We start from the raw sequence: 72,089 nt of genomic DNA on the forward strand, positions 1-72,089 counted from the left end.
AAGAAAATAGCCATGTGATGACAAAGGCAGGGATTAGAGTCCTCTGTCTACAAGCCAAAGAAGCAAAGGATGCTGAGAGCCACCAGAAGCATATTGGAAAAGACAAGGACAAATTTACATTCTAAATCCATTAGAGGTAACATGGCCTTGCTGGCACCTTGATTTCAGACTTCCAGACTCCAGAACTGCAAGACAGTAAGTTTCTATTGTTTTAAACCAACTGTTTGGCAATATAATCCTTATACATACACCAGTCTTCATTACTGTAATTTTACAGTAAGTTTTCACACAAAAATGTGTCATGGTATAATCTCTTTGAAGAGAAATGTGTATAAATTTATAAATGTGTAAGAGTAGAGAATAGTCTCAGTAAGTTCCTTAGATTTGATACAACCCCGATCCAAATCTGAACAATTGATTTTAAATGCAAAATGAACAATGAAAAAGATATAGTTAAGCTCAAAAACAAGATGTAGTAGGAACAGAAGAAATGTGAAAGTGTGTTTTAAGTCAATACACTGGTCCTTGGGACCTGGAGGCAGGGCAACAGCTAAGAGTCCAGTCCTGTGGGGCAAGGCAAGTAACAAAGTTCCATTCCAGGCCATTAAGCTTCCTCTCCATCTAAGTTGCTTCTGTGCATGTGTGTCTGTGCTATAGCATGTATTCCTCTAATAACGACAGTGAAAGTCAGCGCAGTTGGAGAGTCTCCTCTCTTCATCAGGCATTTAGAACGTTTGGTGGAAAAATGATTTTTCTGTACTATGCAGATAACAATCTAAGAAAGGTTTGGGCAGGTGTAGACTTGATCTCACCCATCGTAGTTTCCAGGGTTTGGATGAGAATCAGTTTCTGAGTATTTCACCACCCCAGGAGAAGTAAGAGGTGCTGATCCTCGGGGCACGGTCCCTGGTGCATCTACCTGAGAGTTCCGGCCCAGCCAGGCAATTGTTTCTGAAACTCAAGAGATCAGCAGCTTTTCACGAAACCATGAGTCATCGCTATCAGTGAGGATTTCCAAGAGCCCGAGGAGTGCCTGGAAGGGCCGGCTTCACCAGATGCACCAGCAGCACCAACCCTACCTCTAACACAGCCCATTGCCAGAGGTTGTGAGGTCACCAACAGGGTTTCAGGCGTGCAACTAAGGTAGTCCTAATTAAAATTCCACTGGGATCATTATTTAGGCACTTGATCATCTGAGCTGTACACTGGCTTACAAGTGATCGAGACAACCTGAATTTAAAGACATATGAGAAGATCAAATTAAAATATGGTATCAGTTCAGAAACAGCCAAATAAGCCAGTGGAAGAGAAGTCAGCGTCAAACAGAAGTAACAAACTGATCACAGATTCATTGAGAGAAACACTTGTTTAACAAATACCTTGGGGAAACCCAAGGACTGGCCTGATAACTATCTATTCTCATAAACAAGGGTAGGTTCTAGATGGACTAAAGACTTAAATATGAGTGGTAAAATTATAAAATATACAGAAAAAATGTAGAATACCGTGTAACCTCCGATTTGGTGGAGGAGTCAGTTAATACAACTATTCTAGCACAAACTCTAGGACCAAAAACAAAAATCATTAAAGATGTGGCTAAAATAAAATTAAGGATTTTGTTCATTGAAACCACAATGGAAAAAGGTAATGGGTGAATGAAGGTGAGAGAGTACCTCAGGCAAAGAGACTTGAGATCTCTAAAATCAACATCTAAAATATCAAAGACAGTTGCTTCCATAGAAAAGCAAACCGAAGATGAAGAGATGATTTACTGTCTGAAAGACATTCAAAATTACTAATAAACAAGAAAAAAACTACTTTTATTTTTCAGTGCCAGGGAGCAAACCCAGGGCCTTACACATGCTCAGTGAATGCTGTACCACTTAGCTAACCCCCCAGTCATAAATGTTAAATTTAGTTTTTTAAATGACAAATAAAATTGTGCATATTTATGGTGTATGACATGATTTACAATATGTATATACATCGTGGAGTGGCTAAATTTAGCTAATTAACATGAATTCCCACACATACATTTTTTGGTAGAAATGCTTCAAACTGACTTAGCAATTTTCAAGTATTTATTGTTATTAACCAGGATCAGCATGGTGTAGAGAAAAGCAATATAAAACGAGAAGACATTGCTTCCTACTACCGGGACTGGCAGTAATCTCAAAGCCAGGCAATGGAAGTGTTGGTGAGAACGAGTCAGGAGAATTTTTATGCATGGTGAGAAGTTTAGACCCAGAGGTTCCATTTATAGGTTAAATCCCAAATGAATCTGTCCCCATCTGCACAGAAGATCATGTACAGAAAGGTGTTATTGGGGCTGTAGAGCATGGGAGAATATTCATCAGTGGGAGGCGACAGCTAGCTTGTGGGAGACACTAATGGTGGAGCGTTACGTAGCCATGAGAAGCGATGGATTCCATGTAAAATACTAACATGAAGAGAACTTCAAGGATGCTCTACTTAATGGAAAAAATAACATTTGCATGTAACTGAAATGAAGCATAAAAACCTCTACTCAAAGAACATATATTTTGAAAAGACCTAAGTGTTAATCACCACAATGAACACATTAAATCAAATAGAGTAACTGCTCATGAGAGGAGATATGGAAATGGGAGTGGATATGAAAATAAAAGATAATAAATAATAAGTAAAACAAAAGGGAACAAAAAGTCTAAAAAGAATTATGTTCCACAAGCTGCAGAAAGTGGCTAGCTGTGCAGCTGAGTCTATTCTTACAAAGCGTCCAGTATTTCCTTGAGAAATACTGCAAGGGCCCGAGCATGGTGGTGAATTCAGAGGTTGAGGAAAGGAAGTTGCAAGTTTAAGGCAAGACTGGACAACTTAGTGAGAGCCTGTCTCAAAATAAAAAATAAAAAGGGAGAGGGGCATAGGGGAGTAGCTCAGTGGGAAGATTCTGAGTATAATCCTCAGTACTGCAATATATTAATAAATAAGTAAATAAATAACCAAACAGGAGGATATATATATATATATATATATATATATATGTCATAAAGAGGAAGAGAGCCTGCTGTTGAAATGTTTTCATTGAAAAATACTATGCCATTTTATAAAGGGACATGAGCATCCCTGGATTTGGGTGTCTGAGTGGATCCTGGAACCAGCATTCTGTGGATACCCAGGGAAGACTGTGAACCAAAATATTAGCACATGTAATGTATATTTAGGGGGAAATATCGATTATTTTTTCTCTTGTACATTCTTTGTTCTGGCTTCCTAACTTCTCTTAATAAGAAAAATATCTTGGTTTTTTTTTTTTTATGATTTGGTCCCAGGTGCTTCTTTTACACTCAGTATGTCACCCCTGAATAAGTAAACACATGCACCTACTGTAGCACCTGCCAAGCCAGGGAAATGTGTTTATGAAGCACCCATCCCGCCACTCCTCATGCCAGCCCAGGGGGAGAGCAGCTCTTTCAGAGTGAGTCCTGCCTGAGACTGAGAGTTCTGGTGGCAATAGCACAACTCTTTCCTTCCAGTCGATCCAGACAACGTCCCGGAGAAGCCCATCTGTAGTGTCACCTATTCCACTCCAGGACACTTAGGTGCTGATAGTGATCAAAACTTTAAAGAAAGGGGAATGGGGAAAAATAAGAATCAAGATTGATGGTGTAAAGGTACAAATTTCCCGCAGTGAAGGTCATGATATTGTATACGTTACATGTACCAATAAAATTAATTTTTACAAAAAGAAATTCAAGGTGGAAATTTTGGTGGCCAATATTTGAGACAAAAAAATTTGGACAAGTACTTCCATCTCTACATCTCTTGGTTTTCCTTTACCAAAATATTGTAAGACTCAGGGCCAGGGATTTAGCTCAGTGGTTGTACCACCTGCCTCTCAAGTGCAAGGTTCCGAGTTTGATCCCCGGTACCAAAAAAAACAAAAACAACAACAAAAAAAAACAACATAACTAAATATTGTAAGACTCATGGAAGGGTCTCATGTCTTAAATCCATGATAAAATTCAAAGTGTTCCTACCTCGACATAAAATGGAATATCCTGCTGCTTGTGCTGGTCAAGAAACATGTACTAATCTTGGTTTTACCTCTAAGATCTGTGACTCATCCTTTTTGTACTCCACATACCTAGTTCTCAGCAGGTTCTAAATTAATTGATTGCAAGGGGCCAGGGATTTAGCTCAGTGGTTCCGCTGCCTGCTTTGCAAGCGCAAAGACATGAGTTCGACGCCTGGTACCCAAAATACAAACAAATAAATAATTGATTGTCCAAGGATCAATGTCTCCTAGCAAAAAGGAGATGTCTTTCTTTCCCAACAAAGCCATGAATTCCCCTTACTCTCTGACTTCATTCCTCGCTTTCTTAATCTACCCTAATAGGAGGGCACAGCACAGGTGGCTGACACATTAGCTAATTTTCCCAGGTGTGTCCTAAGAGCTAGATTCCAGAGCCAGGCACAGTGGCCAGCACCACGCCATACTCATGCTTTGAAAGCCTCTAGGAATGAGGGGTGGGTGAATCATGTGATGTGTCACTGTGTTGGTTTACAGAGAACAGAGACCAAAGCTACATTTGGGTTTAAGTCTGAAGATCCAAAGAAGCCATGTAAGAAACGAATCATAGGCTTAGATTGCTCCAAATTACCGAAGAAGCTAAAGCACTACATTGCCTTCAGGTGGAAGTAGTACAGTCTTGGAAATCCACTGAAAGGCAGCAGGCAGACACCTGTCCCTAGTGTGTGGGCAGTTTGCAAAGAGATGTTTACCTATGCAAAGGCCCAATAAAAGAAAAGACTGTGTTCTTCCAAACACTCAGAGGGAGAGATGGGAGGTAGTGCTAGGATAGCCTTTGGAAATATGGGCTGACATGGTGGAAAGAATATAGAACTTGGTTTCAGAAAAGCGTCACTCAAATTCTTCTTTGTCACCTAATGGCAGTTAGATCTTGAGTATCTTAATGTCCCTGAACCTTGGTTTTCATCTTCTGTAAATGATGACAACAATCATAAGGTGTCAAAATGAACAAGTGAGACAATTTAAATGGATCTCTTGGCATCTAGCTGGTGCTCAATAAATACTTCGTTTCTTTATCCTCTATTTTTTTTCTAGTATGAAAATTTAGGCTTAGAAAGGCATTCTGATTCTCAAAGTTCTCCACATCAATGGCACCTGACAGACATTCCTGTTCGAGAATGGAAGATCTGGAGCTTAAGCCTAGTATTATAATTTAAAATCTAATGCGCTGTCTGAAAACTCTTTTTACCTTCTCATCCCCTAGTATCTTCTGAGGAAAGAGTGAGAGGAGCAAGGAATGGACTTTGGGAGGGGAGCACAATTATTTAGGCCAAGAGAGAAGAAAACTCAACAGGGCCAGCTTCCTAAGGAGCCCTTGGCTCTGGGGAGAGGTGCCAGACTCCAAACCACAGAACCAGATGAAGCCAGCAGGTGGGAGGAGCCAGGGGCCATGCCATCATGCACAGGCACTCACAGAAGTCATCTAGTACAGCTGACCCAACACCATGTCATTGTAACAGTAATAATAGTGGTGACTCCACTTACTGATTGCTTCTTTTGTATGCAGCCAGAGGCCAAATAGGCCCACCATATGGGGTTGATGTGCAGTTACATTGAGGCAATGTATATACAACTTCAGTAGCACCTGTCACGTAGTAAGTGCTCGACAAATGGTAGCTTCCACTGCTTTCCATGTGTGGTCTCTTTCCATCTTTGTGACACCTTTATGCCATGGTCATTACTATGATCCCAACTTTAACAATGAAGATGCTAAGGCTCAGGGGTATGGAAGAAATTGCCCATGGTCAAAAATCTAGAAAGCAGTCAAAATTAGAGCCTAATCTAGATATGCCCAAGCCCAAAGCCTATGCACTTAACCATTAGGATATACTGCTCATAGATCTAATACAATTGTGACATGCTGAATAGTCTCAGTTTAGTTTTGCCAGTGTTTCCTCTTTCCCTGTCCACTGCAGGGAACCCCAGCCCTGAAACCAAGATCAGCTGGAGGGAAGTGAATGCTATATTTACCAAGTCTGGTTCCACACTCACTGCCCATTGCCATTAGCCAAAGACTAAACACAGATGCCTCAAAAAGGAGGGGACTGAAGTAAGATTTTATATAGAGACCTTGGAGGTTACCCAGTCATCAAGGCCAGTGGGTTTCTTTCTTTGCTCCAGTTTGATTAGGTTTCATTTGTCTTTGGGATGCTTTGTTCAAATGAAATTTTATGAGAAAGCTCCAAATGTAAAGCCAATAAAAGTGGAACCACTGTGTTGATAATGAGTGAGCAGCCCAGATCCCTGACATACGCGTTAACTCTTAATTCAAGGGGGATGGTCACATCCCTGGGGACTATGTCACCAGCATATGGATGGAGACATTAAGGCTGGTGGAAAGCTTAGGGGGTTGGGAAATTGACCTAGGTTAATCTAATCTCACCTCTGCCCTTTATGATGTGTATATTTGCGGGAAGAAAGATGGATTTTTTTCAGACATGGGCTCTAATTCAAACTTGAGATAGAAAAAAAATCAATAATAGATAAAAATATCTTCATGCAGTAGATGACAAACAGAAGAAGGTAAAAAAAAGTTATTAAATAATCAACCTGGATTTTTGTTTTGATTTTTTAGTTTATTTTGTTTCATTTTTGTGGTTTGTTCTTGTTTGTGGAAAGATGAAGATACTTTAAATGAGAAATTTACCTTAAAATAAGAATATAATCACAGAAGGTAGAAAATGCATATTATTGCCTCTGTTTGGCATTTACTATATATGCAAAACTGTATGATACTCAGATGGAACAAGCTATATAGCCTAGTACATACCTGGAGTACAATGTACATAACAGTCAGAGAGAGGGAGAGGGACAGAGAGGAGGAAAGGGGAGAGAGGGAGAATAGACACTTTATTATCTTCTATAAATTAATGTTAGAAATTACATATGGTCATTTTGCCATCTCATGTTGGTCCTGCAGACCAAAACTAGCACATTGCAGGAACAGACAAGAGGATATGAATACCAGAAGCATGAGCGAGCCACTGAGAGGTGGTCTTAGAAGTTGGACATTACAGCTGATACAATCCCACTCTTTTTCTCTTTTTCCATAAAACAGTGAACTCAGCAGTGGTCCTTCCAACTCAGATATTTTAGGATTCTAACACTTCATTTAGCTGAACAAATATTTTCTATTGTTCACCCAACAAAACCACAAAGGTTAAATATTGTAGATTAAATCTAATAAAAGTGGATTTTTTTATTTGTTAAGTGCTCATTATGTGTCAAGCAATGTATAAATTTCATAGATCATTCCTGGAATATAAAATATTTGAGGGCAAGGAGTTTTATTTGTAGGTTTGTTATGACAGTCCCAGTCTGTAGAAGTAAATGTGGGACCATAATAGCACAGGCTCTTCATAATTAAATCTTCAAAACTTTACAGATGACAGATCACAAGATTGCAGTAGCTTCCCAAATTCACAAAGATAGTATGTGGTAGAGCCAGGCTACCACTACAGGTCTCTGTAGTTCCAAAGCTTATATTCTTATCCATTATAGCCATCTTCTTTGTTCTCCTGAGGATCCAAAATAATGAGAAAGATGAAAAGCAAAAGAAGCTGAAGTTATCGCAAAAGTTTAGAATATTATAGACGCTTTATAATAAGCTTCCAATTTGAAAGGTTGAATTTCTGTCACTTGTAGTCAAAGGAATATAGTAGCTAAGGATGAGCACTAATAGCTTAGAAGGAAAAGATTGTCATATATCCCTAAATACACACAGTACATGCAATGTATATACACACACAAACACTCAGAATGTTTACTGTGCATGAAAATTTGGGGCAACAAATGAACTTTTAAAGTACAAGAGTTTCAAAATTTCCCCAATTCTCAGCCAGCAAATGATTACTTTGCTTTTGGTTAATCAATTTCTTCTCAGGCCACATATTTGAAGGGGAGTTTTTCCTGTGCCATAAGAGTCCAACTGTTGGAATCAGAATCAGAAAAGGAATGGGAGGAGGAGAGATTTTTAAAAAGTGCATGTTAGGGTCGTTGGAATAAATTTTAGGAGGAGGGAGGAAAATAAGGTTGAAACAGGTAGAAAAAGAGCAGCTGATGCTGTGAGAAAAGTGGACAGGAAAAGACAAATAGTTTAAATAATTGTTGTCAACATTTATTCTTTTCAGATATTAAAATCTTGATTTACTTTGAAGTTATGTTTTGGCTCAGGAAAGTATTCTTTTACCAACAGTATAGTGAGACGCGCCATACAGAATATAGTTTGGAGAATTATACATAAGATTTCTCTTTAAGAAGAATTTCACAGAAGACAAGGTAAACACAGGAGATGTTGATGTTAGGGAAGGTGAGAGCATCCTGCCAACAGTTAATACTTAATATTCTCTATGCCAGAGAATAACACCAAATATCGAGTTATCATGGTCTCAGGGTATTTGAAAAGCATTGTGTTTTTGGCTTATGTAGCAATCTGGAGATCCCCTGAGCTTTTATATAATTCCTCCATAAAAAATTCTGTTGAAAGAAATTAAAAGATGCAAATCAATAGAAAGACATCCCATGTTCATGGACTAGAAGAATTAATATTATTAAAATGTCATACTACCCAACATAATACAGATTCAATCAATTCCTAACAAAGTTCCAACGACATTTTTATAGAAATAGCAAAAAATCCTAAAATTCAGATGAAACCACAAAAGATTCCAAACAGCCAAAGCAATCTTGAACACAAAAGGAACAAAGCCAAAAGCATCACACTATATGATTTCAAAATCCACAAAATGAAATAATGAAAATAACATTATACTGGCATAAAAGCAGATATGTAGGACAATGGAATAAAAGAGAGACCTAAAAATAAACCCATGTATTTACAGTCAATTGATTTTCTTCTTTTTGTTTGGTTTGTTTGTTTGTTTGTTTGTTTTTGGTACCGGGGATCAAACTCGGGTCCTTGTACTTGCGAGGCAGGCGCCAGAATCACTGAGCCAAATCCCCAGCCCAATCAATTCATTTTCAACAAAGTTCCAGGAATACGCAATGAGGAGAGTCTGTTTAATTAGTGGTGCTTGGGAAAGACGCAGAATGGTGAAATTAGACCCTCATCTCTCTCCAAATACATAAATCAACTCAAAATAGATTGATATAAGATCCAAAATAGAAGATCCAAAAACTGTAAAACTAGTAGGAAAAACATAGAAGGAAAACTCTATTGATGTGGGCAATGATTTTTTAATAGGACCCTAAAAGCACAGCCAATAAAAGCAAAAAAGGCAAATAGACTTTTGTTGAATTCAAAAGCTCTATGGAGCAAAGCAAACAACCATAGAACTAAAAGACAATTTACAGAAGGGGAGAAAATATTTGAAAACTATATGTTTGATAAAGAATTAATATCCAAAATATATAAGGAACTCAAATAATTCAATACTAAGAAACAAATAATACATTTTCTAATGAGTGGAGGAACAGAATAAACACTTTTTCAAATGAAGACACAGAAATGGTCAAGACAAATGAAAAACTGATCAACCTCACTAATCATCACTAACTTCATATCTATTAGAATGGCTATTACCTATTCTTTTTGGGGGAGGTTACTGGGGATAGAACTCAGGTCCTTGTGTTTGCGAGGCAGGTGGCAGAACCACTGAGCTAAATCCCCAGCCCTAGAATGGCTATTACCAAAAAGATGAAAAATAAAGAGAGTTGATGAGATTGTAAAGAAAAAGGAGTCCTTATACACTCTTGGTGGGAATGTAAATTAGTAAAACCATTATGGAAAACAGTAAAAAAAGTTCCTCAAAAAATTAAAAATAGTAGTACCATGTGATCCAGCAATTTCACTGCTAGATATGTACTCAAAGGGTGTGAAATCCATAAGCTGAAGAAATATTCACATTCCCATTTCCACTGAATGATTACTGACAATAGCTAAGATATGGAAACAACCTAAGTGCTCATCAGTGGATAAATGAGTAGAGAAAATGTGGCATATGTGCAAAATGGAATACTATTCAGCCTTTAAATAAAAAGAAATCCTGTCATTTGTGACTATTAGATTTGTTGATAAAAATATTACAAATAACAAGAGAATGGAATGTTATATTCAAAGTCAACAAACAAAACTGCCTGCAAGCACACTGCATGAAGTAAAGCTATCCTTTACAAATAAAGGAGAAATAATGCCTTCCTCAGAAAAGCAAAAACTGAAGGAATTCATCATGACTAGAAAGGCCTTACAAGAAATGATTAAAGGGGCTCTACATCTCAAATTCAAAGCATGACAGCTACCATCATGAAAACACATCAAAGACTAAAGCTTGCCAGTAAAACAAACACACAAATGAAAAAGAAAGAAGGTTTATATCTTATTGTTGCCAATCAGCTTATGGTTATTTTGTTCAGTTCAGATGGAAATTATGAATTGGTGAAGTGTAGCTCTGCTAGCAGTCTTAATGCCACCAGATGACACAGGATAATGCTGAATGACCAGGGACACAGTCATGTGCTGGTCACTGCCACTGCCCATGGGCACCTTCTGGTGCTGGCTTGTCCTGGGCAATATAGGTCAACTCTACCAGGTGCTGATTTCTGTTGCTGATCTTCACTGACTGCTGCTCTCAGGAGTTCATTAATGCCAACAGCTCTTAGTGTTTATTACTCTTTCTTTTGAAGTGAGGGCTCTGTCAACACTACTTAGAGTAAAAATCCCGAGTAGATTTACAGGACTTTTGGAGCCCACACTACCTGAGAAATGAATCACAAGCAGGTTTACAGAACCACAAAAGTGAGTCTTTAACAGAGCCTGTACTGCAGTACCAGGGGTTCAGCACACTGGAGCGAGCCCTCCTAGGCTAACCTGAGAGATGGCTGGGGAGTGCTGTTTACATAACAGCTGAGACCTGCGACTGGTCCAATTAGAGGCTCATGATTGACACAGGGCTCTAGGAAAAACTCAGCTGCAAAGATTCAGTGAGGGGCAGGGCCAAAACCAGGCAACCTTCTGGAAAGTTGTGGGGGTTGAGAATGCTAACAATGGGGCAAAATTCCTCTCTTCCTGGTCTTTCTTCCAAATGGCTCAGTAGCATCCGAAATAGTGGAAGCAGGGGAGAGGTATGCACTGATAGTTGAGCTGCACACACGTTGGAGTGGAGTGGAGGACAGTGGCCACTAGATAGCCGGGGAGGACACTGAAGCAAGTTGTCCAAGTCCATTAGAGGTAAGAAGGAGCAAAGGGAAGTAAGGCAGAGGAAGGATATGACAGCCAGCAAAAATGGGAGAGGCAGGTACCTCTTGCTTGTCTCATCAATGTAGAACATCAACAAATGACAAAGATAAACAATAAGAGAAAGGAGAAAAGAACAGAATGGCAGGCATAAGTTCTTACTTATCAATAATATTCTTGAATTATATGAATTAAATTCCGCAATCAAAATATGTAGTTAAATAGATAAAGAAAAAAAGACCCAACTAATTCCTATGAAATACTCACGTCTCTGGTAAAGATACACATAGACTGAAAGAGAAGAGACAGGAAAACATTTCACACACACACACACACACACACACAAACAAAAGTGAGCAGAATTATCTATAATTTTTAAGTTAAAGTCTGTTAAAAGAAATAAAGAAAGACATTACATAATAATCAAAAGATCAGCTCACCAACAGGTTATAAAAATTGTAAATATATATCTTCAAATATATAAAATATATATATCTCCAAACATATAAAACAAAATTTTTTAAACTAAAAGAAGAAATAGCGATACAGTAATACTTGAAGACTCCAATGCCCCACTTTCAAGAATAGACAGATCATCAAGACAGAAAATCAACCAGGAACAAACAGCAGAGTTAGTCTACACCATAAACCAAATGAAGCCAACACACATCTATGGAACATTTTCTCTACCAGTGGCAAGCAGAATGCACAGTCTTCTCATCAAGACATGGAAGAAACATTCTTCAGGGCAGATCACATATGATAGGCCACAAAATAAGTCTCATTATTTTTTACGAGAACAGAACCAGTGTATCTTCTCTGACCACAAAGAATAAAAATAGAAATCAACAACAGGAAGAACAGAAAGTATTCAAACACATGTTAGTTGAACAGTATGCTTCTAAACAGCTAATGGGTCACTGAAGAAATTAAAAGAGAAATAAAAAATTCTGAAAATACGACACAGTAAAACCTATATGATTCAACAAGCATGATACTAAAATGAATGAGTATAGCAATAAATGCCCATGTCAAAAAATGGAAATATTTCAAATAAATCACCTAAGGATATACTTCCAGGACCTAAAATACAAAGTGCAAACCAAACCCAAAATTAGCAGGAAGAAAAAAAGAAAAAAATAGAACAAAAGAAATAGAAGAAGTCAAGATTAAAAACAATATAATAAAAGGAAAGTTGTTAATTTGAAAAGGTAAAATTGGCAAGCCTTTTGGTAGAGTAATAAAGATAAAACTCAAATAAATAAAATTAGAGATGAAAAAGAAGACATCACAACTGATATCACAGAAATACAAAAAAACCATAAGAAACTGCTATGAACAATTATATGCCAACAAATTAGAATACTAGGAGAACTGACCAATAAGAAATAGTCTTAGCAGAAAATAATAACTAAGCCAAAGCAGTAATTAAGTCTTCCAACAAAAAGGTCCCGAATCTGAGGGCTTTACTTCAGCCTTCCACCAAACACTTAAAGAACAAATTCCAATTCTTCTTGAACTATTTCAGAAAAATTGAAAAAGAAACTCTGCCAAACTCATTCATGGGCTCAGCATTACCTCAGTATCAAAACCAGATGCAACAATAAAAACAACAACAACAACAAACTATGGATCAATTTCCCCGACAACCATCAATGCAAAAACCTCAACAAAATGCTAAAATACTACCAAACCAACACCACATGAACAAGACATCGTATTAAGAAAAATAACCTGGGCACAGAAAGTTATATACCACATGTTCTCGTTCATTTCCAGTAGGAAGTGTTGCAAGTCCAGGTCCAATTTGGTCTGAGTGTTCATCTACCATCAGGGATCCGACAATAGTTTTCAGAAATGTGGTTTTTCTGTCTCACTTTGTGTGTGTTTAGCCTAAGGCTAGTTTCCCTTATGGAAAGAAAGGGCCATTGTCTTGTTAGCATTGGAGCCATGTCTTGAACCCAGGACTGGTGTCCTCTCTTACTGCAGTTTCTTGTTATCGGTCACACTACAGTGTGATATCTGTCTCTTGGCTATCTCTGTCACAAAGTACGTGATCCAAATTAGACACAAACAACCCCAGCTTATTCATCAGGAGACTGAGATTTAGAGAGGTTAAGTCACTTGCCCAAGGTCACCCAAGTTATAAGTGAAAGTATGAGAATTGGAACTGAGATTGCCCCAACTCAAAGTCCTATTCATTTTACCCTGCTAACCTGTCTTGCCATCCTGGTGATTGGAAGCTATCTGGGTTTGAAGAAAGAATGGCCACCAACAGAGGCATTATACTGGATGGGCTCAGGCTTTGACCGAGCGTGTGACTTTGGATCTGTCACCTGACTTTGTCTTCAGCCTCTCTGGTGCACAGTGGTAGCACCCAGAGAGTCATCAATACCTAGTTGAAAGTTATTAAATAGGTGCAGTGCCTTATTTCTTGCACTAGGAAGCCAAATCCTTCACTTCTTGCTTTGCTTGCTTTTCCTGTAGAAAACACCTTGGTAGAGAGTCCAACATGGGCCAGAGTCTTGTGTACTTTATACAGGTAAGACCTGTCCTCTGCTCGATCTTAAGAGCTTGCCTCTGTTTTCACAGCTTTGGCAAGGAGCACCGATTCTACCTAGTGTGAATGCACTGTTTGTTTTCCTTCTCTTTCAGTTTGCCATTGGAAAAGTCCATTAGTGCTGAATGACATGACTAAACAGTGAGGGATAGGACAGTTGGTGTGTTAATAACTCTTAAGTAAATACCATTTGTTATTGTCACCACTGAGGCTTTCAGAGCAGTGGCACCATTCCTGATCCTGCACTGTCTCATTGGCTCTGTCTTCTAGCAACCCAGAAAGACAGGTTTGGAGAGGGAAGGAATCTGAAAGGGTGGGTGAGCAAGAAGGAGGAAGGATATGGGAATGAAACAGGGACTCTGAAAGACACAGAGACAGCAAAAGAAAGGCAGTCACGCACACACACACACACACACACACACACACACACAATGAAGCAGAGGAGAGAAGGCAAAGAGCTAATAATCCATCTTCTACCAGATTTCACAGTCTCTTGTGCTTCTTTCTCAGAAATGCTGGCACCTGTAAATTCATTAGCTGCTCTTTCTTGGTCCCTCTGGTCCCACATTTGCTCTTGCATCAATATCTGGGATGCGCAACCTCCCTGACCTGCTGTGACCCCAGAGGGGAGATGATGCTGTCTGTATTAGCGCAATCAACATAAGAAGTTTTCATGGTATCACCATGGAGGCTGAGAGGACAGAGGGCCTTCCCTGGAGATGACTCAGTTTTGGGGGTGGTATTCTCTTGTGATCACGGGGAGGCAGTCACAGCCAAGAAGATAAACATTTGAATGGAAGCATTTATGAATAGGGAAACAGATAAACTGGCTTCTCTTCCTAGCTAAGAAAAACTGACCTTGAGTCTGACTCCTATGGAAAGTATTTATGTCAAATGAGTGTTCAGATCTGGAGCTATGCTTTTGAGGATATCAGATGGTTTTTTTTTTAATTTCACTCCCTTGCTAGTAATGCTCAGATATGATTTTAACCCAGGATACATGACTTGAAGACAATGTTGGCTGGATACTATTGCCTTCGTAGGCTGGACACTCACAATACCTCTCAATGGGTCATATAAATTCTTTTTTTTTTTTTTTTTTTTTTTTTTTTTTTAGGATTGAACACGGGTCCTTGCACTTGCAAGGCAGGCCACCGAACCACTGAGCTAAATCCCCGGCCCTGGTCATATAAATTCTGAAATGAGTCCCTTACTTCATTCAGGGCACAACATTCTCACAATGCTTTCAAAGAGAGACAATAGAGCATCATGATTAAGTCCTTAACTCTGAAGTCTGCCAGGGAGAGACTCAAATCTCAGCTCTACCACATACCAGGGAAATCTCAGACCAGATCATTGCCTTCCTAAGCCTCAGTTTCCTCACCTGTGAAGTGGAATTAAGAGTAGAACCTTTATCTGGGGGTTAAAATATAATAGGAAAATTCTTAGCACAATACCTATATGTATAACTCCTCCATAAAATATAGAATGATCAGACATTAAAGTCTGTTCACTTGATTCTCATGCCACTACTGGGAAATAGGTGTATGTTTCCATTTAATAAAGAAATTAAGGAATAGAGAACTGACAGGCCCACAATCTTCAGGCATTTAAAGTTGAAGTCAAGGTCAGAAAGAAAACAGCAAGGGCCTCCATTATGAGGCTGGGCTTTCAAGAGACTAAGCTGTAACAGAAAGAAAAGAAGAAGGATAAGGATTTGGTCTCAGGGAACAAGCGCCATTAAAGGGATGAAAAGACTAAGAACCGGAGAATAGCAGAAAAGCAAGAATTTCACTGTTTCAGAAAATAAGGGAGGGAGATCTTTTCTCAAAATGCAAGAGAAAAGTGCTCACCGGGATCAAAAATCATAAAATTGAAGTAAATGCCTCACAATTTAAAAATAAGAAGACCCTTCATTTGTTTATTCAACAAATATTGACAGGGTCAGGTGCATATGTGAGGCACATCCTAGTTCTAGGAATGTGCTGGCAAAATGAGAATGCATACCCTAGCTGGGAAAGTAAATAGTATAAAATAAACTAATAAACGAAAAATATAATTTGAGAGGCTGTATCTTCTGAGGAGACAAAAAGTGGACACTATAGTAAGAATATGATCTGGATAGGTGGGCTGCTGAAGCAACTGTGATGAGGAAAGTACACATTTTAAAACTGAGACCAGAAGAAGCCAGACACATGGAGCTCAAAAGAAAGGACATTGCGGGTGGTGAGAGCAGGCCAAGCGAAGTCCCTGAGGCAGGAATGAGAGTTTTCTTTGACTTTCAGAAGGGCATTGTCGATGACTTCATGTCAACAAAGGCCAGACTGTGGTAGCTAATAGAAAAAAAAACCTGACTTATAAAGAAATAGAAAGCCTAAGGTAAGCTACAAGAAGTTGTCTTTGAAAAGATAGAAGATAGCGGTCTTGGTGTCCTCTGGAGCAGACAATGAGCACTGGTGGCCGCACTTATTTAGAAGACGTCTCATTCCCCTTCCCTTGAAGGATTTGCCTTCAGTGCCAACATTCACAGCCAGAAAGCCATATTTATGATATCCATAGTAATAACTATAAGGTGTTTATAGGTCAGAATAATCAAATCCTCCCACTCTAAATCTCCACTGACAGCATCAAACTTGTTTGTTCTGGAAGACACTGTCATCATTCCCGCAAACACAGGACATTTGCTTCACATATTTTTTGTTTATTCTCTACAATTCGGGGTCACCCTTGATTTCTAAGGCTCCCCAGATCTTGTATTGCTGGTTAGTTTTGCTCACTATAGTGTCCACTCTCACCCCCACCATCCTGGGTCAGATCGTAGAGCAACTTGATCCAATGGAATTTTCTCCAATGATGGAAATGTTCTACATCTGTGTCATCCAATGCAGTAACCATCCACTGTATGTGGCCACTCAGCACTGAAAAATGGATTTTCCGATTAAAGAATGAAATGTTTAATTTTTAAAATTTTAATTAATATGAACTTAAATAGTCACATATGGCTGGAGCCTATAGTTTTGGAGAGTTTGGGAGTTAAAATTCAAGAAGGTTCATTGTGTCCAGTCACTTTGCAGGTTCTTTGTAATTACTGAGACATACAACAACACAAATAATTAATGCCCAGGCTAGTGAATGAGGAAATTTCTTCTTAAGGAGAAAAAAATGGAATATATTGAAAATCAGCTAAGCTTAATATACAGGACTATTACCAGCATACTTATTTGGCCCAAACATGGACATACCGCCTCTCCAACGTCTGAGACTGTTGTTTCTCAAGTATGTTCTAATGAATGTTCATTTCACGAATTCTTTGATGGAAAAGATCCTTCATAACATAGGCTTGGTAAATTGAGCACAACTTTGCTTTTCTTTGTATATTTACAATGTACATCATCATTATTAAGCCTCTGAGACATCCTATGGAGTGTAGCTCTGAAAACATTGGTCAGTTTAGTAGTTCTCTAACATGTTTCATCACAGAAATCCCTGGATTTGTGGTGTATACAACAGGGGTGGGGGGCATGAGAGGAACTAGAGAAATACTAAGGTAGAGCAGGCACTTCGTGGGTGCAGGAAGAGAGACTTGGATAATCAATGCCAGATCTACTACTCAGCTGTGTGATCTTGAGAAAGTCACTGAACCTTTCTGACCTTCATTTCCTTCATTGGAGAATTAGGGATTATATCTACATCACAGGATTGCATGAGGATTAAATGCAATAGGATGTACAGAAAAACATATTGTAGCTCTTGAGACCAAGGGAATCTTCTCAAAATGATTAGGTACTATTATTCTTATTTTCTTCATCATTTATAAAGTTAAGTGACTAAATGACAAACTCTGGGTCTAGGGGGAATTGTATTCTGAACTATCCAAGCCCACTTACTGCCTGAAAATATTTTTTTTAAATGTTGTACTGGAAATCTTGATGAGAAAGAGATCTTTTCTAATTCTCTTTACTTATCCTTAGTAAGATGTAAAACAAACATTGACTGTCTTCCTGCAATCCATCCTCAGTACAATAACCAGAGAGACCCTTTTGAGCCAGAAATTAGAGTACATCATCCCTCTAGGCTTCCCCATCTCATGCAAAGGGAAAGCTAGACCTTCGTAAAGGCCACTAAGCTCTATGTGATCATAGCGGCCAGTGTTACTCTTTTATCATTTCCTAACATTGCTATTCTTGCAAACACATATTCTTGCTGTTGCTTAGACAAGTCAGGAAGTTTGAACTTGCTGGTGCCCCTGGTATGGATCACTCCCCAGTTATGTGCAAGGCTCCCTTCCTCACATCCTTCAGCCCTGTGCTGAGACGTTTCCTCTTGAATCCTACCTAAACTTGGCAGTACACCCTTTCGTGCTCCAGCACTCTCTATGTCTCTTCCTTGTTCTACATTTCTTTACTACACAGCAATATGCCGTGTTTTGCCTTTGTCTATTTCTACCCAGTAAAACATAAATTTATCTCTTTCATTCTGTACCATAACTCAATGCCTAGAACAGTGCCTGGCACAAGTAATATGCTTGATAAATGCTTGTCGGGTAAATGAATGTGGAAGCCATGTATGTTCTGTTGCTGTGGCTGTGTACCTTTTCTCTAAGCCCAGTTCTGGGTGGTTTGGTGAAGAATGAAGCACATTTATACCGGTTGGTTTCTGTGTTTTTTATTAGTGTTTTTAAGGGTGCCCATCAAACAAACAAAACAAACCCCCAAATTTTGAAAAATATAATTCTCTAATAAAATAGGAATACTTGGTTAAAATTTAACATAGTTTAAAGGGAAAGATTTCTAATTTTTTTAAAACAATAAAAGCAGTAGGGTTGCTTTCCACAAACTGTCAACCCAGAAACCAGATGGCAAGAAAAGCAAGAACTATGCAGATAGCTACAGTAAGATTAATCCCAATTTAATTCAACTTGTGAAGGCCTGGCACGTTTCAAAGCTTTATAAGACAAAGTCTCAATGGCTTTTTTTCTCTTTTTCTCTTTCAGTGTTGTCTTATTCCAGAAACCAAATCCTGAGAACCAAAGTTGAGGGTAATTTTGTTCTGATATTGTGAGTACTGTAATGTTCTTCCATTGAGGGGCACACATGGAGGATCTGCTATACTCTACACAATTAGACAAGCTCCTCACATATAGTAGGCACTCACCAAATGGTTTTTTTAAAAAAACTAGAATAATATAATTGTCTCTCTTGATGCTTTACCTTTTCTTATATTTTATACATCTGAAAACAACACACTTGCAAAACTAAAATCTAACATGCATTGCTAACCTTGTCAAAAGATCCCTCAGTACTTCTCAAAAAGAAAAAACAAAATAAAAACCAACCCAAAAATGCTAAAACTTAGAACTGTTTTATGCTTAAATAGCAATTTACATCATATAAACACGTTCATAATCTTCATTGGTTAAAATAGGTCAAGGAGTTAATTACTAGCGCCTTGTACCAGAGAAGTCTCACAGTTCCAAGTAAGGTGACAGAATTCTCCAACACGCGCTGACTTGTGGAACCGAACAGCTTTGGGTTTCACTTCTGCGCTGGTAGAAAGATGAAGTAAAAAGTCTCACAGTAAAATGTTTACGACAGATAATATGTCCTGGAAGATACGGCTGTAGTGCTCTTATTCCAGAGAAGAAATGATTCGCATTCCAATTATTGATACAGCCTTCCAGAGAAGTCTTCTAGAAGGCATTCATGCATTCATTCATTCATCCAACAAATATTTACTTTCCTGCGTCATGCCACGTACCAGGCAAGCAGTAGTGATGGGACATGGTCCTTGCCCTCAAACAGCTTACAGTCTAGTGAGACAAGAACTTTGAGGAAGGATCAGTGTATTCGGAGGAAAGCTCACAACTTGGGTCTGCCCTTCTCAATGGCACCTTCCAGAAACTGTGCGTTCTGGGAGCCAGGACCTGAGTTTGATCCCCGGTACCAAAAAACAACAACAACAACAACAACAACAAAAAGGCTCATTAGAAAGGAGAAGGGAGGAGTTGGACTTAAGGAGGTTCCAGGAGACTGTGTTTAGTGACTAGATGGACACCGATCACGGATGAACTTCTCAAGTGAAAAGCTGTGTGTCCCCCAAACAATGGGACATTCCTCAGCAAGACTTTGTATTCCCCTTTCAACACTAGTAGGAACTACTCTGTTCACACCCCAGGTTGGCATGTCTCAATTACCTGGAGCTCTCCAAGTCACGAATGGCACATAGAAAAGGCAGCAAAGTCAGGCCAAGACAAGAGACAGGTACACGAGAACTTAATACTGCAGCCCTAGTTAAATAGGTGCCAGGTGCCAATAACCTGCCACTTTCAGAAACTAGCACAATTTGCTGCTTATCTGTAGAACTGTTCTCCGTAGTGCTCCCCAGATTTACCTACTCCCTGGCAAAGGCAGTACATCAAAGGAAAGGTAGCAGAAAGAGTCAAAGCCCGTTAAACTTCTAGGTTTGAGGAAGGGTAAGCATGAGGAAGATCTAGATAGTGGTGATGATGAAAAGGCAAAGCCAGGAAAAGAACAGCAAAGAATTGGAAGGCGCCCTTGATACCCTCACATAGTTCGGACACACATGGACACGCAAGTATCTGTGTGTTACACACGTGACCAAATGGTGGGAAAGCACTCAGATTCTTGAAAAATTGGGTATCTTTATGCAGAAATAATCTGAATTGCATAGTCAAGATCTTTGCTGCTCACTGTTTTTTTTTTTCCTCAGTCCTCTCAATAATTGTTACTTGTTAATAAAAGCTGTGTGGAGGTGACCAAGCAAGGCAGAAATGAAACTAATTTGGTTATATTTTCAGAAGGTAGATTATGGGTGCTCCAAGATCACCACTCGTAATGGTCCTCATTATAAGTAGAATGAATTCTTAATTCTTCTTGCTTCCAGCCTTCTAAACACATGCAATTACTTAGCAACCAGTGAGTATGAATTGCTCACCTTCACTGGGTAAGACTCAGTAACAGGGGCTCTATTGGCTGATAGAGAGCACTGCTTCCTACTAATATGAGTCTTTCTTCCATATAATTGCTAAAGACAGACAGGCGGGGTGAAGGAGAAAGTCAGTAACATGAAGAAGCCAAAAAGAAAAGTCTCAAAAAGAAATCTAGACGTTCAATTTTCAAATTGTCTACAGATTTTTCATTCCTGGATTTCATGGCCCAGTAAGTCAAGTATTCCAGAACAATCCCAGTATTAGGGAAGAAGCTCCCAATGCCTTACCCCTGAGCTGAATTTTCTGTTTGTCTTTTCTCGCCTCCCTGCCTTTAATTTCTATCTTGTTTTTAGACTTTCCTCTGAATGCAAGTCTCAGCAATAAACCATTCACTTTGAGATGTGTTCAGATGAGACAGAGATGACTCAAAGACAGAAGACTGTAATAATACATGCAAATAGAGTTTTCCCTGGATTGCTCTTGTCCCTCTCTCTCTCTCTCTCTCTCTCTCTCTCTCTCTCTCTCTCTGTCTCTCTCTCTCTCCCTCCCCCCTCTCCTTTTAAGCTTTTTTCACCAACAATTCTAGGAGAAAGGAAGAACAGGTGAATCATTCCTGAATAAATAAAAAGTCCCCCACCATTATTCTTACTGATTTGAGCATTTCAAGTCACATGATTATGCAGGGATCACAGCCTACCCTGATTTTGGAAATCCCCTTTCTCCATGCCTTGGCACCTAGATATCAAGCTTTCCAGCATCTTCTGGTTTATCCCATCCATGTGAGACCCCAAACTCCATCCCAACAGCCATGTCCATCTCTCTTGATGAGGTCATGTGAGTGCTTATGTGGGAAGGACACAGTGTCTTTTCCTAAATCATTTTGCGTATGAAAATATTTAATGCCCTCTGAATTTTTTTCTTTCTCTTAGCAAGGCAACAAGCCCTGTTATTCTTATAGGAAAAAAAAAGCTTCACAATAGAGGCAAAAAATAAATCAGGACCACATACAGCATCATATTTCACAGAAAACTGTGTACATCTGTTCTCCGTATAGGACATACTTCAAAGTAACAAAAAAAAAATTATTTTATCAACTGTAGTGCTCCTTCTTGACATTAGAAGTAGATTTTTCTCCCTGGCGGTACATAAACATCACAGAAAAGTTGTCTTTGAAATATGTACGCCCAGGAGTCCTTTGCTGGCTGTTGTTTATTTGGTGTGTGTTTTGGTTTGTGTTCCCAACGGTGGTAGCCTCAGTTGTCATTTTCTCTCCACCCACGAGCATTCTTCCCAAATTTATACACCAGCCTGCGTCCATCCACCCGTTCCAGAATTTCTCTTTTGTAGTAATATCTGTAATGAAGAAAAGTCCATAAGGTGGCTGTTCAGACAACTGCCAGGGAAACAGCTGGTCCTGTGGCCTTATCATCTGGAGAAACATGAAACTGCTTACCTCATGGCCCGGCTGAGCTTCTCATACGTCATGCTGCTGTTGTTTTTCTTTTTTCCCCATAGCTGAGCCACGGCTTCTGATTTCAAGAACCTGAAGATGCCCTCAGACCGGTCTTCCCACTTGATTAACCCTGGGTTCTTGTCTGGGTTCAGCAGAATATCACGGATAAATTCCCACAAATGAGTCCCTCTCGGGTCTGTCAGGAAGAAGAAAATGAAGCTTATTTTGTCCTATACCACAGCAAAGAAAGGTCAGAGAGAGCGTTGAGTCATAATTTCTCCCTTCAAGTGGGAGATATTCTCTTCTCCCCTATTGGACAGGGAACAGATCACAGAATCACCAAAGATTGTCCATTAGAAAAAGCATTTGAGAATGAACGATTAACACAATGTTTTATTTTATATATCACGAAACTGAGACACAGAATTTAAGTGATTGGACCAAGATCCCAGAGTCAAGTGCTGGCAAAGCCAAAACTAAGGAACAGGTTGTGGGTTTCTTAAGCCAGAGCAGTTTCTTCTAATTATTATTCACAACCTGCTTATGCTTTATTTCAACACAGTTTTTTCCCAGAAGCACTTTCGACCACTTTTGTCTAGTACTTCACCCAATTAAATAACTCCAATCCAAAGGTAAATCAATGTGGCTGTAGAATATGTAAAACTACTAGAACATATTGGGGAGGTGGATAGCACGCCGAAGTTGGGGGTGCCAATTTGAAATGAAGCAGGCATCGCAGTGAAGTTACCAACCAAATTCAACTTTACTCTCACTGAATTTGTGACACCTTCCCCTCCCACACACCATCCAAGGGATTATGCTAATTTGCTTTCATGGGGTGACCTAGAAAAGCAGATGAAATGGGCGCTCTAATTCTCTATAATTTCTAGGTGATGCCATCTTCATTCCTCTCTATGGCTTCTCAATACTGTCTCTTATCTCACGTATATTCACAAGGCTTTATCACTGGGGGCAATCCAACTCCCAAAGAGCACTACAAAAATCTTAGAACAAACAGTCATTTCTTGAAACAAGAACCCCAGAAAGGTAGGAGGGCATCATTTAGCCAAAGAAAGACTGAGGTGACTCCATTGTTTCTTCCCGTCTCCCTCCTCCTCTTCCCGCCTTTCTTATTCTGGGAGAGAGAAAATCTCTAACCCGCTGCCTGCAAGAAGCTCTTTTGCACTGGGGCTCTGACTTTAGAATAAATATGATGGAATGAGAAAGAAAGAGCCAGAGGCTCCCACTTTGAGAAACAGCTGCACACTTCCTACCTCCATTTCTTTGCAGCTCATGATGAAATATGATTAACCATCAACTGAGGCCTCTACTTTCTCTCCCAGTCTGGAGTGAAGAAGCAGAGATAGTAGGCAGAGGCAATCTTTGCCTGAAAACTGGAGGCCTCCAGTTATAACCAACATGAAGCAAAACACCAAAGGGCATTTGAAAGCCAGGTGACTTACTGTGCTTTTTGGTGTGGGACTTTGTAGGGTGGTCTGTCTCCTTTTTCATATCAGGTGACTCTGCTAAAGAGAAAAATGAGAGCTATTTAGTTTATCTATTTCTTACAATTATCATTTTTATTCATGCATCTACCCCCTTAACCAATATTTATTGAGCACCTACTGCTTGCCTGGCACTGTTTGAGTCCATGATAATGAACCACACAAAACAAATGGTAAGTGCTGAGGAGCAAAATAATGCAGGGTAAGAAATGGGAATAGACATAAGGAGTTGAAAATAGTTTGCAATTTCATTCAAGGTATTAACATCATGCTTCTCTGATAAAGGGACCAAGGGGATGTGAGGGAGCTGGCCATGCAGAGAGCTTGTAGAAAAGCCTCTCATGGATGAGGACGTTAAGTGCAAAGGCCCTAAGGTTGATGTGTGTGTATATGTACACAAAACTGAAAGAAGCCAGGTTAGTCATGGGCAAGAGGCAGATGAGGCGATGAGGTTACCATCATTAATGCCTTGCAAGGCTTTTAAATGATATCTCTGAGAGAGATAGGAAGCCATTGAAAGATTTAGGTCCTTAGACTTTTTTTCCATAATCCAAAAATGTAAACATTTACAACAAAGAAAGATGGCTCTTAAAGCAGAGAAATGGCCTTTTTCGGGCGTGCAAAGTTTTCTTTTATTTACCCTGGCAAAGGGGCCTTTGAATGGCCTGAAGACAGTGCAGAGAGCCGCGGTCAGCCATGGAAACAGATTATTTTCACAGATGACTCAACTATTGCCAAAGCAGAGGTAACAGAGGCAGACCTCGGAAGTAAAACTTCTTGTTTAAAAGAAATGCCACGTTTCCCTCTGTATGTGGAAGGTTTCAAATCTTACACAAGCAGAGATTAGAATGGTGAGCACTAAAAATTAGGAAGAGGGAGGGAGAAGCTGGATAATGGGTAGAAAAATGTAGTTAGATAGGAGTAATAAATTTCAGTGTCTACAGCATAACAGTATGACTATAGTTTACAGCAATGTATTATCTATTTCATAATGAACTAAAGGAAAGGGACCCCAAGCTTCTGAACACAAAGAAATGGTGACTGGAGAAGAGAAAGAAATGTAAACTTACCTGAATTGGTTATCACACATTGTGTGCATGTCTCAAATTCTCACACTGTACCCCATAGGTTAGAGACACAGCTTATCTGCGTGTGTGCCTGTTTCAGAGGGTAGTGTGGGTGTTGTGAGAATGCAAATAGATGTTACCCCAATAAAATCCCATAATGGAAAACCAATCATAATACATAGCAGTGCCCCAATACAAGCCAATGCTTTTATGAATTTGACCCATTCCTCCTGTCTCTTTCCTGTGCATTCCCTCAGGGCTCCCTCCTCTAGGGCTCACTGACCCCCGTGTGGCTTCTAGGACACGTGGACTGACTAAACTTCATGCAAAGGGAGAGTCAACAGTAGTCATTCAATTTTTCCAAAAAAGTTTATAAGTCAGCCACTATGGAAATCAACATGGAAATTCCTCAAGAAACTAAAAATAGAAATGCCATGTGACCCAGCTCTACCTCTTCTAGGTATCTTCCTGCAAGAGATAAAGACACAGTACAGCATTTATAAACATGTTTACCCATGTTTATAGCAGCATATGTCATAAGAGCTAATCTTAGAAGCTGCCTATCTGCCCATCAACAGACGCACGGATAAAGAAAAGGTGGTATTTGTAACAATGGAGTATGCTCAGTCATAAAGAAGGTAAATGTGAATCATTTGTAAGAAGGATGCCATAGTACCAGGTGGAATAAATCACACACAGAAGGTTAAATATCTCTGAGTTTGTCTTTTGTGAGAAATCCAAAGTACAAAATTTTAAAGAGCCAAATAAAATAGATGATAGGACACAGGGCTCTAGACTTTGTGGAGGTGGGAAGAAGATTTGGAGATGGAAGGAGAAGGAGGGGACGTGGAAGTAAAAAGGATCAAGATGTGATCTGCATATTCACCAGTTCCTCACAATAAATGTATTTCATAGGTTCCAAAAATATACACGAATAAAAAGTTTCTAAAGTTTATAAACCGCTGAGCACTCACTTCTAATTAAAATAGTCAGGAAGAGCAGCTACTGTTTATTGAGTACCTACTAAGCACCAAGCCTATAGTAAGCACTGTACACAAATCACCTTGCATAATTTACAGAACAACCTGAAGAGATGGTTATTATATATTAGGTATTACGGTCTTCAGTTTACAGCTGTGGCAGATCTGAGACACACAGAGCTCAGATGACTTTACGACAGTCACAGAGCCCGAAAGTGAAGCCAGGACCTGAAGACAGTACTGTGCACCCAGAGTCTTCATTCATAACCACTTTTCTGTGCCATTTCCAAAGCCTGTGCTCAATCACCTTAGCACATAGCTGATTACACAGAAGTCTTCCCGACCGAGAGTCAGATTCATTTCTGCACTGCTTTCATTAGTGGAGAAATAATTCTGATCTAACGATTCTGTGTTTCCCAGTGTACATGGCCTCACTCGTCTGTCGGATTATCCAGCTGGTCACGACTCAGTTCTACCAGCAGTTTCTCTCAAAGCCATTGCAAGATGGAGAAGGGGGCTTGAATAAGAGCTGGACGAGAGAAAACCTCCTCGTTCTGGTTAAGAATCTCTCTCCCAGCATTGTAACCAGGAGGACCTGCACCTGACTTGGATTTCTCTGAAATCTGGAAGGACAAATTCACAGGAAATGAGAGGAGACTTCCCTCGCCTGCCTGTACATTATAAGGCAAAGTTGCAACATCCCATCAGGATGTGACAATATTGCGACAGATCTGGCACCCACCCCGGTTTCCAAGTGATGCATCACCCTGACAGGGCCACGTTGTTCTACAGACAAAGAGTGGCATTTACCCAGCAGGCCGCAAGCAAAGCTCATTTTCAAATGGCATCCAGGCTGGTATGGGGCCATTATTTCCCAGCCAGGCTTGAATTCAGAAAATCCTGAGTGTCCCTTAGTACATTGTCTTCATTGTGAATTCCAGCTTAATGTGGAATGAATCACTGTGGGGTTGAGGTACCTCTGTGAATAAGGTAAAAGCAAAACAAACAAAACAACAACAACAACAACAAAAAAACCTTGGCCGCTCTCCTCAGAAAAAGGCATGTATGTGTTCACTTGTGGAATTCTGTCACAATTTGAAGAGTTGATAGCCCATCCAAGAGTTCATAGACTCTAGATTAGTCTAGTTCCCAGACTAGGTAGACTATGCAAAAATTTCTCTGTAGGATAGCGATCATTTACCCAACCTAGTACTCCATCTAGCTTATGAAAAGATTTTTTTAAATCCTGCTTGAGAAAAGATGTAAAAATAATAACAATAATAATAATAATAATACCATAAAAATGTTCCCATCATCATATGGGGCAGTAAGCAACCAAAGGCAAAGAAAATATCTAATTTCTTCCAGTCCCCCACTTCCTGTTCCAATCCACAGAATCACCGAGCTGCCTTGGCACTAAAATCTTTTGATCTACAACTTTAATACAACCAGCCTCTCCCCCTCTCTCCTCCCCACTGCCAAAAAATAAAAGTCAAGGCCTTTGAAGTTAGCCGTGTGGTCAAGTGACTCATTGTTATAAAATAATGGCTCGCCCTGATTGTCCAGCCTGGCTTTCTCTCTCTCCCCTCCCAGGCACTCAGGGCCAAGGTCCGCAGGGTCCAGGTAGGAGCATGACAAGGCACAAGTTCATGATGCAAGTGTGAGAGCATGACTTCAGCTAAATTGCTTCGCAAGAAGCAAAGATTAGAAATATTTACATATGATTCAGCTGCGAGCCATTTCTTTACGGGATATACAAATTTCAGTGTTCTAATAGACCGTGCCACCCTAGCTTTAGGCTCGACAAGTCAGTAGATAAACACATCAAGCCTGCGTTGGCATAAGTGGCTGCAGGACTATCGAACAGATCAGAACACTTGCGGCAGCCATTTTACAAAAATGGGAAGATGACAGAGAAATCCAAACAAAGCCGCTTCCCCACCTGCCTTATCACAGAGACCATCAGTTTAGGCAAGCCCCACCTTACCTCCGCTTAAACTTGCACTGAAACTTAGACGGATGTGTATTTAACGGCACTCAATTTATGGGCGCTTGAAATGTGAAAGACTCAGGCAGGTAGCAAAGGTCTTTTTAGGGGATGCTGGTTCCATGCAGTACAGACAAGCGGGGAGGAGATGAAGATGAAGAAGCTAGCGAGCAGCAAATTAATAAACCCCATTTTAACCAGAACTATCAGAAAATATTGGACAGGTGGACTCAGAAGCTAATGAGTTCCCTTTTCCCACAAGCATGCAAGCAGAGACCGGCCCCTCAGGCCCCTGTTGTTGCTGAGATTCTAGAAAGTCTAAGTCAAGACACAGAAAGGGGAAGGAAGACCTGGCTGCAGAGCACTGACTGTTAGGAAAAGCTCCACAGAAGCCTCCAGTCCTAAAAACCCTCGAGGCTCAGGAAGTGGTTAGTTCACTTCATTCTTCATTGGAATCTTTTGCTATAAGTCAGAGACCCAACCGGAAGGACAGAGAGGTGACACCTTAGGAAGTGTGAGAGGAAATCAGAGGGTGCCTTGGGTGGTTTCCTCAGCCCTGAAGCCTTCAGTCCTGACTGTGGTAGTGATTACCACAGAAATTGTACCCTGGCAGGCTGTTCCTCCAGGGTTGCACCTTAGAGACTTTCCACTGTTTGAGTTGCTTCCTCATTTCAACAAATAACTGCACCTTGGAGTGACACCTAATGCTAAGGGCTGTGGAGGGAGGGGGAGCAAAGAGATGAATGGGCTCTGGTGTCAGCCTCAGTTCCAGAGGCATTTACACTGGCTCCCAGCCACGTCTCATCTGAGGGGCTGGACCCGAACAAAACCTCAAACCAAAAGCTTTCGTTATTTCACGTCTTAAAAATACACACTCAAGAAAAGCAAAAAATAAAAAATGAAAAGAGGAAGGGTTGTTATTTAATCCCCTTATTCAATCCCAGTTCTGATGTTGTCCCAAATTCAATTCCTGGAGAAAGGCATTTCCTGTGCAACTGACATCTAAGTTCTAGGTCATAGACCCAAAGAGATCCATAAGTTTGCGTCCAGGTCAAGGAAAGTACATCTTCTACATACGTCATTCCTACACTGTCCTTGCTAATTCATCCACCTGTAAGGGAGTGTCATCTGAAAGCCCCTCTCCCAGATTCCTAGTTAGCAAGCTCTCTCACTGGTATAAACTTGACTAGGAGTCAGGAATCCAATCTTCACAAAATGTAAGCAGTGAGAACGTAATTCATAGAGCACAGGTGTTCCGATTAAAGAGAATCAATGAGCCATCAGACTTAGACTTAAAAACTAAGAAAGTAACATGGCTATGAGGGTTCTAAATAATTTCCCATGGTTACTTCTCTACCCACAGGCCATCATCAAAGATTCATGACCCCTGAATTCCACTGGTAGACTTTATTTCTCTAAAGCCAAATGTAGTTGGAAATTAATGTTCAGATGCAGGTAAAAATTAAATATAGCCCTCTCTTCTCCCATATATATATAAATAATTTTGTTCAGATATATCCCAAGAGCAAACTTTTGCTGAAAAAAGAGGAAAATATAAGCAAAATATGTTGTCACAAGATAGTAACTAGTTTCATAAGAGAGGAACACTTCTAGAAGAATCCCCTACTGGCCATCTTTGATGGGTAAATATTGACTCAAAAGAACACCTATTCATACAAATGATAACTCAATTCCTTTTTTAGCCTTGTAATGAGAAAGACTCTAGCAAAGCAGAAATGTGGGATGTTGGTAATTCTCATTAATTCTCACTAATCACACACTTGCATTAGTCACATTTAACCTTTGCTGACAGGACAACTCACCAACAGGAAGGTGACCAGTGGTGGTCATGGAGATCTGGGCCCGGCAGAAAGTTTTGCTGTCCAATAGATCTGTAGCAATGAAAGCATAAAAGTCGTGAAAAGCTCCCTCCTTACCGTATCACATGGTGGCTGTGGGATGGTCAGAGCAAGAGTGGAAAAGGGTCTTCCACGTTGGGGAGTTAGTTACCTACTGTGCTACCATAGGTGGTGTCGTATAAATAGTTTTCTTCTTTCCAGGTGTTCATAATGGAAGGGTCTACAAAGAATAGAAAATGGAGATGGTCAATGATCATTATCCCCAAGATGAAAAATCTATCTCTTGTAAGTCCCTGCTCATCAAAACTCGTGAGGGCAGGTGGTGGCCCTGAGAGAGAAGGGATGATGTTCTGCCTCAGCTGCATGTGACTCCTTGCTCTTCCCATGTTGTGGAGGCCGTGGCGTTGTTATGCTCCTGCCTACGTCATCCATACCTGTTGCGTTTGGGAAGTGAGAGGAGCCGCTATAATGGAATCTTGTCTAATTTTTCCAGTCTTGTCTAACACTCTGCTATATAATAACCAGAATATTTTTACCTTGGAGTGGAGGGATGTGCTTGCTAGAGGCAAATAAATGTGTGATAAATGGTTAATGAACATCTTTTCCTATAAATATCTTCCCCAGAAGATTTAATGGTGTTTTTTGTTTCATTTTGCTTTGTCCTCAGAAAAAGTCCGGTGAGTCTGTCACAGTCTCTCCATTTCCAAGTGTCAGAATGTACCCTCAAGCTGAGTGACAGCCTCCTCCCTCTAGGGTTTCTCCAGTTAGTTTAAGGGATGACAAAAAATTTCCCCAAAAAAAGCGAGAAGAAGGGAAGAGAGTATTACCAAATCAAATAAATAACTTTTAAGAATGGGGCCCCATTGCCTCATCCCTGAGAAAAAGAAGAGCCCTGCCTCTGACTAGCCGGCTCTTTCTCCTGGGTGTTAGGTAAGCGTACCTCACTTCACACACAGGTTCGAGGAAATGCCCTTCCACCTAGTCCAAATGAAGTGCGACTCCCACACAACCCCTGGATCTTGGCTGGTCTCCAACTCAGCATTTCCTTCCCCAGCTAGCCAAGACTGGCAAGATCTCTCGCCTTCCCCCGGCCTCTTTTCCCCGACACCCTTTACCAAGTCCAGGCTGCCTCCAGACTTGGGTGCTGAATTTTAGGGCCAGGGTGGTCAGCCACTGGCAGAGTTTCATTTTGTTTTTACAGCATAAATGATATAAAACCTGACTCACTGGCTAAGTCCTCCTGTTTACGACATAGGGATTTAGCTGGTATTTTAACTAATAGCTACGTGTTTGGGCATCCCAAGCCCAATCTCTTGGGGTTACGCCCTCTCTCCTTGTTGGATCACTTTGTACACCTGTTGTTGTCTCTGAAAACAAACTGAACCAAAGAGGTTTGGGAGTGTTGGCCCCTCAAAAAGCTTCTCCCTCCTCCCAGGGTGGACCTTCTTCTCCACCCTTTAGTTGAGTGTTTCTGAACTGGCAACACAAGAATGTCTGGATGGTCAAGGAGGAATTATCAAGTTCTTTGAGACTTATCAAGTTCTTTGAGGACACGCTGGGTCCGCCACTGGGGCTATCTGTAAGGTCAGGGGACACATTATCCTTTTAGCCAGAGGCTGTGTTGGTCCGTAGGGCTAGGCCCATAAATCACAAACCATCCAGGTACCCCATCCTCATCAATGCAGAGGAGGGCAGGGCCAGGAAGGCCTAATTAATACACTGAGCAGCTATTGCTTTTTTTTCCTTTAATAATGGTAGACCAGCCCCCTTATAAAAGGTAAATAACTGCATGAGCTGCCAAGTGACTCACAAATCACCCCCAGGTCAAATTCTGCCCTTGGTGACTGGCACGCAACCCGCAGGGAAGCCTGGGACAAACTTGGTCAGCCCACATGGCTCCCAATATCCCTGACGTGGACACAGGGTGTGGCCTGGGAGCAGTGGCACCAGTAGTTTTACCACAGCTCTGGACTCTAAGGGATAGCCTCCAGTAGAGAGATGTGGGAAGGAAGAAAGGGAACAGAGCGAGTGTCAAAACTATGGGACGATAGACTCTGCTCAGAGCAGAGTAGCATCTTCAATACGAAAACGTCCTAAGGCAGAAGCTGGGTTTCACAGCTGCCTTTAGACATCTCTACAGGAGCCTCACAAGGCTCCAAAAACTACACTGACTAGACCACCAAATCAGCATCTCCTGCTTTATGAAACACACGCCCGTCAGGGGAGGTGGGGGACAAAAGGAGACACTGTCCTCTTCTCTTGCTCTGCTTTCCAAACTTGGCAAACCCAATCCCTTCCCTCTTTGCTGGTGAGGAGGCTCACGCTAGATTCTGCATTTCTGCGGCTATGGGCTGGGCAGGCTGGGCTGGGAGTCCAGTGATGCCCTGACAGTGGTAGAAAGTAGAGAAGTTTGAGCTCACCATCCCACTATACATCAGAAGGAGTTGAGGGTCAACAGTCCCCAGGATGAGGGCAGCCCACGGGAGCCACACGGGGAAGGGGCCTCCACGGGTTTCTTGCCAAAACCTGCTGCCATGCTCTGTCTTCCACCCTGAATTGCCCCCACCCCTGCCCCAGGACTTTGCCTAGCCAAATGGGCTCCCTGCCTCTCTCACCACTCACCATTTTGTTCAGTCTTGACAATGACATTGTGTGTGGACTGGAATAGGTCACTGCTGCACTGACCTGTCAAGGACACATGGAGAAAGTCAGAGCCCAGAGGGAGCCAAAACTTCACGCTTCGATAAGAAAGGAGCTGGCTTCTGTGACAAGTGAGCTTCTGCTGTCTTGCTGCCCCCTCAGCTATATTTGCTTATGAGAGAATGCTTCCTTCTCAGCTTCTACACGTTCAAACCTGGAGATGTCCCTGACCTCAGAAAAGTCAGAAGTCTATAGTGTCCCCATCAGCTGGAATTATTTGGCATTGCAGGGGAAGGAATCTACCATGATGGACATAGAACTTCAGAAATCAGAGAAGCAGTTTTCCTATTACTAGCCACAAGGCATTCATCTTTCTGAGTCTCCATTTCCTCATCTGTAAACGTAGGAGGTTAAAGTAGATAGAATCACTAAGCAACTTCTACATGCTTTCACATATCAAGATATGAAATAAAAACAAAACTACAGGGAAAACAATTTTAACTAGCTCGATTATTCTTTGATTTTAAATTTGATCAAGTCTACTTCCATTAGATCCAATATATGAGGTACATCTGGATAAAATGCAGTAAGTCTTCCCTTATTTATGACTGCAACACTGTAATAAATGGTACACACCACACCCCATATCTGTGTTTGCTTACAAACACAGGTTGTATCATATAAAAGCACGTATGTATATGAATGAATCAAGAACTTTTTTTCCCTCCCAGAGAGATTATATCTATTTCCGGAGTGGAAGTCATGCCTCTAACCTCTCTGACCTTCAGGTTTCCCATCTGTAAAAATGGACACAATATTTATTTTGTCATAAGGTCATTCAATAACTCAATTCCCCTAGAACACCCAATATTAGTAAATAGTAAATAAAAGTTAATAGAATGTCTACCAAAAAAAGTAAACAATAAAACTATGAAGCACTCAGAGGCCATGATGGCACACAGCGAGAGCAAACAAGTCACGGGAGGTCAAATATGGAAGGTCGAAGATGGCCACAGCACCTCCCAGACCTCCCTGCCTCAGGCTTCAGTCACAGCAAAGGTGTAAAGGAGTGGATTTAATTGGAGGTAGGGAGGTAAATATTTTTAATTCTTCAGATATAAGTCGGCTCTTTCTAAAGACTCCTGGGAGTTATTTATAGGGCCTGTTTGGTTCTTGTAAATGAAAAATGAGCAACCAAGGCTGTGAGGTGGGTGGGGAAAAGGGAGTGCCAGGGTGCTGGATGAGGTCATCCAAAATGGCCGCCCCACTGCCAGCTTCACAGCCAGACTCCTGGGTTCTCCTCAGTGTTGAGCACAGCTGTCAGGGTCTGACTCCTGTATAGCCTTGGAACTCACATTTCCTCATCCGTATTCACTCAGTCAAACACTGCTTCTGCTAAGACCCAAATGTTCTTTCCAATGTGGCTGCACCAGCGCACTGCCCTGAAGACCTCCTCCTTTCTAAGATGTCCACAGTTCTGAGAGGAGCTAATTTTACATCCACTATCAGAGAAACCTTACGTCAGTGTCCAAGGCATTCTATGAGATGAGTTGTCTTCCCTACAGGGTTTTATGAAGTAGTGTAAATGTGTATGTGTGTTAATAAACTACCACCAATGGACGATCCTTGGAATGGTGGCTATCTGGGTGTTAGGTGAGGCCGGAAGAGAGACACTAGAAGCTTTAGGGAAAACCTTGAGGTTTTAGAGCAATGTCAGTTCCAGAAAACACCACACCACACAAACAACTGCACAAGTCCAGACCTTAAGAACCTACATCTAAAAAAGTAGTCATGATAGTCTTTAACAAGCAAATGATTGGAAATTAAACTACTGAATGGTTGGCAAAGGTGTTTGTTTGTTTGTTTGTTTGTTTTTTAAAGTTGACTGGAGTAGCAAGTATCCTGTGAATAACTCAGTCAGCCCTTTGTCTCCCTGGAAATGAACACAGCCAGAAGAGAGAACTGAGTTACACTGGCATCCCTAAGAGATCAGACACACTGCGTCCCCCAGGCTCTGTCTTGTCACCTGTGTTCTACTTCCCTGTCTTGGGAAATGGTCATTTGGAGATGAGACCATCCTTTGTTGTCCCTGATAAAGAACCCAGCCAGCTGCAGATCCCCAAGCTTGCCTGCCACCACCTAGCAGGACAGAGAGAGGGGCAGTCACCATTCCACTTGAGATGCTGCAAGTTGCTGTAGAGCAGCTGCCCCGCCGTGCCTGCTGCCCGCGTGAACTCCTGCAGACTCATGCTGCACAGATGCTCGCCGTTGACGTCAAACTCCTGGAAAGGGATGCAGCTGGCATCCAGCTGGTTGGTGTCCAGGAGGTGCTGCAGCCACTCCCACACCTGATACTTGGTCCAGTACTGGGGGTGGATTTCATGCCACTGTCCTCCAAAAACCCCGCTGGAAACTGCAAAGCAGGAGGCAACACTGTGAGTGATCTCTGGTTGTGGCTAGGCATAAGTCTCACCCTCAGGCTGCTTTGCTGGACCCTGGATGTCAGAAGGAACAGAGCTCCAGCCCCTGAGCATCAGCCTGGGGGTTGGACCAGGAGATGGGCTCTGGGAAGTGTGGTTCTTTTCCCCACCATGGCACTGAACCTCTGCGCCTTTACATTCTTCCTTCTGTGATGCTCCTCCCCACACTCTGAGGGCTTGGAGCTGACATTTGCATCACCCTCAAGCCTCACAAAAACTAAAGCACTGCTACAGTTTCAGTAACTTATTGGCTTATTATCCATACCCAAATACAATGGTCCCTTGGTCTCCATGGGGTATAGTTTCAGGATCCCTTGTGGATAGTAAAATCCTGAGATGCTCAAATCCCTTACATAAAATGGCATGGCGTTTGCCTACAATCAACAAATATCCTCGCATATATTTTAAATCATCCCTAGATATTTTACAACCCCTAATACAATGAAAGTGCTACATAAATAATTGTTGTGCTGTATTATTTAGGGAATAAAGACAAGAAAAGGTCTGGACAAGTTCAGTACAGACACTGAAATTATGTATAAAATTGGCAATCCAGGTATTGATACTTTTTGCTAACTATTAGTGGCGCATGACTCGTCTTCTGTGCTGCTCTTTCAGTGCATTTGTATTCAGTCTCTTATTCCCTTTGAATTCCTACCTATCTTTCAAATTTTGACCACCTGTAAAGCTATCACTTACTTGCAGGGCTCCCTGTCCTTTGACTCTCCAGGAGTTGCTTGGGATTTCTCCTGATGGCCCCTGTCATATATCCTGCTTTTCTTTACAGGTCTCTGAGTACTGTCTTATTCTCCTCTGTGAACTGTAGGCTCAAGGTCATAAGACATTTTCACATGTCCTATTGAATGACCTCAGAGACCTTGCCATAGTAGATGCTCACTGTATGTTTGCTGAAGAAGAAATAATGCAGAAACAGAAAAGCATTGTGAGATAAGACAATGCTTATTCAAATGCTAGTGAAGAAGTGAAGTTCACTCAAGCAGGTAACTTGAGACTATTATGCGCTAACCATCTCTGCATGAACTCTTTCTTAGCTAACAGCATATCATATGATTAGTCCAAAGTCACATGGAGATGGGAGGGGGCACCAGAGAAGAGACAGCCAGTCTCTGGGGACATGGTATAGTCCCCTCAGAAGAGGTGTCAAGAGGAAGAGCTCTGCTCCAAGGATGATAAGCGGATTCTATTGTATCCGACCAAGAGGAAGCAGGTGAAATCCAACTGAATATGTCACCAACTCAAGATATGGACCGGAAGAGGATAAGGTATTTGCAGAGCAACTACCTGTAACTGCTCAAAGCCATGCTAGATCACTACTTCCCAATGTTTATACGATCATAAGCCACAGGGAAATGCTGTTCAAATGCGAATCCCAATTCAGTGGGTCTGGGGTGAGGCCAGAGTATCTGCAGCCCTAAAATCCTTCCCACAATGCTGAGCCCATTGAGCTGTGGAGTGACAGGATGATTCAGGGCTCTGAAAGTCCCAATTCCCTCAGCACCCATGGCCTTGTCCTCAACACTGAATTATTCAGTCTTTGATCCTTTTTTACCCTATGTATTGATACAATGACAAAGTTCTAATTTTGACAACAGGAGACAACACCTTTCCATAACCCCACAACAGACCTGGAATAATCTCTTCTGGAAACTTAATATGATCTAGATTAAAGAATAGTTTCTGATATTGTGTCCTGTTCAGACTTGGCAGAAGCAGAGAATTTTGTCTGAAGTTGACTGGGGAAAGATATCTTACAGGCAGAGAACTCGTCAAAATGCCGAAGTTTCAAGAGAAACACTGAAAATCTTGTGAATTCTGATCTTCTCTGTTATTCAGCTGACCTCCCTTTCCTAATCTTGATAAAAAGCTGGCCTTCTCTGGGACCTTTATAACTTAAGAAATAAAATTGACATCCAAATTCCACTTCCTGCTAAGTAAATTGCTCCAGTTTTTTCCAAAACAAACAAAAAGAATGCTGCCTTCTCATCAAAGGCCCCAGGACCTGTGGCTGCTCAAAACTCCCTATTCTACTTAGAAGCTTCCTTCAACATACAACATAACTGCCCAGAAAGGGCAACAGTCTGGTAGGACAGGTGATCAAATAAGGGAAAGCCACTTGTTCACATTTTCTACCTGTTTGGCTGAGATTCCAAATTAAAAGAGGTGCTCAAGATGTAATATGTACCTATAGCGATTCCCCACAATGACTGCATTTATTACGTATTGCAAACGTATAGTAATAAAAAAGAAAAAACAACAAATTAAAAGAGGTGGAGCTGCACATGGATCAGCCACTCGTGGGAGAATGTCACCCTCCATCACCCTCCCACTCCTACTTCTCAGACTGTGCTTCCCACTCAGCCAGGTCCTTGTTTCAAGACAAACGAGCCACAGTCTCTGGCTGGGAGATTAGCAGTGGCTGTGGGTGGGAGAAGGCCCAGAAGCTTCTTAAGCCCAGCGCCGTTGGGTGCCCAGCAGCCTGTCTGCACTGCAGCCTTCACTGAGGCGGGTGGGGCATCTGGTTCAGCAACAGCTTTATCCCACAGTAAGCCACAGGCTTGTTCACCCAAGCCCGACCACCAGGCTCTCCCCCTATGAATCAATAAATTCTACAGATTCAAGCGTTCAAGGAGAGTGCCTGGTCTCCCGACCAACTTGTGTCCTCTTACACAGGGAGGTCACTGGAAGAGGAACTAGAGAGATTAAGCTGCTGTTACCCTCCATGTTTGTGATAGATACAAACACAAATACACACACACACACACACACACACACACACAAACACACAGAGTTTCTCCTGTCCTATTTTGCAATATGCCAGCAAAATGCTGTTGAAAGCTTCAACAGGAAGGCTTCATTTTGGGTGTCTCTTCTACCATCTTCACTGCCCAGGTGCCAACCTGGAACCTTGCGTTTCAGCTGAACACAGTACAATATCTCAAGTGGATTCTGTCTGGTGCCCTTGGGGCCTCTGGAGAGCCCTAGTACTAAGAGTTCTCAGGGCTGGGCATGTAGCTCAGTGGTCGAGCTTGTATTTAGTGTGCACAGCATCCTAGGTTCTATCTCCAGCACTGCGAAAACAAAAACAAAAGATGTTTGCTTCATTGTGTCCGGTGGTCAGTGTCCTTTGCTGAGTACAAGCTGTAGTTTTCAAATGTCAGGTTGAGAGAGGAATTGCAGCAAAGGAAGAATGCCCGTGGGCAATGAGATGCACGCCTGCCCGACCCTTACCATTGCACGTGGGGTAGCTGTCTGTCCAGGTCGGCTGGTGGTGGAGGAGGCTGCTGCTGGGATTGAGATTCATTACACCACTTCCTTCCAGAATCATGATCTGCAAGGGACCAAAGAGCCGGTTCAGTCAGTGCTTCTTGGACAAACGTCAGTGGAGAACACAGACCATACCTTTCATTTCAAAAGACAGAAAGAGAGAGAATGTGTCCAGCCTCCCATTCCCACCGCGCTTTCAGTAAAAGCAAAACTCACAGCAATTAAAAATTTCCAGGTTTAATTTTCATATGCATGAGGCAAGTTTTTACAGCCACCCATTCATAAATGAATAAACTCTGATCGGGAATGAAGCAGAAGGAAAATGCTATACCTGCTCCCAGGGCAACTCTGGCTGGTATCCAAGGGTGTGTGTGCGTGTGTGTATGTGTGTGTGTGTGTGTGTGTGTGAGCACGTGTGTGTGTGCGTGTGTTCACAAAGGTGAAAATGCAAAAGAAATTTTATTTAAAGTGGAATTTCAATCAATGAAATTTCAGACCCAGCCCCTTTGCAGGATCTCTGACTGAAATTAGAGCTCACGTGTCCCCCACACCCAAGGCCCCCACCTGAGGACCCAGTGATGTGTCCTGAGTGAAGAAGATACCTACCAGAGGGTACACTGGGAGGTCGAGAGTTTCAGTTGTATTTTAGCCGAGCTCCTTAATTATTTGTCTTTGTGATAATGACAGAAATCATTTGGTTCCTCTGACAGGCACTGCCCCCTTTCTGATAAAGAGAATTACATTTTTCCTTTCTGGTAAAAGTTATGAGTAGCTTTTCCTCCCCATGACAGACTTGGAGGACTCAGTGGCTTTAATTAAAGCTGACGGCAAAGAGACTTGCTCGGTCTGTGGGGTCATTTTCTCAGTGAGAGGACCTAAGAGCAAAGCTTTCTTCCATGGCCTGTCAGCTCTTGCTAAAGAATGTAAAAATGTTGCACCTTTGACCTTCCATCATCCAGCATTTAGGACAGTGCCTAGCCTCGTGCTGGGCACACTTCACACTGCAGCCCCAAGACCCAGGGTGTGAGCGATTATTCAGAGGAAGAGCAGGCAGTTTCTGCAAGGTTACTGAGCACTACCCAGAGGCTGTATAGAAAATGTATTCGTTTATTCCACAAATATTTATAAGCCCAGTATAGGGCTGGGCAGTGTTCTAGGTTCCAGGGATACAGCAGCGATTAAAGGCTGAGCTAAGCTGCAAACAAATATGTATAATGATTAGCATCATCATCACTGTTGCTTGGTAAATAATCAGGCTCTGATCCAGCCAAGGAAGGTGGAGAAGGAAAGACAGACTCGGCACAATGGGCAGGGTAATGATGTGTGGACCCCCAGGGGAAGACAGGAGAGCTGGTTTTGTGACCCATGCCCTGTATGAGGGCTCTGCATCCTGAACAGGGAAGGTTGATTGCAACTTCTCCAGCATCATAGCTCAAGTTCATATTAACTGGCACAAGTTACTTAACCTCCTAGACCCCGGTTTCCTCATACACAAAAAGCAAATAATCCTATCTAGCCTGGATATCAGTGGGAAATCAAATGGGTCTCTACATCTCAAGCACTTGGTACAGAGTAGAGCACGATTATGAAGGACGCGAGTTATGATGAAGAAATTTGTCTCCTTTCTGGATAACTTGAACCAGAAACAAGGGCCTCAGTTTCCCCATCTGAAAATTTAAAGAAGGTAACTATGATGGTTCTTAAGTTTCCTTCTGCAAGCTATTTTGATTCTCACCTTTGGAGAAGAAAAGTCAACTCAGGTCAAACTGTCCACTCTCTTTCAATTTTACAATAACTAAGCACTTCCCATTTCATTTTCTAGCGCAATCACACTAAAGCTAAGAAATCAGTCTGAAGACTTGGAGGCAAGAAAACCTCCAAGTCTCCAGGAGGCTTGGCAGGGAGAGGAGGACACCACCGGGTCTGGGCTCTTGTTTGCTCAAGGCTCGGCTTCTTCCTGAGCAGCCTTCGCTCACCCACAAGCCATGGAAAGGTTACTGTTTAACCCTGAGAGAAAGGGCGGGAGCTCAGAGCCCAACCCACCTTGGGGGAGCGCAGGCCTCCAGTTGGGGAAGAGGCCAGGAAAGGCTCACCTCAACTTCTCCCTCAAGGACTGGCCTGCAGGCTCTTTCACAGTGGCCATTTCAGTGGGATCAAGACGTGGCTGGCCACCCCTGAGCTAGCCCCTCAAGAAGCTCAAGGATTTGATTGGCTGCTTCCTAACTACAGGGAAGTGGGGGCCTCCCAGCTTTTGAAATGGGGATATGTGGGCTTGGATTCCAGTTCCCCCACCCTTTGTGGATGACCTTGAGATCCAAATCTGTCTAGTCAGCAACTTCCTAAGCCTCACTTCCCCCAGGTGTAAAATGGGAACAAGACCAAACCAGAGTGAGATTCTCATGCATTTATGTGTGTAGAGAAATTAGCAAGGGATACCAAAAAAAAAAAAAAAAATTATAGATGTCTCAGGCTAAGTCTCAGTTCCTTTCCAGAAGAACCCAGAACTATTCCCATCTCACAGAGAAGCCTTTAGGACTGCGGGGTCACAGCTTTCCCCTCCCCCAAACGTCCTGATCTGAGATGCCGAGCTTTGTACCCACTTTCCAAGAGAAAGCAGCCGGCATGGTGAGGGCCCCCTTTTACAGGGCATATTAAATGGTTACCACTCATAAAAGAGTTTATGTGGCTTAACCCTTAGTGAGTCAGAGTTCACTGGTGCTCACCCAGGCTTGTGAGCAGAGGGTCAGGGACTCAGACCCCACAGAAAGCTGCAGGGAGAGTGCCTTCCTGGGGCTGGCTATCGGCAAAGCCTCTGGCCACATCCTACCCCACTCCAAGGGCCAGATTTTCAGGAATAAAATGAAGGCATTTTCCTCCACCAGCCTCCCAGGACGGTTGAGGAGATCAAATGAGATGATGGATAATAAAAGGGCCTCAAGAACTGTAAAAAAGCCCTATTATATCCAACACCCCTACACCCCCATACACTGATCTGGACTTTCCGTGGTATATAGTGATTACTTTATACGGTATAAAAAGCAATCATTTAATTAAAAAGTAGGAGGACCATTAATGCTCTATTTTCAGCTCCCTTCTTCACTGTAGCTATCCTTATTTCCTTAAAAAAAAAAAATGTATCACGTCTGTGAAACAGGGCCTTGGAATCAAAGGTCCCAGCTAGATTCCAGGTCCCATCGTTTTTCAGCCATATGAGCTTGAGTGTTAACCTCTCTGAGGCTCATTTTTCTTCACTGGTTTAAATAGGGCGGGACTGGAAGGTGGGTTCCAGTGATTTCCCCTAAGCCTAAGAGATATTTTGAAGAGTAAATCCTACAGTGGGTTTAAAAGTGTCTGGTCCAGTGACGGACACACAAGCCCCCCCCCCTTTCCTTTAACAGCAATTCTAGAGAAGAATCTTTAACACATTTTACTTCTTGCAGGACCGCAACCTTAGTTCAGAACATAAGGAGGGACTATTCCAATCTATGTGCCGAAAGCAAGCTGGAAACGGCCTCATTTCTCTCCATCTCCAGCTTCTACAGGAATGGAGGGAATAGGAAGAAAAGAGGAAGAGAGCCGCAGCCATACTAGGTGTTGTTAAAAGGAGGGTTTTGCAATATCCCCTCATCTGAAATCTGGGGCTGAATAATTCTCTTTGAATTTTTTTAAATTGGCACATAATTTGTATACATATTCATGAGATGCAGTAGATTAATTCAATAAATGTGTATGATGCACAATGAACAAATCAGAAGAATTAGTATTTCTCTTTTCAAATATGCATTATGTTTATACATGGACAAAGTTTGAGCTCTTCTAGTTATTTTGAAATAGAGCTTGCTATAGACTATGGCTAATCTGTTGTGCTTTAAAATACTAGAACTAATTCTACCCTAACTAACTGCATATTTGCTACTTGTTGTCCAACCATTTACCCTCCCTCTGCCCACCTTCCTCCCTCTCCAGGGGACATCTGCTCGCTACTTCTGAGGGGTCAACGTTTCTAATTTCTCAAAATGAGTGAGAACATGCAGTATCAGTTGTCCTGTACCTGATTTACATCACTTAACACGATGTCCTCCAGTTCCACCCACTTTGCCACAAATGAGAGGATTTCACTTCTTTTAATGGCTGATCATTATCCCTCATGTGTGCACCCCACATTTTCTTTATCCACTCACTCGTGGGTGGCCACTGGCTGAGAACCTGTTTGCTGGCTGGTGTAAGTGGAGCAGCAATAACCATGGGCAGAGGTGGGGTTGGAGAAGTCTCTCCTCTGGGGCCGCCTTGAGTGCATCACCGGAAATTCAGCAGTATCTTTATCCCTCCCCGCAAATGTCTCCTGGAGCCAAATCACCTCTGGTTGAGATCAGTGGCCCACGACAAAGCCTGTGGCGGCAGACAGCTTGGGCTTTGCTGCTTCGCTGATGTGGCAACCTTGGCCTGTCCCTTAGACTTTCTAAGCTGCCATTTCCTCTCCTGGATAGCAGACAGCATGAGTCCCCACCACCTAGGCTGACTGAGGATTAAATAGGATAGGGACCTCAGAGCCCACTGCAGCACAAAGAGAGCACCTGGCACAAACAGAGCAATTGCCTAATCAATGGAGGTTTAAGAGAATGCACTGTGTATGGAGCCATCTAAGGCCCAGGTCTTAGGTGTGTATCGTGGAAATATAGTATGAATTATTACTTGCAATACTAAAAACCGAACACATACCAAGAAAAACACTTAATTTTATTTCAGACCCAAATATTCAGGGATTTCTTCATAGATACTCTCAGATGCCCATCGTGGGTAGGAACAATCAGAGGGAAGAGTATTTGACTCTATAGCCCTATTGATGGGTTAGACTTTCACATTCACCCCAAATTTCACCTCTCTGTGCAAAGCTCATAAAAATAACTTGGGGGACAGAAGTCTGCACCTTATTTGAAGAGAAGAAGCAAGGCATACTACCCCAAAGACTAAAGCACAGATAAGCAGCGTGTGCCAGGCCTCCAGGCAATACCTGTTCCACCGTGGGCAGCGACTCCCCTGAGCCATCAGCACCCCTAGGGGGCCACAAGGGCTCGAACAATCTGATATTGTTGTAGCAAAAAAACACTGAGTAGCAAGTACAAGATTTTGTAGTACAAGTACAAGTACAAGTACAAGATTTTGTAGCAAGAAAACACTGAGTAGCCACAGCCTGCAACTTGGCAGGAGACATAGCCTCCTCTGTCCCTCACTGTTTTAATGAGTGGTTTGAGGTAAATGTCAGTCCCTGCACTATAAGCTGCTAAAGATTTGGACTGCTCTGTCCTGGCCACTGTACACATAGCCATGGCCTCCCAAGCCCACTCCTCTTTCCGGATCTTTGTCACAGGCCTATTTCCCTCCCAGAGGAGGCCCAGCCTGGCCAGCACCACCACGCACAGGCTAGACCACTGTGAGGGAAGGGTTGCAGGGGAATGCAGCCCTTGGTCTGACCCTAAAGTTTAAGAGCCTCACATATTTTGCTGCTAGTCAGTAGGAAATTTGCACAGAGCAGAAGGTAAATCAGACACTGGATCCCACTGAATCAGAGCCTGAAGGACATTTTCAAGGGTGTAAAGAGATTTCCACTCAGGTTCCTGCTGCCTTGTCTTGAGGGCAACTTTAAAAATCATCATGCTGGAGACAATGAGGCTTGAAATTTTTGTGCTGCCCCTCGGCGACTGTGTTAACCTGAAGGAAATCTGTCCTCTCTGCAGCCTCGGTTTCCCACATAACAGAAAACATGGAACTGATGAGTGATTAAATGAGGATGTTTGTAAAGTACTCAGCACATGGCCTCACGGGAGGCAAAAGCCAAGTCAGTGTTGGGTCTTATGATAGGATCTGCTCCCGTCTCTCTTTAAACTGGGTTGGTTGGCCCTGGGGACACTCCTAGGATAGGATTAGATTCCTCAGAGACAGAAGAATGTAATGGTCAGATAGCCTGAGCTCTGAAATGAGACAGCCATGGTTCAAATATGGTGTTGCCGATTTGCTAATGGGACAAGTTTAGACAAGTCACTGGCTTCACTCAACCTCAATTTCCTCATTTAGAAAACTTGTATGATACAGAAAGTGTGGCTGAGGGACAAAGTGAAACAACCCCTATAAAGTGCTTGAAAAAGTATTTGACACCTGTAAGTACTTAATAAATGCTGAGTTTTGTAATAATACTAATTTTTGTTACTTTTTGAACTTCCAAAGGAGAAATGGAGAGCCAAGTTCACGTTAAGCAAAGCCTCAGATCTCTGTCATCGGCATAATGTCCTCCAGTCCCAGTGGTCTGGCACTGTCCAGCCTGGGATAGCCCCTTGTGCTTTCCCACCCACCATCATCCGGGTGCTGTTCTGGGGATGCTCCACTAGCACTGAGCTCCAACAGGTGGTCCCTATCCACAGGAGACATTCTCTTGCCCTGTGGCCACACTGTGCCTGAGGCTGCCGAGCGCTGTGGGAGGTCCTGGTGCCCTGGCTTCACACCCCCAAGCCCAGAGCTGAGCGCAGGGACAAGAAAGAGAGCAGCCTGTGTGAAACGTGGGTGCAGCAGGCGGCCCCAGCTGCTCCTATCCCACAGTGTCCTTCCCAAAAGAAGCACTCAACTGCTGCAGAGAGCAGAATCTGGGATTGGCCCTATAGGAACAGAAAGGCAGAGGAGACACTCCTGGGACCATGGCATGGGGCTGGAGTCACACACTTCCACCTGACATGCTCTGCCCACACTCTCAGGACTTTAAGGAGCCAATAGCTTCTCAAATGGTCTCCAGAGAGACAAACACTGTCCAGCTTGGGCCTGTTCAAAAAGAAGCAGATCTTTCTTTTACTCGGTGTTGGGCTACTGAGACTCAGGACTGAATGCAGTTAGTGTTATTGTTCTACTATAGCAACTGGGTCTTGCTGATCACTTCAAATGTGCTGGCCTGTGCCATTGATTTTTAAATGCATTATCTCAGTCAGTGAGGTGTTATGTCACTTAACCAATTGCCTATCTGAGGCTCAGAGAGGTTAGGGAACTTGTTCAAAGTCACACCGCTTAAGTAAAATTGGAGCTAGAAGCGAATTTAGCAACAAACCCAAGAAGGTGCTTTGCCTGAGATAAAAGCTGCTTTCCACTTAGGCTTAACCTCAACTCCCCACCTTGTACATGGTCGCTGCATCTCCTCCTGTGTTCTGCTGCCTCACACCTTTATCCAGCTTATGTACAAAAATATACATATACATACATATATAAATACATGCACATGAGTGCGCGCACACACACATACACACACACACACACACACACATCCTCCTAAGACTCAGTAAAGTTGATTTAATTATATATTTGGGAAATAACCTGGCCCATAATTATTTATGCTTTAGCAGAATTACTCCCCAGGCCAAAACACATGTTTGCTCTGCTTCAAGGGTGAAGGGGCACTGGGGACTACCAAAGCCACAGGACAGATCTCCCACAGGGCAGGGCTGGTGTCCACCTTCCCTGTCCCTAGCACCAAGGGTCTGAGAGGTGAGGCCCTCACCATCACAAGTCTTTTCCATTCAACCACATTAACCCCAAACTGCCACCGAACTGGCTGCCGTGGGATCTTTACACCCCTCAAGCCGGAAACACGATCAGGCTTTTGCAATGATGGTGACATGGAGACTGTGCACAGTCCTTAATCACAGCCAGGAACAAGTGAATTCACAGCATTCGCCCTCAGGATGTCGCAACAGCTGCCTGACTTCCTGTTTGACTATGACTGGCGTTTGTTTCAAAGGCCTACTCCCAAGGAGGGGAAAAGATAATTCACATAGGTGCAAAATGTGGCTCGATATCATACAGACAATAATCTGTGCTTTTACAAATGAGTCAAAATGTGAATCGAGCTTGGGGAATGTATTTGATCCCCTTGGGATTACATCACGGATAATTTTAAACCTTCATGATGTGTTTGGAAACACACATTTCATGATCACAGGGGCATCTTGGGAAGTATTATTTCTGGAGTTTCAAGTCTTTTTGTCATAGTGTTGGGAGGCAAAGCCTGTATACATTATAGGTACAGCTTCTTGACTGTAAACCATTTGGAAATACATGTGTTATGCTGATCTTTAACATCCTTGGTGGCAGAAAACCAGACAAGATGGCACATACAGCAACAGGTACCGAAAGAAATCAAAAGACAAGATTGTCTTAAATAACCCACAGGGCCTTTATCAATCCTATTGAGATAGGGCAAGCTTTGAATATTAATGGTCACAGAGTCACTCAATAGACATGGTAACTTCTGCTAAAAATCCACATCCACTGTCATTGTTATATGTACTGGGTGAGGTCCAAAGCCTCTAGAGATTGTTTATTGACCCTATCAGCAGGCACCAAGGATCTTTGAGAAATATCTCTCACACTCATTAGATAAGAAGTTAAAAACTTTGTAAGAGAGTCAGGGTTGGGAGACATAAATTTACTCCCACCTCTGAAACAAGGCCTGCAAGATTTCAGTTCTGCTCTCTGCCTTGACTTTGATATTGCCTCTGCTCTTCTCTGGAGGCCAAAAAGGCCCCATCATTTATTTCCAGTGGTAACTGAAGTTGGAATTATGCTACATCCTGGGAGGTCATTCCCTAGAATTCACTATTTTCCCCATCAATTCTGAAACTCAAAAATCTCTCCCCACTCGGCCTATTTTTCTATTCTAAAATCAAACAAACAACCATAAGGTAGAGAAAGTGTAGCAAAAGCACAGGTCCCTCTTCCTATTAGTCATGGGTCTTTGTGGGTCTTTGTTAGGGCACAGATGCAGGGACTGGAGCATCTACGATGACTCCTAGGATGCTGTTTCTTACTTGGTTGAAAAGGATGGTGACCATTTCTCAATTTGGTCCACAGATGGCTGTATCATCATCACCTAAGCAGAGGTTAAACTTGAAGTTTTCTGGGGACCCAACTCAGACCCTTCAGTCACAGTCTGCATTTCTAACATCCTGGACCAATCCTGGGCCATTCTCACAACTGAGAAGTTCTACTCTACAGACTCAAGTGCCTCCCCTGGATTTCCCACCAAGAGGTAACTAACTCTAAGAAATATCAGCCTTCAAGTAAATGTCTGTATACAAAGGAAATCCTTGCATAGTTAAAGACAAAAGATTCAGTCAGGAGAATTCTAGCTCCAAAGTTTTTGAGAAGAAATTATTCCTGCATCATTTACCAATATAAAATAAAACAGCTAGGTGTGATGGAGCGCACCTGTAATCCCAGTTTATTGGGAGGCTGAAACAGAAGTATCACAAGTTCAAGCCCAGCCTGGGCAGCTTAGTGACACCTTGTCTCAACGTAAAAATAAAAAAATAAAAAGAACCTGGAATATAGCTCATGGTAGAGCATTTGTCTAGCATATGTCAGGGTCTGAATTCAATCCCCAGTATCCAAAACAAACTACAAACCTTTTCCTAATATTTGGTATCCCCAAATTGTTAGATTCAATACCATTCTCTTACTTCCAAGTACACACCCTGAAATCCAGAACAAGCCATATGGCCTCAGACTGTAACTGGCTACTTTTGACCCCATCCCACCCCCACTGTTGTCCTTCACAGGCTTACTTAACCACTTGGATGTTAAACCCCATACTCTCCCCGCAAAATCAACTATTGTCTCAGCCTTCTGCAGCAACCAACTTTTGCCAGGAAATGCTTGTCTAGTAATTACAAATATTGATTCATCCTCCCAATTAATATAGATATTTATCAAGTGTCTGCTAGGTGTTCAGCATCATGATACTGGGGCCAAACAGTGAACAAAACACCAATGATGGTGCCCTGCCCTGATGGACTACCAGCAGGACACCTTTCCAAAACAATAGTAGCTCTTTCCAAAGTTGGCTGAGCTCACTCCCCACCTCCCCCAGGGAATGGAATGGAGGGAGAGCAGAGGGAGTCAGGTAACCTACTCCGGCATTTGGAATAACCAACCTTGACAGATACTTCAACTCGGACAGATTTAAGAGTTGGACAGATCCTCTTCTCTCTAACAACCCCCCTGCCTTTGCCTTCAGAGAAAATCCTTGCTAAAACACAGAGTTGGCAGACAGGATAAATACTTCTGAGTTTCACCAAGCAGCCTCTGCCAAAACTAATCTCCACTCAGGGCAGAATAAAGCCCATGGTTGTCTGGATGGCTGAACGCCCCTTCCCAAGACAATGGATTGTTTATGTGGCCCAGGGTTAGGAGCAGGTTGTTAACATAAAACCCACCGTAAACAGAGCTGCTAATTCAGTTGCTGGCAGGGGCTTCTGTTATCTTCTGAATCCCTCCAAGAGGGTATAAGCCCTACCTTTTCATTTGAGTTGGCAGCAAAGTTATTTTTTTGCACCTGTTGCTCTGCTCCGATAACAACGCAGTTAAGCATTGATTTGTTGGAAAATAAACAGAAAAAAGCAAAGAAAGGCATCTGCCCAAACAGCCTGAGCTGGTTTGAGGGAGCAGTCATGCCAATTTGTTTTTCCTATAAAAACCAAAGAAAACCCTGTGCTTTCAGTTTAGGTGCTGCCCTCCCACTCCACAGAAGAAGAGGAGGCATCAAACAGACCAGTGGGGGCTGGCAGAGCCAGGAAGCCCAGAGGGCCTTGTACTTTTCCATTGGCTGATCCCGCCTGGGCACTGAGGGGTGTCGGAGGTCTACAGAGTGATGTGGCCAGCTTCCAGCCAGCCCAGCTTCAGATCCTGAGTCAGATTAACAAGGACAGAGAAGGACTGCTGCAGCTGATGGAAACCCAAACCACAGCACTCTTCCAAATGGCTGACTTCTGAAAGTCAATATGCTTTAGGGAGTAGGTGTGGTCTGTGGTCTACCTCCTAAAGCAGAAACCCCATGACCTTCAGCCTTAGTCTGGTCATTTTACCTCCATCTGTGGGCCAAGAGCATAATCTGAAAACCCCCAGTCCCTGGATCATAGTCCCCCTGTCTCAGAGATGAGGCTACCCATACCTACTTGAAAAGTGGGCTGTGCAGACTTATTCTTGTTCTGCCAAAGAATTTGAGGTCCCAGGAAGAAAAGGCATGAGAAGCTCCAGGTGGCATTTCTACCCTAATCTGAGCATCATAGCACTCCTATTTGTCATTAGTTTGTCCCTATCACATGATGAACCAAAGCTAAAAAGGGCCACAAAGAATTAAACAAATCACTCAAATGGAGATCATGAACAACACTAATTAAATAACAGCATCATTGCCTAGCCTTCCACACACACACAGTCAGAGGAAGCCTTTTAATATGTTTTTAAACTGGAGAAAGCATAGACATAGATGACATTCAATGTTCCCACACAAAATCACCTTTCTCAGCCTTCTCTTGACCATGGGGACTTCATTTCCACCAAGCCACTGGTTTAATGGAAAAGGCCACGGAACATGGCTTCTCTGGGACTGTTGAGAACAGGGTGATCTGACAGGAAGGGATATGGCTGGCTGAGCACTGTCAGGCATTCTTGTCATGAGCAGGTCAGGGAGTAGAGTGCCTCAGACCAAATCAAGCAGCAGCAGAAGAAAAGATTTAACAACACCCTTAGTGGACTTGAAAAATAAATAAGACCAACTGCGCAGGAATGCGGGAAGGGTGGAGGGAGGTGAGGGGTGGGGAATGGAGCCAAGGAGGGGTTGAGACGATGAGGACAATGGATTGGATCATTTCAAGATTCAAATTTCCTCCCAGGAAAAGAGCAAGAAGCTCAAGCCAAGAAAAGATTTACAGCCACCAATGTGGAATTTCATAGACTGTATAATTACAAAACAACAACAAAAACTATGATGGTAGGATAATTCACATCAACTGAGTGTTTACTAGGTCTTACAAATTGACCTAGGCTTTACATGAATTATCTCATTCAATCCTGGCAAGAACCTCAAACATCAGTACTTAATGTCCCATTTTACAGATGAAGAAGCACAAAGAAGTTAAGCAACTTATCCAAGACACACATCTAGTAATTGAACTGGATATATTGTAAGAAATGCAGTTGGGGAGGCGTGGGAAAAGCTGCATAATTCTTTGTAGCTTTGAAAACAGATCCCTTGTATTTCTAAAGAAAAGGATGTCATGTAAGATCTCATCCTTTTAATTTGACAGTTGAGATCCTTTGAGGAAGGCTCCAGGGACTTTTTCCCTAAATCTGAATGGAAGCCACACTGATCACATTTGCACCCCAATAAAAAGATCTCTGATAGTGCACATCACTCCAGATGGCACAGCTCCTCAAACTCATCCATTAAACTGCAATGTGAGGGGCTCGTGGAGTGGCTCAACAGTAAAGCTCCTGCTTAGCATGCATAAGGTCCTAGGTTCGAGCCCTAGTACCAAAAGCTAAACGAAAACCTTTATCAGGCTTCCATGGATGGCTCCAGATTGACTCAGGGGTGAGGTGGCTGCCTAAGACCACCTCAGACTTATCAGCCAAAGTAAAAGAGCAGTGATAATAATAATAATGATAGGAAAAGGGTTGCTAAAAAATTAAGAAGGAACTCTGGCTCCCTTGATGGGGCCAGAATTTTGGAAAAAAGAGGGGAATTTTGCTGGATGTCTTTGAGAGATTTGGGCTTCCTGAATTCAGAGTCTCTTTCTTATTGTCAGCGTGTTGTTCTCAGCCCTTAGGACTCATGAGTCCAGCAAAATTCTCCTCCTCTTCCACTGCCACCGCTTCCACCATCCTGTTCCAGGCCTTGCAAAAGTTTGGAAACTTTTAGCCCTTAAATACAGACAGCAACTCATAAGCTCATTCTGTCACCATCTTCGCAGCTTAAGCAGCAAACACTGTAACATCTGGATTTGCTCACAAACTAGAAGACCTCCTTTTCAGAAAAAGTTGAGTTTTCCCTTTGTTCAGAAACTCATTAAACTGCAGTAGGCGACAAAGCCAACTCCTGAATGCCTCCCTTCAAGAGCGACAGACTCTCAGCCGCTAGGTTTCGTTTTCCTTCCAAGATAGACTTTGTTCAGCTTCTCCTAATTCACTGACCTATGCAGCAGGCTCAGTGGAAAAACGAAAACTCATCGGGAAGTAAGAAAACCTTTCAGAAAGTTTGTCCAAGGGATCAAATCCTTTCTAATATATAATACAACCATTCCTACATCGTTTCGCAGGAAACCTTCCAAACTCAAACTAAACTATAAAACTCACCAACTCAAAAACTACACCTTTCCTGCTTAGCAGGCCTCAGCTTCCCCAGTCCCACCTCCACCCTCACAGGGCTCTCCATTTCTAAGACCCTCAGAATCAGGAATTGCCACTCATCCAAACAATGTCACCACCTCCGAAGGCAGAAGAGATCATGTAATTCATTGCTTGGTCCAGAAGGAAAATCTGGAGTCACTGGTTCAAAAAGTATTAGGAATCTCAATGCACCCACAGCAGAGCACTTCATCAAATGCAGAGTATTGCAAATCTCGGGCCAGGCATAGCCGCATAAACTACACGCCAATGATGCTGGCCTCCAGGGATTAGGTCCCCATTTTTGCTTTAAATTGCACCAAGGCTCTGTCACCATTGGGGTGAGAGGGCTTTTCTATCTCTGACTGCCCCATGACCTACCTTCTCAGGTGTGTGGGAGGATTCAACAAAATAGGACACTGAATGTGCCTGTAACCAGCTGGCCTGTAACAAGGTCTCTCCCAGTGTTAGCTTTCATTATCATTACCATCACTACTATTATTATCATCTTTAATATGCCAAGGTTCCTCCACAACTCCAATGCTACTGATAGGCAAAAAGAACACTGTCCCCTATTTTGACAGAGACTATCTAACAGAGTCCTGTTGAGAAGTCATTGCACTGGCCCTGTCTGTGAGAATGCTATAAATTAGGAGTTCTTAACCTTTTACTCATACTATGAACCCATTTTGTGATCTGTTGAGGCATGTGGGTCCCTTCTTAATGATCTCAATTATTGAAATACTCTTTTAAAATAACTGTGATATCATAATAATACATGTCCTTCTTTAGTAACACATTAAATAAGACTGTCTATACTGGTCTAATAACCTCTGTGATGTCAGAACATGATATTTTGAGATGTCAGAACATGATATTTTGCTGCAGCAAGTATGATGTGATACAAAAATTCTATGATTGCTTTTGATAACAGTCACAGATGCAGTTAATAGTATATTTATATCAAGAGAATATGTTAAATTTTAATGAGAAGTTATGGAAAAATCATGATGCAATATTTTCACATCCAACTCCATGGAGCCCCATGAATATTCTCCACAAATAACAAGCAATCCTTGGAAACCAAACTGGGAACTTTAGCTGTTTCACTATTAGCAAGGACTACTCCTTCACCTTGGCCTCTAGCAAACACTTCTGCATGGCCAGAACATTTGAACTATTTACCAAGAGGAGACCCCACAGTATCTACACAAAATAAGTAATTAAGTATTGTTTTGTTACTTTTTTCCCCCTAAACCCTCTAGAGCATTTGCCCAAGGCTACTACCATGAACAGCACAGGTCAGTAGACATCTGGAGACGCTCTCCGAATTTTAGCGGTAAGTATACAAAGTTGTAGTCAGTTAGGTGAACAGTTCAAAGAGGCGACTGTTTCTTCTGGAGGCCGCTATGTGCCAGGAGTGCCAGAAGACAGAGGTGGATCCTAGACAGAGGTAGAACATTCTGTGTGCCCACTCCAGATCTTCTCTGTGAGCCCCATGTGTGGTGATATGCAGAGTCCAATGGAGATATAAACTGGAAGTCCTCTGTTAACGTGGATCATCTCATTTCCCTGCTGCCCACCATGACAGATAAATATTGCATTTCTTTCCCTGCAGAACTGAAGTTGATCGTTAATGGAAAAATTTAATACTTTTTCACTCTCACCCAACAGAGACTCACTGAAAACACCCGAATTGGATATTTCTCCTTGACTTCCACTCTCGAATTACTAATTATTTATGCAAGCATTTATTCTGGTGGTTTCCCATTCTCTGTTTAATGTAATGCTTACAACATCCCTGTGCAGTAGATGTTATTAACCCCATTTTCCAGATGAGGACATTTAGATGCTAGAGCTTACATAATTCACCCAAAGTCACTCAACTATCCAGGACCACAGCAATTTCGAATCCTACAATTCTGACTCGCAATCTACTACCCTTCACACCATGCCCCAGCTGATTCTAGGCCGGAAATCGTACAGTGACCCACCCCTTCAGACACACACCAGTTGAAGTCTACTGTTCATCAGCATTCCTCCACCCACAGCCTTCTCCCCACTGGAGCTAAGATGGCAGAACAGTGACTGGGTGCTCTCTGATTTCCTATGTGAACAAAATTAAAGCAGAGGTTGGATTTAGCACCACATGTACAGGCCACTACAATAAAAATGGCATCCCCTTTCATATTCCTCTTACCTCATCCTCCAAAATATGCCATCAGCACTACAGGAGGAAGTTTTTTAAAGGTTCCTAAAATAGATTCTAGAATAGTCTCAGTAGGATGGCCATATTCTCCAAGGTCCGTTGTCCATTTCTGTTCCAAGAAATGCTCAACAGACTTTTAGAGATTTTTACCAAGCTGAGAAAAGCCTAAGGGGATAACTGAACTTTCCTAAATCCACAGCTAGAAAAGTAAGGGTGCAACCCCCACGATTACTTATTATGTGTCTATGGTATGGCGTGAGGGCAAAGTGGCAGATATGATAGTTAAATTTCACCCCAACTGCAACATCAAAGAAAGTGTACACTGAGACAAGGTCACACTAAAGTAAAAATAAGCTATTACATCAAAAGAGTGGGGTTATGAGGTAGTCTACTGGTTTCATTATCAAACTATTATTAGTTGGGCATTTTGATTCCCTATTCATTTAGGCTTTGTTTCATCAGAAAGCATGTTTTCGATGTGCCTATACTGGTCATATTTTAAACAGCTGTTTATTAAATATCCTTAATAATGAAAGGAAAGTTATTGAAGGAGGTTCTGATGGGGCCAGGATATGGGGAAAGATGAGAGGGAAAGAGAGATTGTGAGTTCATTGAGCCAGAGATAAGGGGCTTAGCCCCAAAACCAATCCAAGACAAAATATGGTTAAGTGCTAGTGAAATCACTTTTCAAAGGGATATTTTACAGGTTATCTCTTTCAAACAAGGTCAATCAACACCCTACAAGTGTTTTTACATGGAACACCCTTCTTGACCCTGTTACAAGCTCTGGATTTCACTGGCTAAAGAGCTGAGACCTCAGGGAACCCCAGGGGTCTGAGTTGGGCCACCCAGTGGCTGAGCTAGTCCTGTTGCCCTTGTGATTACCTACTGGATCTTCCTCTGGGAGAAGTGAGTCCACGTTCATCTGGTCTAGCCAATAATTCCCAGGCAATCAGTCAAGCAAATTCATAAATGCCCCTGTGTCAGAGTGAATTTCACCTTCTAGGAGGCTGCTGAGGTACTTTATGGAAGACACCATTATAATGTTGCTCATGTACAGTGACTGCTCCCTGTGGTCCACGCAGTCTGCTTCAAGTGCTTCCACACTCTCACCAGCCTTGGGCTTGTGAGGCAAACAGAAAAAGATGGCTACTATATGAGAGCAAACTAATATCCCTAATACACCTAATAAAGGCTCCAAGTGTTGGATCTTGATACCTCCACTAAGTATATCACTTAGCCAAAGTTCAAAAATCACTTACCCTAAGAACGCCATTTAAGGGTACTTGAATTTCTTTTCTTTCTTATTTTTGGAGGACATCTTCCACCCCTTTCCCAGATTTCAGACTAATGCTGACCCTGCTAGACTTCCAGGCATAGCTGGCTCCTCAGCCATCCTCCCCAACCTCCTTAGTTACCCACAGCCTTAAAATCTGAGGGTTGAAATGGATCTTAGAGATGATCCATTTTGTCTAGAAGAGTCATCTAAAGCCCAGGTAGATGGAGTGTGTTGTCATGGGCCACACAGCTTTGTCAGGTCTCCTGCCTGCCTTTGTGAAAGGGTCACACATACAGTCATGGTGTCCCACATGAAACCTTCCCTGCACTGTGCTCCCATTCCTCCAAAGATGGAATTTTGCCTTCTTTGGGGAAGATTCTTAAAGGAAGATTTTTTGATTCTCTCCTTCTGAAATCTACTAAAGTGTTTATCAAGTAACTGATGGATCCACAGAAATCTCTACTCTAGCACTTCGTGGCTTGAGAAGTCAGTACTAGTCAGCTAAAAATACGTCCCACACTGAGATGGCTTGTTGTGGGGAGCCATTTGCCCCATTTCACAGCTGATTTCCTGCCTAATGGCTTAACAATCTGACCCTTTAAAGCCTTGTCCAATTTAAAGGAACTAACAATTTTTATTAAGAACCATGAATCATATTATTTCAAAGCATTTTATAACAAAATATGAAAATGTTAAGTCAACTATGCACCCTCTCTCCATTCAGTTATTTGAAGACAGATTTAAGAGAACCTGGGCATGAGTGGCTAGCTGCCTCCTGCCTGTCTTTGCAGGGCTATCACCACCAGAAACTCAGCTTACCTACGCTGAAGGCCACCTCGCTGTGTTCAGTTACCTGGTAACAAAGGCAGGGGGGAAGTGTGTGGGCCCCAAACCCCATGCCAATGCCTCCCAACCACGGCCCCACCCACAACAGAAGGGACTGTGGCTTTGGCTCTACCAGAGGACTAGTTTAACAAAAGGATGGGCCAAAGCAGCAGCCAAGTGATGTCACCGAAATTCAGGGTTAGAATTTATGTTCCTCAAAGCAGTGGCATTGACTCCCCAGTGTGTTACCAGGTACTACCACGGTAATCTTGGTGTCCACCCCAACCTATTGTCCCAGAAGACAAAACTTGAAAATTACATCTGTCTGGAGGGCCTTAGAGTTTATTTCATCTGGAGAGAAGGCACAAGATAGTGTAGATGTGATAAAAAATGGTTTGTGGCTTAAATGTTATTTTTAAATTATTGTAGTAAAAGACATATTGCCACTAATCCCTCCCAGAATATTTCCCCTCATTGCAAATACTCTTATCGCACACTCCTTGCCACTTTCTGAGGCAGCTCTAGAGTGTCTTTAGTTGTGCTGGCCTGGCTGCCTTGATGTCCTGAATGGATTCAGAATGTTTGCTCTTCATTTTGACTTTGGAGAAAAACTAGAAGTTGCACAGTGCCAGAGTCCATGGATAAAGTGGATTAGGACATGCTGTAACGTTTTTACGAGCCTGCCTTTCTGTTGCACAGCACTCAGCAGCAGCATTTACCATATTTTGGATCACATCCTAAAGACGTGAAAGAGGACTTTGAGCTGCTTCAGAAAGTGGTAAGAATGAAGGGATAAGTGTGTCTGATACCGGAGGGAGTATTTTGAGAGGATTAACGGCAATGTGTCTTTTGCTGCAATAATTTTTAAAAATTTAAACATTCCCTGTACTTTTTTATTACGCCTTGTATAAAATTCTATGCCGGGTACTATAAGTGAAGCAGAGAGTCCATAAACACAACCTAGAGCTCAAATTCCCAAATTCGTCAAGGAATAGGGAGCGATAAGAAGGAAATAAAACTTTATGAGATTCCCACAAGCTAAATTCCACTTCGTTGGAAGAGAACTTTGGCCCAGAGCACTCCTGTTTTGAGGTGAGACTTGATCCAAGTTCCTTCCAGTTTCCAGCTCACTAAGTGCACTTAGTACACATTTTAACCTTCCGGTTTCCATTCTATCTCAGAGTCTCAGCAAGTCAGAAAGAGATTGAAAGAGTATCGTATCGGCATGGAGTTCGTCAATAGATGGGAGCACTTTCAGATACCAACAAACATGCAATTGAAGTGTGACTGTGGGGCTTGTCAGAGGTCAGGAAAGACCCCAGGCATTTCCATTGAGAAAACACAATATATTAATAATACATTAAGAAATGAAATATGTATATGTATGTGCGAATTTAACAAACAGGCAATTTTTAGCTCAAAAGTATTAATATAATAGAGTTTGAGAACTTTTGAGGCCTCGATCAAATATATTGCCCTACCCACAGCCACCCTTAAAAGGTCCGAAGGACCATGGGAAAGGAACATAAAAAGAATTAAGTTATGTCATGTACCAACTCCCTATGACGAATGTAATCGTTATATTCTGCAAATGTGTCCTAACAAAAATAAAGGGTTTCCAAAAAAAATAAGTTCCTAAAAACCATCTTGAATACCAATGTAAGAGAACTTTGAGCACTGCTGTTCTCCCAGGGTTGCTTTCTAATTTAATGCTTCTACAAGGCTGGAGATATTCCTCCATGGTAGAGCCTTTGCCCAGAATGCCTCTGTAAAATATTTTGGAAATATAGAGAAAGAAATTAATTTTAAAGTGTGGTTACAGACTTCCAAATGACTGTCGATCCCATTTTGTTTCCATCGCCATTTTTAGACGTCATTAGCCACTGGTGTGGAAGCAATATGGTCCTACGTGACACCATAATATATATATTAAAGAAAGATGGAATTAATGGGTTATTTCTTAGTCCCAGAATTTTAGGTCACAAAAAGAGGACAAAGGGAGCTTTTTCTGCAAACTCTAAATGCAGCCATTACCATCATTCTTAAAATCTCACTAAGATTTTTTTTTCTGACAGATTTCTTAACCATGAAATTTTTCTTAATAATGTATCTTCATCTCTCCTGTTGGAAATTGACTCTTCCCTTGGCCTCAGTGGAAGTAGCACACTGCCACACACGATCCCCAATTTCCCTTTGCACACCGAAAGATACCATCTGCACGCATCTTCATGCCTGTATCTATAGAATCAGTGTCTAAACTAAACCTTTCACCAGAAGTTCTCAGAATCCAAACACTCGCTCTTTTTTTCCCTGCCATTGAGATCATTGTAGACCACCAGGTGAGACAACTGAGTTCCCGAACTCACAGAATCTTACACTTCATCTGAACAACGCACACTTTCACAATAGAGCTTGGGATTCTAAACTGACAAAGATGGACAGATTGGCAAAGTAGCACCACTTTGGAGCTGCCGTGGACCAACAAGAAAATTAATTCCCCACTGGCCCAGCTCTGTCCATGCGGGAACATGCACTTCTTCACGGTGTCTAAACAAAATCAAAAGAATCCCTGTTTCTAATGCATTTGTGGCTGCTGAGTCATGTCTGCTTTTCTGGTCATAATATCCCATTATGGAACAAAAGGTGACTTTGTCCCTTTGTGCTTTTGCCTAAACTGATTTTTTTTTTTTTCTGGACAGAGTTCATTTTTAAGTGGTTAGCTCTCCCCGGTACCCCTCACTATCTTGGCTTCCTGGCCACTCTTTCCCATGTGAATAGAATTTCCTTGCCACTTTCCAACACTGAAACATAGTACAGATGAATTGGCCTTTCCCTACAGCTCATGAGTCAGAAAAAGTATCAGCAGAAGATGCCTCTAGAGAGTGACATGGTGTGCTCTGAGCCCCCCAAAGCTACTTAGCCAATCAAGTGTTCACTAAGCTACACCAGAGCCACCTATTCCTATCTGCCTATTTGTTTCAGAAGAATCCAACACAGAAACATGGCTTTGCCGCACATGTAGAAGGGAACGGGGGCTTTAAATTCGCAGTGATTAGAAGCCCGAACAAGACAGGGAATTCACAGATAGCCCCAAAGAGCTCAGCTGCCCCCAAAATAAAACTCGAACAAGAGGCAGTGAGGTAAGCCCAGACAGGCAAGCTTCATTCCTGCCAGCTACCTACAGGACGTTGCTCTATTTTCATTTGTCTGGTTCAAGGCAGGCTTCTCTTTCCATGCAGGTGTTTGAATTCCAAAAGAAGGTTTAAAAATAAGGACTTACCTCATTTGCCTAAAGATTCTGGGTGGGAAATCCAATATCTCTGGCTAATGGAGAGGAGAGGAGGCAGCCAGCAGATGTCACGCCAGCTCCTACCAGGATGGGGAACCACAGGTGTTATCACCTCTGAGCCCTCATCAGAGTGAAGATAAATGCATATGACAATAATTTAAAATCATTTTGTAGGATATTAAGCAATAAGCCACCAACCGGGAATTCCCTAAGTCACTTCCCCCTCTTGTGATTGGCTGCCCAGCCCTTTAAAAAAATAAAATAAAGGATTACAAACATTGGCTCATTTACATTTGGCCAACTCACACGTTAGTGTTCAAACAAAACAGGTCTAACCAGGTTATGCCTGTGTCTCAAGCACAGAGAGACAACCTGTTAATAGATGAGGAATTGATTTGGTGGTGACTGTTCTTTACAGCTTAGAGGCAGTTTCGGGTGAAAAGCACCGTGTGCTCCCCAAAAACACCATCAGGAAGGGAGAGTAGGAAAGGAAAGTGAGCAGAAGTCCAAATCTGGCAGAGAGGGCAGTAGAGGGGTTGGGAGGAGGAGCCCTCTTGAACATCTGTCTCATTTTCTAATCTGTATTTAGGCCACTCAGCTTTAGCACCAAGATCTTTGCCCTGGCTGTTCATGTATTATGGTCTGAAGGAGCTTCCGGCCAATTTTCTCTCCAGACACCATGACTGCCTTCTTGACAGTGACTCTTGGCAATTTCAAGGGACTTGGAGAAGTGTTTCTCCCTTGGCCCCAGGTAAGAGCCTTGGAGGAAAATTTGAAAGAGAAGGTCCCTAGAGGGAAGCTCCACTATGAGCTATCCAGCCTCAGCGGTCTATTCTCGACAATGCAATGACTGCCTTGCTGGATTATCTTGTTTTTTCATTTTCTCTTGCCACTTATGATCTTTCTATTTACTGACACTCCTCATAGGAGCAACAGAGGGAATGACCAAGATCCTGAAACAGGGGCTAAAACAATAATTTGGGCAAGACAGCAGATGAGGAGGGTCTATCAATCTCAAATACTCACTCAACCTCTTAGGCCAAGGTCACGCAGGGAATGGCCTGTTCCTGCTTCACTAGGTCACAGATGCTCATGCACCTGTACAGAGGAGCAGCTGCCCTGGCTGGGAAAAATACTATCCCCTAACCATTAACTTTCTCTCTTGAGTCTTCCCTGATATTGGCCTGGCCTGTATGATACCAAGAAGCTATCTTAAACTCATGGGACTTATCCCCTTTGTGGGGAAGGGAAGTAGAGTTGTGGCAAAGACATAAAGGTTTTGTGATCAAAAGCAAGAAGTTCCTTATATAAAAAATGAAAGGCCTGCATGTGAGCCGAAGCTCCTGGTGAATAGACCAGAAAGCAAATGGTTATTGCATTCTGAGGTGGTATGACTTCTTCCATGCTTGCTATGTAGGATGATTGCAGAGAAGGAGAGCATCAGTGGACTTGGGAAGTTCTTGGAACTCAAGCTGTTCTTAAAGAAGGTCTTGAAGCTTAAGACAGTACAGTTCAGGGCAGCTCTATAAAGCCCCTTTGCCTCTGTAAATTTATACCACATAGTCCCACCCTTCCCTCCTTTTCAACTCGGAGTACTCTCAACATGCAAATGTTTGCCCTGGGCCTGATAAAAAAACAGTAAATGTCATTATTGCCCATTATCACATTAGCCCCAATTAGTTTATCAGCTCCAGATCTGGGAGCAGGGCCCTAAGGGAATGGCCTGCTGGGATTTTGCTTGAGAGATGGATGAGTCAGGAGCAATTTGAAGTAGCGATGCCCCACCTACAACAGGGTTTTTGCTCAGAGGGGCAGTATTAGTGCTATTAGTGCTATAGGACTCGAGGGAAGCAGACTTGGCCTCATTATACCTTTGCCTGAGATTAACCTGAGACAGCTAGGTGGAGTAGGAGGTAGGGACTGTATGATGGTCCCGAGGTGGTGAACTTCAAATGCATCTCCTCTAAATGATGTGGCTGCCTGGCCCAGACCCAGCTTCCTTTAATTAGAGACCTTTTAATTTCTAGCTAAAGAGTTCTGGTGATTTGTGCATTCCTTTATCCATTCTAGCCAGGAGAACCAATCCATTAAAAAGGGTCCCAGTGGGGGCAGAAAAATATCACTTCATCCTCACAAGCCTCCTTATCTGAAAAGTTTTTATGTATATGAAGTACTTAACAATGTGTCTGGTACTTAAGTGGGTCCTTACCAAACATGGATCCTTTTATTTTCTTGAAACCTCCTAGAAGAAAACAAGTAAAAACAATACTTCCCCTTCCCTGTGTTAAAACAAAAAAACAAAATTTAAAAAAATAGATTTTAGGCATTTAGCATCTGTGAAGAAATTCCTTTGGAGAAAGGTCTTTTACTCTATGGAAAAAGAGAGGGAGCAAGGAGAAAGGGAATACATACCAAAATACATGCAGAGATAAGATAGATGTTTTAATTTTTAGCTGTGAATACAGAAAGTTGGATTTGATGATTTGATGAGGAGGCCTTTTACTGTAGGAGTCTCAGATAGATCAATTAGTCCCTCATGAATATGAAATTTAAAAGTATAACCATGAAAGCATCAAATATGGCAGATACTTTATATGAACTCATTGTAACACCTCAAGCAGGTGTCAAGCAGGAGCCTCATTACCATTGTAGACTGTCAACATCTGTCCTATGCTATCAAAATTCTCTGGGAGGCTGATGAAGATATGGAGAATTACATAGGGCAATAGGACAAGGTCAAGATCAAGATAGTATCAGAAACTAGAACCAGCCCTACAAATTTAAGTACTAAGTATAGAAATCCTCATTGTCTCTGTAGGTCAGGATTCTATCATTATCTCAGACTTTTGCAAGCATACAAAGCTTTTGAGTGAGTCCTGATACTGGTTTCCTCAGGGAAAGAGGGACAAAGCAAGTCAGACCAAGTTGTTTGCCATGGCCTGGAGCTTCTGAGTTCAGATGGTTTGTCTTCTAGAACAGTGATCCCAAACCTATTTGGCATCAGGGATCAGTTTTGTGGAGGGTAATTTTCCATGAACTGGGGAAAGGGTTAGTTTCTTTTCATTAGTATACATTTGTGGTATGTAATTACTATACATTCTCCAATGCTAGCATCACCACCTCAGCTCCACCTCAGATCATCAGGCACTGGATTCTCATAAGATGCACAAAATCTAGATTCCCTAGTGAGTACAGTTCACAGTAGGATTTGATCCTCTATGAGAATATAATGTTGCTGCTGACCTGACAGAAGGCAGAGCTCAAGCAGTGATTCCAGCTATGGGAAGCAGCTGCAAATACAGATGGAGTTTTCCTCACTTACCTAGTGCTGTGTGATCCAGTCCTTAACAGGCCATAGACTGGTACCCATCATCGGTCCAAGAGTTGGGGAGCCTAGTGTTAGAAGATCCACCTCCCAAACCAAAGAAACTTAGGAAAGGTCACGGGCAAATCAAGCCTTAAGACAAGGAATCTCTTTAGCAAGGTATCAAGATTTAAGAAGCCTGAGCCTTAACACTAACATGGAAGGTGTTTACAAGGTCAACGCACAAGTGTGTTTACTTTACAAGAAAGAAGACACTCCTAATATAGCACCTCTTAACTAGAAGCACTATATTTATTTTTTAAAGCAAATGCATGTTTGTATATGTTTCTGTCTGTCATTCCCTGCTGATGAAATGGAGCTACCTGCAGGGTAGAATGTGACAACCATGTAGTGAGAGCCACACAAGAATATTCATGTAGGTCCCACAGGAGCAAGAAACTCTCTGATCCTGTAAAACTCATAGGGGAGGAAGATCAAACAGAGCAGAATATCATGATCAGTTACCCTATTACCAAACAAGGTACTAGGCCAGTGATGTTGAACCTTTTAGAGACCAAGTGCCCAAACTGCAACCCACGTATTTATTGCAAAGTGCAACCTCACGTTTATCACACAGTACCAACACTGCCCCTGTGTGCATTGTTATCCAATGCTCTGCTGCTGGCAGTGCTGGGGAGACTTGGCCCGCATGCCTGCTGACAGAGAGAGTTGTGCATGCCCATATGTCACATGTGCCACAGCTTCAGCACCACTGAACTAGGGTTTATAAATGTCATCTTACCTTTTACCCTATGCCCTCTAAAGGTCATATTTGTAATATCCTCAGGTTTCTGCAAGAAATTGGATTCCCTTGTGATCTTCCTGTCCCTTGAAAGGCCTCATGGGCTCAGAAAGTGGCTCCAGAGTTCTTGTGGGAGAGCTCACATTCACAGCTATCCTGGCAGATTTGTGTGGAGCACTCTGACCATGACTTTGGCCATCATTTGTACACATCAACTCACTCATTAACCAGCTTCCAATGGCACATACCACTGAACTGCTGAGATGGGGGGCAACCTCAGGGGTGCTAGAAGGGAATAGTGGCCACCGTTCCTGGAAAGAATGACCCACTGTCACAAACACACACACACACACACACACACACACACACACACACACACACACACACACACACACACACACACACACACACACACACACACACACACACACACACACACACACACACACACACACACACACACACACACACACACACACACACACACACACCAAGTTTTTCTGAATTCCCCCTTTACTTTTTTTTCTGATATTGGGGACTGAACTCGAGGCCTTAAGACAGGATCTTAATAAGGTACCCAGGCTAAATTCAAATTTGTGATACTACTGCCTCAGCCTCCCAGAATGCTGGGATTACAGATGTGCTCCACCAGGCCAGCTCCCCTCTTTATATTTTAATCATTCCCAGGGCCCCCATTCTTGCCTGGTGTAAGTTGCTCCTACTCTGTTCCTTCTGCCTCATCTGTATTTTCTTATTATCTCTCTGAGCTTGTCTTTCCTCACACACAGCTTTAAGTGGTGCATGGACTAAACACCACTTTCACTGCTGAAATGAGCGCTTTGCTTTCTGAATCAAGCTGTTTTGTCTATGCGGTATCTTTCTCAGCCTCTTCAAGAAGACTCAATTTGCCAGGTGTTCTGGTGCATGCTTATAAGCCCAGCCTTAAAAGGGCTGAAGCAGGAGGATCACAAGTTGAGACCTAGTCAGGGCAACTTACCTAGATCCTGTCCCAAAATAAAAAGTTTTAATGAGCTGTGAGTAGAGCTCAGTGCAAAGGCCCTATATTGGACTTTTTTTTTTTTTTTTAAGGAAAAAATGCCTACATTCTCAGTGTCAGAGAGAGAGAAAAGACTGGGAAAATGACCATTCCCAGGCCAACTTCCTAGAATCAATATTTTCAGTTTTGCCTGGGGAAGAGTTTTGTATAGCAGTTCAGTTTTCCTTCCTTTGGCATTACTTTTTCTTTAATCAACAAATTAAAATTGTTGATATTCATAATATACAACATGATGTTCTGATATACACTGTGGAATAGCTAAACCAAACTAACGTATGTGTTACCTCACATACTTATCAGGGTTTTTTTTTTTGTAGTAAAAATATTTATAATCTCTGCCTTAACAATTTTCAAGTATACAATCCTTTGTTACTCATTTTGGTTACCATGTTGTACAAAGAGCAGTTGTTTTTATGTTTTTACCTAAAATCTCCTTTTCCACAGTCATGGAACCCCGAAAGATAAAAGAGATTAAAGGTTTGCTGCTGTGTGTGGGTTGGAGGAAGAGAAGCTAGAACTTTGGTCGCTTGGTTTTCCTTCCCCAAGCTCACAGGTTTCCAGCCTTCTGTCCTTGCTATAAGCCAATAAGCCACCAGAGTCATCTTTACAAATTCAGTCTCCTGAGCTCCTCCCCACTCCAATGGTAGGGAGGGTGGTAGCAGAGAAAATCATTAGTTTTATGTTCAGTGCCATCTATTTATATTTTGTGGGTGGGTAATCGACCAGTATTGGCAATTGAACCCAGGACCTTCCTTCTCCCTGAGCTATGTGATTGCCCTTTCTATTTTTAATTTTGAAAAAAATCTTGCTAAGTCACTAAGTTGCCCAAGATGGGCTCAAACTTGGCATCCTCCTGCCTCAACCTCCCAGAGCACCAGGCTTGCACCACCAGACTCAGCTTCCAAGAGGACATTTTGATAGAGTCAGCCATGCATAAAGCCATGCATAAAGGTCTCTTTCAACCAGGGACCGTGAGAGACAGTACATTCTCAAACCCAAGCAAAAAATCTACAAAATGTCCATCCAGGTACATAATTATTTGGGAGACCCTCAGGTCTCAGGAGACTAGGGGCCTCTCAGAATCTATATGCTCAGCCTTAAAAAAGCAAGGTGGTACAGCTTTCTCAGAAGCTGCCTGGACAGGTGGAAAGGATAGATTGGAAGCCAAGCAAACTAGAACAATTTTGCCATATTCACCTAAACCTTAGGTCTCAGGTTTCCCACCTGTTTATGTAGATATTTAGGTTCTCACAGAGCTATTTAGGGAGTTAGATGAGAAATTATGGAGAGCATCAGGAGGGTGCCTGGCATTTGGTGGGCTTGGGAGTGCTTATTAGCTCCTTCCGTGAAGTATGGAGCTTGAGAGCTTTCCCCTTAGCAAGATAAAAAGCTTCACATGGGTGGTCAGAGAATTAGCCCTCCATGATTCTAAGAAAAAGTAAAGGGGGGTGAAACTGGGAAGGGATAGAAAAATTAAGAGAACAAAGAATATTTACATTTATTCAGTTTTAATCATGCCCTAGGACTAGGCTAGAAATTTAATTTGTGTTACCTCATTTAATGTTCACAAAAGTGCACCAGAAAGGAACTATTACAATTGTCTCGTTACAGATGAGAAAACTGAGCCTCATAAACTTGATAAGGTAAGTTGGTCAAGGTCACACAGTAAGACAAGTAGTTGGAACTCAAACCAGTCCATGTCATTCCAAAGCAAGATCTCGTGATCACAGCCCTCTCTAGAAAAGAGGTTAGCAGCTTGTTGAGATTTGAATTAGAAATATCTTACACAGACATAGAAAGTCAAGACCAGTTCTGGAAGACAGCTAGAAATGTGTTTCTTATAAGACTGAGACTGGAAAGTTAAAATGAAAAATCCTGAATTATACAAACAAATCTAAGATTTCTAGACCTCTGCCTTTATCCTCTGCCTTTCAATAACAAACACTTAAAAAGTTAAAAGCTCAGAATAAAAATTGAGGGGAAACCCACTGGAGAACTTGTGACCTGGCCTTGTCTGGGAAGTCATGAGGGTCTTTTGAAACAAAGGTCACCCTGACACTCTCAGGCTCAGAGCACTGGGCCAGCTAAATACCACATGAGAAGGCTTGAGACATCTGGATCCAGAATGAGGGGAAGAGAGCAGAGAGCTGCAGAGATAAGGAAAGCATTATGAACTTTGAGGGCAGTGGTGAAACTTAAATGAGAACGGGAGTCACTATATATTTCTCCATTCCTATTCTTCAGAAGCAATGAGAATCTCAAAGTAATCAACTAGATTGCTGACTCCAAAGCCTCCCAGATATAAATGAGGAATTCTGGATCTGCCCATGTCTATCAGAGAGGTGACAAGCACATCCACTGGGACTATGCAAAACACTCATTTGCATAAATAAGTTATCTATCCAATGCATTCAAAACATGCGTACCTGTACATTGGTGGGATGTCAAGAAAGAAGCCCTTGGAATTATATCTGAATAATATCATAATTGGGGGGAATTCAGATAAAATCTCCCCAGTTATATCATGGCACGTCTGTGATTTTCCTTCCTTCTCTCCCCACCCCCATTCTCAGCAACCACAAGTCAGTGTAGGGTTTACAATTAGTCAGGCTCTCTTCCAGGACAAAGTCATTATGTCAAATAGTCCTATTTTGAGGCTTAGTTTCTTTTATGACAATACCCCAGGAAAGTTTTCTGGGAATCCTAATTTAAGATTGGAGGTTAATAGCTCTGAGATTCTGAGAACCAGAAAATATTATGTAGGTGGGTATACACTCAAACTGAAATAAGGAAGTCTTCTGCAAACCTACCCCAAATCTGCATAGTCAGTGCATCTGAAATCTTCTCTTGGGAGGATGGCCCTGCTGTGAAAGGGACTAACCACAATCTGCTCACTTCCTTACAGCAGAAAACACGAAGGCCCTTGAGCTCTGGTATTCTGGGGAAAATGGGATGAAGAGAGCAAGGAGCAGGGGCCACTCTGTTAAGGTAAGTGTGCAAAAAGAGCATGTCCAGCTTGCTGTGGACTTTGCCACCAACACCAAAGTCTAATGTCAGTGGACATTTTCCATCAACACCAAAACACTCCAAGGTCTACTCCAGACTTGTGGTCCTTAAATTCATTAGTTGTGGTTCTCCAGGAATTGTCAGAATCGCCAGCATAGAAAGCCTCAAGAAGTCCAATCTTAGATCCCATGACTGTCTGTGCTTGTGGTGGGGGCAGGGAGCCCTTGGCAAACACCTGCTTTTTTGTTAATCCGTTTTCTTCCCAGCTTGGCAGGTCACCTTAACTTGGAGACTGAATGCACAGCTGGGAAAAATAATGCTATTTGTTAGGGGATGGGCCAGGGCTCTGAACATGAGCCTTGGCTGGGGGTAACATTCTTTTAACAACCAGGTAAGACAAGCCTAGAGAACCTCAGTATCAGGCCAAGAGAGACATAATGCCCAAGGACCCAGACCTCCAGGACTCACTATACAATCCGCAACCTCATTGGGAATGAATACATTTATTCCTGCAACTGAAAACCTTCTCCATTCCTTAGAGCTGTTGGTAGCAAGCAGGGCACAGAAGGCAGAGCTGCAGGAAAAGAGGGTAAGGGGAGAAAGAGAAGGAAAAAAGCAGAGACAGCAGTTCCTACATGGCTTATCCCAATGACCACACAGACTGAAATGCCCCCAAAACACACCTTGGTAAAATAACTTCCATTTTAGCCACAACAATGCCCAAATTTTAAATACACACCCCACTCTGCACTTCCTCTTGTTTGTGGTCCTCTCAAAAAGCAACCAGGTCATTCTCATACCAAAAACCTTTGTCAGTTCCCCATTCCCTGGAGCTGTATTCCTCAGAGGAAGACCCACCTATTGCAGGTGGCATGCGAGATGATTCTAATGATTCTGATAATGACTTTTATCTTAACATTTATGTCAATTTGATACAAAAATAATGAGTCAATTTAATGAAAATTATTAAGTAGATTACATATCGGTGGGTAGGTAGACTTGGCAAAAAAGTTGATAACAGGAAACGGGACTGACTGAAATTTGGGGAAATGACTTGCAAGTAAACAATCCAAACTAGCCCAAGAGAATGACATGCCACATCCTCCACCATTGACATTTCTAAGTCCTAAGTCCCTTGGTCTCCAACCCCACCTCACAGGTGCCCCACGTGCACAGAGGAGCTGGGTCATTTCTGCACAAGCGTCCTGTGTGCTTCCTGATTCTCGAACGTCCCACCACATGACCAGGCAAAGATGGCCACCCAATTATTTCCCAATGCCTTCTCCTTTCAGCCTCCCTCGGTTGCCTTCACTGGGATTCAAATCTCCCAGGACATCATAAGTACTCAGAAACATTTAATGTCCAACACTGAACAAAAGGTTTTGGAACTTCTACCACAGGCCAAGGACTGTGTTAGGCAATGGGCATCCTGTCACAGAGGATAAAAAAAATTCTGCCATCAATGAATACGGATAGAGTCTAAGGAAGTGCAGTGACAGTATGCTTCTTATTCTGCCATGTGGGGCTCCTTGGGGGTACCACTTTTTCCAGCCAGCCTAGCTATTCCAGTCAGATAGAGTCTTCTCTGTGGTGAGAGCTACAGAAACTCGACTTAACTCCTGCCACATAGCTGGACACTCAAACCTACTCATTGAGTTGAATTGGATGGCACTGCTCAAAGGCTAAAAACCAAAGGCCTAGTGCCCTAGGTATAGAAACAGGAGCGTCAGCCACAGACACTGTATGTTTATTGTGCTTTAGAAAGTGTTCCATCCGCACAGCTCATTAGATCCCCACCAGATCCTTGAGACATGTAACATAGAGAGGATGATCAGAACAATGACCCCATTGGGTTTGCTGACTTTCCAGAGGTCATACTGTTAGTACAGAGCAGTCAGGGGCCCCAGGTCAAGTTCATGGCCCCAGTGGCTGCTCTTAGCACTGTGACAGTGCTCTTTAAGCTTCCGGGTGGGACCCTCCAGGCACAGACAACTCTAATTCCAATTGGAAAGCAAACCTGCAGAAGGTATAGAGCACTTACTGGCATAATGCAGTGCCATGACTACAGGAGAAAGGAGGACACCCAGGAGCACTGTGAGGAGCAGAGGACACCCTCTGCCAATCTCTCTCAGTTTCTCCCTCTTCTCTCTTTCACCTCCATTCCTTTCAGAGCCAATGCTAAGCCTCAATGGGAAGTCTGAATGAGAGTAAGCAGCTCACCCTAGACATTAACCACTTCAACACTGAACAACCGCCACCCCAGAAAACCCCCTGTTCCCTCCAAGCCAGAAAAGGTGGTCTCCCTGGCTGCCTTTCACAGAGACTACTCCAATTGGATCTTCTCTATGTGTCCTTGGGTGGTCATCCACCCTTCTGAGGCCCTAGCTTCTTATCTGCAAATGGAGATGATGCCACCCACCAAGCCTGCCACTAGGAATAAATAAATGTGTTAGGTAAAAAGAGCTGAAAATCAGGACCAGACCAGGACCACAACAAGCCTTTCTTATTGGGAGGATCTGCCCGGCTGTCTCCGAACAAAAGAGAGAAAGTAACACGGCAGAATAGGGAGCTTCTTTTACAGGGGCAGGGTGGGGTTTATCCTAAGCTGGGGTGGAGTTGAGTGAGGTAGTATTAAGAGATTGGAGGAGCCTGTGACATCACCAGGAGGGGCTTGTGACATCCCTTGCTGGTAAGAGATAGCAAGTGTCAGGTCTCTCTTTTGGAGGGAGAAGAGGCATGATGGGAAAAAGAAGCCTGCCCTTTGTTGGGAGAAGCCATATTTTAACATGGAGGCTGCTATTCCATGTGGCAGCCATTTTAAGTCAAAGGAAATCTAATAAAATGTATTTTGGGGGATGATCAGTGAGCCATTAATGGTAGGAGTGATTGATACCTTCAGAAGATGGACTGAGAGCAGTATATATGCAGCTGAATCAAAGGGTCTATGAGCTGGCAAATGCAGCCATTGCTCTTTTAGAGGCCCACATGTCAAAGACCACATGGCCACAGCAGATACACTCTTACCAGGGTCTCTGGCAAGAAACTGAAGACTTGCTGGTGATGCAAGCAAATCCTGAATCTATTCACAACTGCTTCATTATTTTTCTTAAGGATGTACTATATGCCAGACACTATAAATTTTATTTACAGCAATTTTTCACTTAATTCTCAAAAGGACCCTCTATAAAGGGTCATAATATCCCACTTTAAGGGTGAGGAAGCTGAAACTAAGAGAGATTAAGTTACCCAGTGTGCCCAAGGTCACAGTGCTGGAACAGACTGATAGAAACTAAATCTACTTGAGCTCAAAGTCTCTGCCTCTATCCTTAACCACCTAACCATGAATAAGTACCATCTTCTCCTTGGCCCTCAACAGGAGATGACAGCTTTCCTCCTTCAAAGAGAAGAAAATTGGCATTTCACTATACACTGGGCAATCTGATCAGTTTGGGGAAGGAGGGGAACTAACAGGCAAGCCCTTGCTTGCTGGGAGATGGCTCATGCTAAAACCAGGCTGGGTTTCCCAGAACTGGAGTAAATATTTGCATACTGTTATTATATTCCTGTCCAGCTTCAAACTGAGAAGAAAACCGAACCCTCCTCCTTACCCTGGGCCAGCATGCCCAGGGTAGTTTGGATTGATGGTTTCTCAGCTCACAGAAGACTCATATGCAGACCAATTCCTATGTCATAGAGAAAAAGGCTGCAGGCTTGGAAATAGACTAGCGTTTTCATCCCAATTCAACTTCGCTCTGTGTAACTTTGCACAACTCGAGGCTTAGTTCTCCCGTGTGTAAAATGGTTGTAAATTGGCGCCATGACCATCAACCATCGTTATACCAGCACAGAGTGCTTACAGTTCACAGGTCACTAATCTTATACTGTTGTTTGCACCAGGAGCACATTGACACAGTTATTGTTTTTAATCCCCATTCTACACTTGAGGAAACTGAGGCTCAGGGAAGCTAAGAAATTGGGCCAAGGCCGAGTATCCAGATAAGGGAAAGATCTGAAACCCAGAATGGCTGATCAAGAATGTAACCAGGACTGCAAAGCTTTCCATGAGGGAGCACAGGAGAGGGAGCCCAGCTCGCAGGGTCCCCATAGTGGTGGCATCCTCTGCCCCACAGTTCTCAGCTGCTGCTCTTGCTGACCGCTCTGGGAGCCAAGGGAGGGGCTGTCCTCGGGAGAACCTTCTCTATGGAAGCACCTTCTCCTCCATGCCGACCTGCACTGGCCTCTGTGGTGAAATGACTCATGGACTGGACAAGCACAGGTGGACTCGAGTGACTCAGGAGCACAGAGGGACTGAGGGAGAAGCAACGAACTGTAGAACAAAGCCGGGCAGCACTTGTGGCAGAGGTAATTACAGGCTGGAGCAGCGACATAAAGGCCCAGGGAGGTCCAGTTTACAAGGGCATAAACAAGGTCATAAACCATAACCTCAAAGACTTCAGGGAGGTCTAGAGGCTCCACCAGGGCACCCGGGACCCAGCTTTTAATAACAAAAAGCAGAAGAACCTCCCCAGTCTCCTCTACCGGATGCAGTCTCCTTACCTCTCCTACAGCTTGCATCCACACCAAGTCTCTCAGCCCTGGCCTCCATTGCCCAAACATCTCAAAAGTCCAGGAAGGACGGTATTAGCTTAGAATTGTGACAGACTTGTCAAATACACACAAATTACAATGGCAGTTAAAACAGTGGCAGTCCTGGTTCTTTGTGGTATCCTGTAACAGGGTGAAAATAGGTCATTTTTTTCATCAAGATGGAAATGTACGCACTCGTGTCCAGTAACCCATGACACCACCATCAGACTCCAGGTTGAACACTGCCATTTGAAATAGAAAGCACGTGCAGCATTCTAGTTTACAGTCAGATAGCCCTAGGTTTGTGTTCCAGATGGGCCACTTGACCTTGGCCAATGACTCGACGTTGATGAGCTTCTGTTTTACTTTTTATTAAAAGTGAGGATCTTAGCAGTATTAACTCTGTAGTTACTAAGAGGACTATGCTTGATAACATATGTAAAGGGCTTCTCTTTCATTTATTTTAATTTTTATTTCTGTATTTTGAATTCTGCCCCCTCTT

General features: G+C 42.5%; 1 protein-coding gene across 3 annotated transcripts; it reads right to left on the reverse strand.

Moving 5' to 3' along the window:
* Nucleotides 1–18,512: 18,512 nt before the first annotated feature.
* Nucleotides 18,513–58,969, reverse strand: Ehf (ETS homologous factor). Of its 3 annotated transcripts, none has more exons than XM_010612604.2 (9): nucleotides 58,823–58,969; nucleotides 37,994–38,093; nucleotides 34,432–34,677; nucleotides 32,247–32,309; nucleotides 29,776–29,844; nucleotides 29,589–29,657; nucleotides 23,690–23,749; nucleotides 22,227–22,422; nucleotides 18,513–22,126 (listed from the first exon to the last, which is right to left on the reverse strand). In XM_010612604.2, the coding sequence occupies exons 2-9, from the start codon at nucleotides 38,088–38,090 to the stop codon at nucleotides 22,027–22,029; spliced, it is 900 nt and encodes a 299-aa protein (XP_010610906.1). In that variant the 5' UTR covers nucleotides 38,091–38,093; nucleotides 58,823–58,969; the 3' UTR covers nucleotides 18,513–22,026. The 3 variants fall into 3 exon arrangements, with proteins under 3 accessions (XP_010610906.1, XP_010610905.1, XP_010610907.1); XM_010612603.2 differs by having other exon boundaries at nucleotides 23,690–23,752; XM_010612605.3 differs by lacking the exons at nucleotides 37,994–38,093; nucleotides 58,823–58,969 and adding an exon at nucleotides 35,444–35,624 and having other exon boundaries at nucleotides 23,690–23,752.
* Between the last annotated feature and the right edge of the window lie 13,120 nt (nucleotides 58,970–72,089).

The sequence above is a fragment of the Fukomys damarensis genome, unplaced genomic scaffold, assembly GCF_012274545.1.
Source record: "Fukomys damarensis isolate Sample0158 unplaced genomic scaffold, DMR_v1.0_HiC HiC_scaffold_27, whole genome shotgun sequence".
NCBI lineage: Eukaryota > Metazoa > Chordata > Mammalia > Rodentia > Bathyergidae > Fukomys > Fukomys damarensis.

Coding starts and splice junctions, on each gene's coding strand:
- Ehf (XM_010612603.2), bottom strand. CDS start 38,090: ATGATTCTGGAAGGAAGTGGTGTAATGAATCTCAATCCCAGCAGCAGC. Junction 34,678..37,993: donor CAGCTACCCCACGTGCAATG/GTAAGGGTCGGG, acceptor CCTGCTTTGCAG/TTTCCAGCGGGGTTTTTGGA. Junction 22,127..22,226: donor AAGCTCAGCCGGGCCATGAG/GTAAGCAGTTTC, acceptor TCTTCATTACAG/ATATTACTACAAAAGAGAAA.